Source organism: Calliphora vicina, chromosome 5, assembly GCF_958450345.1.
Source record: "Calliphora vicina chromosome 5, idCalVici1.1, whole genome shotgun sequence".
In the NCBI taxonomy this organism is placed as follows: domain Eukaryota; kingdom Metazoa; phylum Arthropoda; class Insecta; order Diptera; family Calliphoridae; genus Calliphora; species Calliphora vicina.
Genome location: NC_088784.1, coordinates 43,366,997 through 43,439,085, shown reverse-complemented (window position 1 = coordinate 43,439,085; position 72,089 = coordinate 43,366,997). Strand labels below are relative to the sequence as shown.

Sequence of the window (72,089 nt, the reverse complement as noted above, 5' to 3'; positions counted from 1 at the left end):
GTAAGAGTGCTATATTCGGCTGTGCCGAATCTTATATACCCTTCACCAAATTATACTTCAAAATTTTAAATATTTTTAGGTAAACAAAATTTAATTTTTTTCCAGTTGTTTTTTGAATTTTTTGAAAAAAAAAATTTTTCGATTGTTATTTTAAATTTAATTATTTTTTTTTTTAAATTTAAAATTTTTTAAATTTAAAATTTTTTTTTTTTTTAAATTTTAAAATTTTTTTTTGTTTTTTCAATTTTTTTTTTTTTTTAAAAAAATTCGGGTTCAAAATTTTTTTTCCCGATTTTGACCCATTGTAGGTCCAACTTACTATGGTCTTATATACGTCGTTGCAAATGTCTTTGAAATATCTATCATTAGATATCCATATTGTCTAATATTAATCCAGATATAGGTAAAAAATAGGTCAAAAATAGAGGTTGTCTTGGTTTTTTCCTCATATCTCAGCCATTTGTGGACCGATTTTGCTGATTTTAAATAGCAAAATTCTCGAAAGCATGTCTGACCGAATTATTGAAGATTTGGATCCCGAAGATATCTGGGGTCTTCAGAAAACTGATTTCAACAGACGGACAGACAGACAGACAGACAGACAGACAGACAGACAGACAGACAGACAGACAGACAGACCGACAGACAGACAGACAGACTGACAGACGGACATGGCTTAATCGACTCCGCTATCTATAAGGATCCAGAATATATATACTTTATAGGGTCGGAAATGAAAAATGTAGAAATTACAAACGGAATGACAAACTTATATATACCCTTCTCACGAAGCTGAAGGGTATAAAAAAATATGGAAAAATCGTACGTTCGCGACCCGTACGTTAAGCCAATTAAACAAAAACCAATAGAGGTATTTTATTGTGTAAATACCGAATAGAGACCTACAGTAATACACGTTTAAAATAAATTAATCGCTTTTAAATATTCCATTCCATTTAGCAGATTTTTAAATTTCACTACTGTCAGCTAAAGTTGACTTCAATTTTACGTACGTTCGTTACCACATGTTTATAACTATCATTATATTATCATTATGCACTAAACATATAGCTACCAAAATACTATCGAATTGCAAAAAAAAAAGGTAGGAAATGTTTTGTTTTCTATATAAGTATGGCAACACTAAATGTTTAAGCTGCTAACATTAACATTGAAAGTTCTAGAATTCGAATATACTAGTTTTGTCCGTTAAGTCTTAACGGTTAAGATCATTGTAGAAGCTACTCGAAAGATGGAGCTGTCTATAAATAGTGGCAGAGGTTGCAGTCGTTAATGAGTTTATCATAGACTATGTTAGAGTAAACAACAACTGCATTAGCAGTGTATACTTGTACTTATAAAGTGTGTAATTTAAGTGTGTGTATTTCTATGAATTATAAACGTGTATAAAAACAGAGAGTGACTATTTAAACTGTTGTTGTATAAATTTATATAAATAAAGAGTTATTACAAATTTTAAGCTACTAAACTGCTCTTATTTACAATCAAAAGTATCCGGTTTATTGAAAGGAAATAAACCACTGTTTTTATAAGGTAAAAACGTAACAAAATCTGAAGACACAAGGTCGATTTTTCAGATGTCTTATGGAATTAATGATGACAAAATCACTTAAATATTTCTATATTTTTTAGGATTCTATCTCCATCGTTCCGTAATGTGCACAGTTACCAGAACCCATGCGTTTAGTATGTCAGTTTACAGATACAAGTAGTAAATCCATTTGCTCGTACATGCATATACCACCTTGTGCTCGTACTTACATATATATTTGTACGCAAGCAAATACATAGTAACCCAGTGGAAACAAATTATAGGTCTTCGTTTTACAGGCCTTTATAAAATTAAATATTTACTTATTTTAAAATATTCGATACTCATTTCACTCTGCCTTCTCCAAGGCGAATTCATATAAGGTGTACTCATCCCTACAACAAATACAACAATACAAAAACAAGATATATTTTGTTTTTGCTTTTTATCCAATCTGTCAAAAACACAATGTTAAAATATTCGATGATGAGTTCAAACTCGTGGAGAAATTGAATATAAAACAACAGAAAATAGTGGACGGATTAAAAACACACAAATACAAACACACACACAAACATAAATTATGACAGTTTGGATAAAACAGCTGATGATCACCCGGGCTAATGAGTACAGCTTATATTCTAAAAATTATATAACCATAATAGGCCCCCTAAAATACCTGGGGCTGGGTGTCCTTTTATCTCTAAAATATGGCCTTTAGGAAGGCCCAGTTTGTGCATATTTTTCCCTCTGAGTAGATATACATTAGATCTTACTTACTTACCTTCAATCATGCAAATAGTTGCTAAAAAAATTTGAATATTTTTTCAGTTAATGCTGAAGTGATGCTGATACGAGTACAGAGAGTTTTTGGCAAAAAACTGAAGTAAACTGAATTGAATGAACTTAAGAAAAACATTTATGCAAAGTTTGAACTTCAAATAAGAAAAATATGAGGAGGTTAAAAACAGCAACAACCACAATAATAACAAGTCGGGGATGGTCTCACAGCGTTATAGTTGCAATTGATTGAACGACAAATGTTTAGAAGTGTGTGGTGCAAGTGCACCAGTAAGAAACGGAAAAGATCAAAACATTCGGTCGGCGTCATTGTACAGCGACAAAGTGCAAAACAACAAATCATAGTAAAAAAGCAGAAAAGGAAAATTACAAGTGAAAATATTTCATAAATGACTTTTTGTACACAACACCCTAGGAAAATCTTCAAATATTCGCATTCATCGGTACACTTACGAGTACAATCTAGTTGTTAAGACATCCTCAAGAGGCGGCACATCGTCAGCCAAAGCAGCAACTTCCAAAAATAAAAAAAATAAAGATACTCACTACTTACATTCACCGACTGTTAGGGGAGTGAGGACAGACGAACATCAATCGTACAGTATGATATCTTTGGGTACTGTGGCGTAGTATTTTCCAGAAGTGTAATGAATAATGCAAATCATGGGTGTAAACTGTGAGTATACTAGTCATGCATTTATGTGTAAGAGGATGTAAGCCGACACATATGGATGTGTGAATGAATGAATGAATATTTACTATTACTACTTATGTACAATATATTGTGTCTTTCTACTGGTAACTGAGTGTTATTCTGTGTTATTCATTGGAGATGAGGGTGCAGCAATAAAAAAATATTACAGCAGCATCAATCGTACATTCAACTTAAATATTTCGTAGGTTTCAACACCCATGATGAAATCTGTCGGCTCATTTTGCCTGAATACTCAATGATAGACATTTCCATTTAGCTTAATTTTTATTTTCATTTATTTACTTATTATTATGTATGTATTATTTATTTGTATTATAAGTATAATTTTTATGCACAACACCCATATTTAATTTTAAACGCTTTTTATACCCTACACCACCATAGTGGGGAGGGTATATTGGGTTAGTGCTGATGTTTGTAACATACCAAAATATTGTCCCAACACCCACCTTAATGTATACCAAACTTTCTGAGTCGATTTAGCGACGTCCGTCCGTCCGTCTGTCAGTCCATATAAACCTTGTAATCAAACTACAGGTCGCAATTTCAAAGATAATTCAATAAAATTTGGTACAAGCTTCTTTAACGAAGCCTATTGAATTTGGTTAGAATCGGTCCATTATTTCTCATAGCCCCCATACGATTGCCCTATCTGAAAATAGTTAAGCTCTCATAAATACCTTAGTTATATAGATATCTAAACCAAATTCTGCAAAAATAAGTTTTATATAAATCAAACTCTCCTCACTAAATTTTGTGATGATCGGTCCACATTTAGTCATAGCTACCATATAGGCCACTTCCGAAAGTCACTTTAGCTAGCATAAATCTCTTTAAAATATTGGTATTCTAATAAAACTCAGCACAAATAATTTATATATATGCAAAAGTCATGTCACTAAATTTTATAACGATCGGTCCATAAATAGTCATAGCTCTCATATAATGCCCACTTCCGGAAATCCTGTAGAGTTCTTAAAAATGCTCGTATTCAAATTAAACTGAGCACAAATAGGTTTCGTATATACAGAAGTTATGCCACATAATTTTATTGCGATTGGTCCATAATTATATTGGTGTAGGGTAGCATACATTCTTACTTGTTAAATAGTGCGGACATGGAATTGTACATAACAGACATATCGTCGCTTATATGAACAACTGCCGTAACTGACATATATTCCAAAACCGAGTTGAGGACGTCATTAGACACACTAAAAATTGCTACAACTTGTGTGTTCTGATTTTATGCTTCTTAATAGGCTCAATGATCTTCATTTTCATTTACTTTATAAGAAATAAAAAAACCTTTTCATCAGAAATTATACATTTATGTAGCTGTAAAACGGTTTGTTACGGCACATTTTTGCATATTTGTTGATAATACATATGAGCAATTCCATATCATCGTACGTGACATTTGTACGCCTATAGAGCGGAATAGATTTTGCAAAAATAAGAATATCTGAAAAATAATTTGGTCTTTATGTTCCATTCAGAAGGAACTATATTTTAAAATAATAAAAAGTTATTATTATTATTATTATTATTTTATTTATTATAGAAAATTAGGAACTGGCTACTGAGGCCTTCGTCCTAATAAAAAGTTCTTTCGAAACATTGTTGTCCAAAATATCGAGCGAAATAAGGGTATATCGTACGTGACATAAAACGGAAGTAATTTTGAGGTACATGTAAAAATATGCGAAAATTTTCGAATCGTGAGAGGCGTTATGTTTTCTTTTTATTTCTTACACTAAACCAAATATTTTTCATTTACCGTACGTGATAGAGTTTTCTCTTATAATAAAACAATATAATATATTATATTCAGTAAATATATGTATACAAAAACTAAAAAAATTAATAGAAAATATACATTCGGTTTCAATAAACAAGTTTATAATAGCAAATAAACAATCAGTGTCAAATTCATTTCACACTATATGCTAATTGGGAGCTTAGTTTTAACCGTAGTTTTAGCCTAAAACAAGCCAATTAAATTAAAAAATTAAATATAGTCAGTTTAAACAATTATTATGCCAATAAAATGTTGTAATAAGCTCTTAATACTTACACATAGTAATATTTTAGTGTTATCTCCTATTCAAATCATCTTGAAAAAAAGTTTCAAGGGTTTTTGGGTTTTCAATCGTGGTAGTCATTTTCGTGGAATTGCCCATATGTATGTGGTTATATTTAAGAATATAAACAAAAATATGCATTTTTGTTTATATTCAAAAAAGTTTAGAAATTTTTAAAAGTATCAAAAATTCATTGTTTCAAAAATTTTTGTATTCTTTTCTATTGTACTTTTTAAAATAACGACAAGCATCTTTACATCTTTTTATAGACATCTTGTATATTTAAAAAAAAAGTTGAAACAATTTGGTCATTATTTGAAGATGACATTCTGTAGGACACCTTGCATTTAAACGATTTGGATAGGATAGGTTAGGTTATCAGGCTAGTAGAATTTGAAAAGAAACAGATAACTTGGTCTATACAGTAGGTCCCTTTATTACCTGAAAATAGAGAAATTCAGAGGGCCAGATAGAAATGAAAAGAGAAGAGGAAAGTCAGATAGAATAAAGATGTAGATAAATATAGGTCAGAGGATGAAATATAAGCATTAGGGTGGCCCTTAATAAAGGAAAGTTGGATTTTGGCCATTCTCACCCCCTAGTTTGGTGAACATTAGTAAAAAAAATCATCCTGAATCAAGCCCTCCGAAATTTTGAGATGCATTTACAAGGGGAAAAAAGGCATATGAAATTAGGTCGTGTGATTTATGTCTATATGAGTGTTATTTCTGTTGAATTTTATGTTTATACCAACATTTTTAAGAGATTTATGCTCGTTAAAGTGATTTTCGGAAACGGGCCTTATATGGGTTATATAAAACTTATTTGGAGCAAAATTTTATCGCAATATCTTCAAAAAACTTGTACTTTGCGCCAGTCATATGAACAAATAAAATAAAAATAGAAAAAAAATTGGGGGTAATTCCATTCAAATGAAAAAAGTATTCAAGAGGACACTTTGGCCTTTCTCCTGGTAGTAAAATTTGTTTAATCCCTTTTGACCCTAAACACTTTTATTCTACTGAAATTCAAATTTGACTAAATTATAGTACCTGTGAAAAAATTTAATAACACAGCAGGTATAAACGGTACCAATCAACATAACAAAAAAAATTATCCAATTATAGATAATAGTTTGCGAGTGATAATTTACTTCCGATCAAATTTACAAAAATCACATTTTTTATAAAATGACATAAAATATTTGAATTTAACAGCATGCCACGCACACAATTGACAATATTTTTATCTAATTTTTTGGCTACCTTATACCATGTTCACACGACGGCATTATTCGTCATTCATGCTCTCATTCGTCATTCAACCCCCAATTACGAACTGAATTACATGATTCGCCATACAAAATTTCAAGTGCGAATTACCTTGTTCGTACGTAATTCAGTTTGAATTACGAACGAATGACTGTCATCTCTAATTTTTATCGATTATTTATGTATCAAAATCAGCTGTCCAAACAAAAATGTCAAAACAAAACAAAATAAAGAAAAAGATTTTTGTATTAAATAAATAAATTAAAAATAAAAAGTCTGATTAAAGTTAAAGCCACGCAGCTCTGCCATTCTTTCAGCCCACACCTCTAATAAAGCCCGCTCGCTGCCCTGGTCCCACTTGCTTGCACTTTTTCTTTTTTCTAATAATGAAAATAATAATTAAATTATATTTGTTTAATTAATAATGCTACAATTTTATGTTTTTACTTACCTTTTTTATCCATTGCACCAAACAAACAAAAAAACAAAACATGTAAACAGAAGAAAAAAAACAAGAAGAAGAAATAAATAAATGTCAAACTGAATTACGAATGTTGTCGTGTAAACAGGTTGATTCGCAATCGTAATTCAAAATTCGAATTAAGTAATTCAGACTGCCGTGGAAACATGGCATTAGTTTCAATATGTTTACTATTGAATGGCATTAAAAATTTGAAATCGGAGTTAACAAAAAGTTGGACTTTTGGCCGATGAAATTAAGATATGAGCCACCGTGCGCCGTTTTATATTAATGTCCAATAAAAACGAATTACACTTTTAATTGCATAATTCACGAATTAATGTTACATTTTTCATTGATTTAGAGTCTTTAGAGACTTTACAAATAATTTTGTATTTACATTAAGTCAGCTTTTTCTGACACTATGAAAGTGATTTAACAAAATGCTTGTAGTTTTTGTATTTGTTGTCGTAAGTATATCCCAGCTGTTCTAGGAGACTGTCCCGAACTATTGATTTATTTTAACACGTGCACAATGATACTGTCTGATGCTGGTTCAAAGTAGTCAACGCATTGGATTCACATACCGGTTACATATAGTCACTTACCGTACTAGCTACCTAACTGGTTGCTTGATCAGCTACATAACTAGTTATTTGAGCATGAAAAGACATCTCATAAACAGTCCAATAACCGATTGCTTGTAAACAAACCTTCTTCCGACAACTCTGCCATAGATTACTTCTGGTTGCTAAAATAAATACTTTTTAAAGTGCAGTACAAAATAAACGTTTAGGTTACTTAGAGACACAAAATCTCGGTATACTTAAGCAAAAAGAAAATAAACTATATGAGAATTATATCAACACAATTTGTATAAAGCCAGTTTGTACGGATTACTCTCAAAACGTTTAAAGTGTCTACACTCTGGATTATTTAGAGACACTTAAGTGACAATTGTCTACACGCTAGATTACCTGGGATGTATAAAGTATCTAATTGTTTTCTCTCTGGACTACAAAGAGCACATACGTGTCAAATGAAAGGGATTCATTGACTACTTGCTTAACTGTTGGGACTCCTTATAATCATTACGCCATGGTTGCTATGTTTGTTGCAAATACTATTGATCGTTTTTGACACAAATAAATAAATAGTAGTAAGATTGATTTGTACAAGTATGAATGTATGTCGCACGTATGAAAGCACCAAAATACATACATTTTGTAAATAAATATTGGATCTGATCATCCTTACACAATAATATGAATTTCATGGTCATATCTGTCGGAAACTTTGCATAAAATCAATATTTTACGTGACTGTTTTCTGTTGTTTACGCCTTTTCACTCCAGACAATTTGTAGTTCAGTATCTCTTATGTTTATTTATTGTTCCACATCGATAATGATCAATATTTGTTTAGTACATTTGTTTTGCTGGTCAGGCATATTCGTAAATTAAATTTGTATTAGTTAGATTTCTGTTTGTAAGCATAAACTATCATCAAAAATATAAATAAAAGGTCTTCCAATAAGGACTTCCGAACTAAAAGTGAATATATTTCGAAAACTGACAGCACAATTTTAAAAATATCTCAGTAAGCACCAAAGACCCAAAAATTCAAGCACTTGAACACTTTGTTGGAATTTGACTTGAATGCAAATGTAATTATGTTTTAAACCTGAAAAATATTTGAAAAATTAAATATTTTTCAAACAATAAACATATGACTTGAATTTATGTTTCCTTTTGACTGGAAAATGCTATTGAAATAAAGTGTAATACAACTGTAATTCAATTGCTTGACTATAATTAAAGGCTTGAATTACACTTGCATTCCAGTAATGCTTATTAGGATGCCAGATTTGTGTTTAGCATGCCAAAATTGTATGTATAAAAAATATGTTTTGCATGAATTCTCATCCTCAAAAATTTTTATAAAAAAAATTATTTTAGTTATTATTTTTATTATCGTATACTTATTGATAAATATTTATTTTCTAAATATAACTTCTATGTTAAAGCATTGAATTCAACCAAATTTCGCGTGATGATTTATATACTTATGGCAAATGCTGTACTTAAAAACTTCGCATTTTTATACCCTACACCACCATAGTGGGGAGGGTATTATGCGTTTGTGCAGATGTTTGTAATGCCCAAAAATATTAGTCTAACACCCACCTTAAAGTATACCGATCGACTTAGAATAACTTTCTGAGTCGATTAAACGATGTCCGTCCGTCCGTCTGGTCGGCTGGCTGTCCATGTAAACCTTGTGCGCAGAGTACAGGTCGCAATTTTTGAAGATATTTCGATCAAATTTGGTACATATTATTTTTTCGGCCCAAGGCCCAAGGCCCAAGCCTATTGAAACGGTCCATTATTTCACCTAGCCCCCACAAATGTCGTTCCGAAATTTATCGGTCATAAAGGTATCTCAACAAATTGCGCTCCAAATAAGTTTTGTATATACAAAATTCATGTCACCAAATTTTGTTAAAATTAAAAAAGGCTTTTTTTTCTTTATAAGTTATCTAAAAAATTTCTAAAAGGATGTATAATGAATTTGTACTTTTTGAAAAGCTAACTTTACACCAAATATTTTAAATGAAAAAAAATGTATAATTTTTGATACCGAGAGGACCAGGTCCATTCAAAAAACGCCTATTTTTTCTGTAAAAAAAACGAAAATATCCAATTTTTGGAAGTTTTCAATACTTATTTGGGAATTGCGGGATTCGTAATTACCAGGGAAACCGGAAATATGCTCTAAAAAAGCGTTTTAGGCGCTTTAAATATGCAGTAAAAACTTTAAAATATGCTCTTAAAATTTAAGAAATATGCTCTTAAAAAAACAAACTTTTACATCATTTTTAACCAAAAAAAATTTACTTAAATTTTCAAATAAAAATCGTTGTCTATTGGATCTGAAAACATTTTTAAATATATAAAATGTTCTTTCGACATCAACTGATGTTACAGGAGAAAATTTAAAAGACAACATTTCTTTAACACTTAGAACGGTTAAGTTTGAATTAGAACTAAAATTTGATATTTAGATGGAGCTATTATTAAAATAGTGCTTATTTTATATTAAAACAAGTAAGAGAGCTATATTCGGCTGTGCCGAATCTTATATACCCTTCACCTAATTATACTTCAAAATAAATAAATTTAAATATTTTTAGGTGAACAAAAATTTTTGTTCAGTTTTTTCATTTTTTGGATAAAAAAATTTTTCGAATTGTTATTTTAAATTTTAAACAAATTTCTGTTTTTTAAATTTTTTTTTTGGTGAAAAGCCATCTATTTTTCAATTTTGAATTTTAAACAAAGGAAGTAAAAACCTGTAACACAACAGCGAAAAATAAGTAAGACAAAATTTGTTTTTGATAAACTCAAAATATGCTATTAAACAGTAAAATATGCTCTAAAAAAGCAAAATATTACATAAATATGCTCTTAAAACAAATATATGCAGAAATATGTATTTAAGGGTAAAATATGCACTAACAAATCGATGCCAAAATTCTTAAATAGTTCTGAAACGTGTAAATATCTTATCCATGTGCTCATTCGACTCACCAGAAAAAACATGCATTTGCATATTTTGGTTTCCCTGGTAATTACAAATTTCAAAATTTGTTTTTATTTTTCCATTTCCAATAAAAAAATCTATATAAGGGTAAAATTTCATTAAAAAGTATTCATAAATAAAAATTGTATTACAATTTGAAAAATTTGTATCTATGCAAAAACTTAATAAAAAGCATTTTTTGTCATATTTTTCAAAAAAGTATTCCATGATTTTTTTAATTGTCAAAAGTTATATACATTATTGAAAAGTAGTCAAAATCCTCTATTCGTTGATATATAACATGTCTACCTTATGTTTTTTACGTGGAAAATTAATTAGGGAAAACTTAACCGAGGTATCCTACTTTGGGGACCCCTGGCCCATCTCCTGGTGGGCTCATGAGGTCCAGATTCAAAACTTAAACTCGACAACACGCGTGTTGCAATTTCATTCAAAACGGACTAAGGGTTTAGAAGTTACAGATTTATTTCCCTCTTTTTTTTCATACCACTGTGCTGCATAGCGATATAAAGTTGCCTTTTAATGAGTTAATGTAGGATCACACGATTGCCGCAATGCACCAATTATTGGTCTATTTTATACGTCAATCGTGTGATTTCACAACTTATTGGCTCATATGTCAAAGCACAATAATATTGTGTTTTTTTGGCCCAAGCAAATGCAACCCTGGTGCGGCAATCATGTGAATGCTTGATAGGCAACATGCACCAATAAAAATGTTAAAAATACACCAATATTTATTGTGTTCTTGTACGACAATCAAAGAAGACAATTAGCGCCAATATTCATTTTTGTATATGAAATATTCTTTTTGTGAGCCACGTTTTGACCCACATAATCTTTTAACATTACTTTCACAAATAGATTTTTTACATTTATGTAAACAAAACAAAATTTACGATTAATCCTTAAATTTAATACATACATATATAAATAAACAAGTAATTTTATATAATACAAATATTCTTTATTTATAATAAATTTATATAATTTTCTAAAATAATCGGACACACAAAGTAGTCCATATCTAAAAAATAAAGTAAGTCTTTAAATTCATGAATATTTTCAAATGCTAATGTACTGTAGCAAATCCAACGTTTCCTTATAGTAGATAATACAGGATCAGAATATAGAATTAAATTATTAAAAATATGTTAATTTTGAAACTGTCTAGAACACTTCTTTGAGCAAAACTGAAGAACATGCTTAACCCTCCGTTAGTCGCAATCATTTTCAATCGAGACTAGTCACAATGTATCAAATTGATAACAATAAAAAAGGCGATTTTGAAAATAATCTCTTCACTTTTTATTTCGAAAACATAAAAACAATATTAAATTCAAAGTATTAAAAATAATAATTGCAGTAAAAATTTATTTTTATCAAAAAAAAGCTTAAAACTTAGGATGTTTAAAACATATTAATTACGATTATTTCTGAGAAACATGTTGAAACTATTGTTTCTGCTTCCATATCCTGCGACTGGTTTATTAATATTTAATGCCATCCGCTTTCTGAATTCTTCTTTTCTCATTGGCTCTCATTTCCAATAGCGCTTTATTATTTACTGATTTGTTTGCATTTTCCAGTATGATTCTGTACTTTAAACCATATGCTATATTTATAAAATTTTTCAGAAATCGTATGCGGGGGATATTCCGAATGAAGCGTTTCGCCATTAATTGTCCTCTCCTTTGAAATATTCAAAAATTCGGATTTTTTGTCACCAAATAAATATGTAGCGGTACCAAGTATATGATGTTTTTGTAATAGCATCGCTAGTTTTAAATCAAATGAAATGTTAAAGGAATAATTTTCTTTTTCAATTAATTTTTGTGTTATTTTGTCTGTAGAAAAGCACTCCTTAATTGAATATTTTCTAGTAGAATGGCGAGACCAATAACAGCCTTCCGATAAGTTATTTTAATAGGATATAATATAATGCTCTTCTTCTTTTCATTTAATGTATCATATGACGGTAAAACATCTTGGAGATGCGTTTGGAAGAATATTTACAATTAAAATGGCATACAAAGGCTGTTAGTTTCTCACATATCCTTGAAAGTATCAGAAACATCATCATTATATTGTATTTGCTTTATTAGTTTTATTTTTATTCCATTAGAAGTACACAAAGTACCAACATGTACTCATTTGTGCACCCCACTGTATAAAAGTGAATGTGTGTTTGTATGCATATTAGTATGTTTCTTGGTTTGAAGTCTATAGACGGCTACAAAGCTGACCTGATTTGCTTGAAAATTTTTCAGTATGTCTGGAAGGAACTATAGGATTTTTGTTTTGAAATTTCAAGTGGGCGTGGTACCTCCCATTCAAAGTTAATTTTAAAAATCAAATATTTAGGAAGCTACAATAGTTAGAGTCCTCAAGTTTTCCACAGTTTGTATAAATATTTGAGGCATAAATGGGAGTAGTATGATATGATAATTAATTATAATTAGTATATGATGATAATTGAAAAAAATCAAATATATAAGATACAATAAGAGATAGAGTCCATACATTTTGTATGGTTGTTCTGTTGCGTGACAGTTTGAAATAAAAACAAGTAAGAAAGTATGGTCGGTCAAGCCCGACCATATAATACCCTACACCAAGTAAATGAGTAAAAATATTTTTCTTTTAAAATATCAATAATTTATATTTTTGAGTGATTTTTCGAAGGGGCTTTATATGGGAGCTATGATCAATTATGGACCAATCACCATAAAATTAGGTCGTGTGATTTATGTCTATATGAGAGTAATTTATGTTGAATTTTGTGTGTATACCAACATTTTTAAGCGATTTATGCACGTTAAAGTGATTTTCGGAAGCGGGTCTATATGGGAGCTATGACTAATTATGACTAAATTTGGTGACATGAATTTTGTATACAGGCAAATCCCGGTATAACGAACTTTTAATTTTGGTCAACTTTTTCTATATTTTCTTAATTTAACTAAAAGCTGTTTTGATCCCTAGGTTGGATGAGCTGTGTGACATTAGGAGGAATGAATATCGCATTAATCGTGGATAATGGCTTGGTGCATTATCCACGATTAATAAAGCCTTCATTGTAAGGGATTTCGATTCTGAAAATGATTCAACATGTTGAAAATTAAACTGAGTGATAAACATTTAAAAAAAAAACAAATTTTGAAGATTCGACTTAATTTGTGTGAAGATAATTTACAGGAAACACGATAACATTTTTGTTTTATTTTCTTCAAAATGTTGAGAACTTTGTTATTCCATACTTCATTCATTCATTTAAATTTTTTACTTTTTCTTTCAATGAAATTCTTCTAAGGTTTCCCATATTTAATTCACATGAACACTTGCACAATTATTGCCTGTTTCACAATATTGAATGAAAGATTTCGTTCTCATTCTAAGCGAAAGAAAGCTGATTTTGGATTCCCTACCTTCATGTTTGCGAAAGAAATCTTTCATTCGATATTGTGAAACAAGCAATTAAAACCACTATAGAAAAAATTACGCACCTATTTTTAAAGAGAGTAACCATTGAAAACGGTACTGTAATGACTTATTTTCTTATTTTTACATTCTTTATAGTTTTTTTTTAATAATTTCTGTTCGTTATATTGAGCGTACAATATTGGAAAAGTTCGCTATATAAGGTTATCAATGTTAAAAATTTGGTTGTTTGTTTGATTTTGTTTGTTTTTTCTCACCATTCGTTATATCGAGCATACAATTTTTGAAACGTTCGTTATATAAGGTAGTCAATGTTACGAATTTGACCGTGCGTTAAATCGGATTTTCGTTATAGTGAGATTCGTTATACCGGGATTTTCCTGTATATAAAACTTATTTGGAGCGAAATTTGTGTAGATACATAGATAAATTAAACATTTATGACCGATAAAGTCCAATTTCGAGGGGACATTTGTATGGGGGCTAGGTGAAATAATGGACCGATTTCAGACAATAGGCTTGTTCCTTGGGCCGAAAAAGTAATATGTACCAAATTTGATCAATATATCTTCAAAATTGCGACCTGTACTCTGCGCACAAGGTTTACATGGACAGCCAGCCAGCCAACCAGACGGACGGACATCGTTTAATCGACTCAGAAAGTGATTCTAAGTCGATCGGTATACTTTAAGGTGGGTGTTAGACTAATATTTTTGGGCGTTACAAACATCTGCACAAACGCATAATACCCTCCCCACTATGGTGGTGTAGGGTATAATTACCTACTACACTGTACTGCGTCCCCCAAGATACGCCAGTGCACACTGGTCGATCCCATAGGCCAAAAATAAAAAAAACAAAGTGAAAAGTTTGTCACCAAATGTGTCATCACTATTTCTTATAAAAACAAGGTTTTAAAATTTATAGTTGTCTTTGTTTTATTCCTACTATACTCTTCAGGAATAGCTTCAAAAGTGAGAGCATGTTGACAGTTGGTTTTTGCAGAGTGAAAAAGTGGAAAATTAAGCGCAACTTTAAATTAATTAAAACCATATAAAAAATGTTTTTTTGAAATAAATCAAAATGAATATTGAATTGGAAGGTATTAACTTAATTTTAAGATAATTACAATGTGTTTAGCTTCTTGTGTATTTTTTATAAAATTAATATTTGCCCAGTGTCATTTTTAGTGTTCGTTCGACCATATATTTCAATTTCAACTAGAGTTTTAGTTGTGTTTCCCCCTGATGTCTCCAATGGGATTTTTTCTGGTTATTAGTTAATATTCCAAGATTCTAAAATTGGAAATTTCAGCTGCATCCTTTTGCATCTCTTTGATTTATGTCCCATACACCAAAGCGGCCTCGTTGTTTTCGATGTCCAACTTTGAATTTTTGTGAGGTGTTTTGTTAGTTTATGTTCACGTTGCTTTGTTATTGTCATGCATGTAAAGAATTGTGTTTGCTTTTTCTTTTCCACGGACTTTTAATATTTTTACTTCATGAATTTGGTCCTTATTATTAATTGTTTCTGCAGTAGTCACATCTTATAATTGCAAACTTTCGCGCTCACATATTTTTTGATATTTGGTGCTTAAAATGCTGAAAAAGCTCGAAAAGTGAAGGATGTCGTGAAAAACTATATTAAAAATGATGGCTACACATTTGAAGAAAGTAATTTAGAAACACGCTCAAATTATAATTGCAAAAAAATGTCAAAATTTTGGCAAAAATGCAATCGTATAAAAACAAAAGTTCAAAATACATATTCTGATTGGCTTGCCTAAAAGGAGTCGATTTTATTAAACTCACATGAGCTGGCGGACCACACCCAGATTTAGTTTGCAATTTTTTTATTAAGAATTCTTATTGATTTTTAATTTTTTATCAATTTTAAAAAGTTTATAGTTTCACTTATATGGGGAGTGGGTGTGGCAGTTGTACAATTACGCCCATTTTTGAAAAAAAATTGTGTAATATCCTTATTATATATTGTACCAAAAATTATAAATGTACTATTATTTATTAACGAGATATGGAATTTTGATTAACTAGAATGTCATAACCTCGCACTGAGCGTTGTGGTGAATTTGGATGCTAAGGTATGGTAGGGGGTGGGTATGAGTCATAAAACACTCCCATTTTATCATTAAACAGTTCTGACATATTTATAAAGCCGTGACCGAAACTACAAGTTGATACCTACACTGGAAGTATTTTTGGCCGCCGACTTCATACAGCACCGACCACTGTGCAGTGGCTCGAAAGAAATTTTGCGTGGAACGACGCACAGTGGGAGAAAACTCTAATTTAGTGGAATTAAATTCGTATCTTCTAAACGCTTGGACAAATTAATTTCATTTATATGGAAATATTGCAGTACTGCTACTTCAGTAGAATGAGCGGGAGAGGCTGCTAAACTACACTATCTCGGAAGAAATTCTATACTATTTTCAATTGTAAAAAATTATTTTAATATATCTTTCAAAAAATTTAAATTTTAAAAGTAATTTTATTTACAGCAAGTAACTATTTAAATCTATAGATTTTGGACATTTACCCTATTGCCGGCATAGGTCGAAATATTCATATAAAATTTAACTTTTTTTAGTTTTATTAATAAGTTTACTTTTAAAAACGAATAACAATTATTAGTTATGAAATGATTTTATTCAATTATTATAAATAATTTAGTTATAATTAAACAATGAAATAAAGAGTAATTAAGGTAACTAACACTTGTTTTTGTGAATTTTTATTATGAGATTTTTAAAATTTATTTAAATTAAGATGAAGTTCTGGACAATGTGGATATAACACAGCGTTAAAATAAATATATTAATATTTACATAAAACGCTTTGCAAATGTTATATTTTTAATCTAAATAAAGCACTACCATATTTAAAAGGACTCATAATTTTATGTCAAATTTGGTATATGGGCATTTATTTTTAGCAACTTGTAAGTAGTTAGAATTACATAAATTTAATTTTTATATAATGTAATTACCAATAACACTTCTTATATACAATCTTAAAAAAATAAGGAACAAATTTAGTACGAGATTTTACATCGTCCCAACGATAATAATTTCATAAAAAAATTATATAAATTCACCTCGCAGCTAAATTTTTCACCATATGTAGTCTATAATATAGCCTTGATATCGGTACAAAATTAGGACTGCATCTCACAGCATTAGTAACTGGCAACCTTCCGAAAATTCAAAAAGTAAAAAAAAAAAAATCTAAAAAAATCTATAAGAATATGGCCATTGGTTATCACAAATAGCGGAAAATATATTTTTATTTTTCTGATTTACCAAGCCTCATATTCCATCTACATAAAAAAAGTAAAAATACAACTTAAAGAAATCCTTGTACTATCCTGTTTAAAAACAACTTTAAAAACAATTCTTCATAAAAAAAATTTCTGAAAAATTGTTTACATTTAAATAGTTGTCAATACCAAACCACTGAATTTATTAATAAATGTTAAATATTTTTAAGTACAGCAATAACTATAGATTGAAATTACATAACAATAAATCAAATATGCGAAAGTTTTTTTTTTTATATTGCGCCACTAAATTGTTGATTTATCCCACAGTGCGACGGGGGGAATTGCTGTTGGGAAGAGGCCGAAAACTACTAATGCCTCATATTTCCCAAAATATTATGATTTTATTGGGATGGGATACTAAATGCAGCTGGAGCCACCACACTGCCCAATCCCGGTGGATTTAATATTTTTCTTGATAGGGATGGGCTACTGAATATGAATGGAGCCCAATCCCGGTCGATTTAATAATATTTTTCTTGATAGGGATAGGCTACTAAATATGAATGGAGACACCACTCCTGCCCAATCCCGGTATATATATAGTAGGAAGACTACTAACTCCGAATGGAGCCACCACTCCAGCCAATTACAGGTGGATTTGATAGTATTTGTCGTCATTGTTTTTTGTTGTCTTTCAAGTTTTTAATCTGAAAAGAAAGAAAAACATATTAACAACTTATTAAATACTATTGGAACGATACATTTGGGTATATATACCCATTCCAATGTCCTAATTATTGTGCAAGATATCTGAAAATAGGGAAAAAAGAAATAATAAAACATTTTTTTTTAATACTTACCAATGCCAAATGAAATGTCATCTAATATGTAAACAATTTACAGCTGTTGTATAAGTCGTATAAAAACTGTGTTTAGTAGTTTATAGTAGTGGCAACACACTATAGTAGAAAATATATGTAGGGTTGCAGTTTTCATTCAAAAGTAACTACATTCATTCAAAAGTAACTACATAACTACATAAAAATGAAAAAAAACTATATCATCCAAAGATTCATCCAGGTATTTCCTGACAATTAAAATTCAAATGACTGTTTATTTATTTAATTTAAAAAAGAATCCAAAGTGTTTTTAACAAGGACTTAGTTATTTTCAAATATCAAATAAAAGTATGGAGTATTGTAAATTAATAATAATTCAGGATAACATGTTTCTAGTTTAAAGTATATTGGTTGTTTATAATGTGGATTCTAGCTCATTCGAAACGTATTATTAGAATTAAAAAAGTCCATAAAGACCCACATTTTGTATTCCCAATCAGCATCATGAATGCCTAATTTCATATTTCTGGGCCCAATATTATTGTTGAAAATGCAAAAGAAATGTACCGCTAAAGTCACCTTTTTCGAATTCTATCTCATTCAGAATCATGTGTGTCAAATTATTAGGTTTATTATTATAAAATATTCCAAAAGTACTATTACAATAAAGAAATAGTAGTAATAGTAGGCTATACTGTACATGACTATATGTACATAATAATACAATAAAAAGTACAATTAGTAGATAAAGTACCAAATTTCCACAATTGAACTCTCGTTAAGTTTGAAATTAAAATAATTTCCTGATTATAGGTTCAATATTATAGAAAATCCAAAAAGTACCTTTTTTAAAAAAGCCCCCTAATCTTGATTATTTCTTTACTGAGAAGCATATTATATTATCAACTGATTTTGTTTCTATAACTCTTGATTGGTTTTCACTTTTTTAAAACCGAAACCGCGGTTTTGAAATTCTTCGGTTTTTTGGTTGACCTATTATAGCAGTCCACCAAAATGCTGGACTTTTCTTCCTGTTATATTCTTTAACCTTCGGTATGGCAGCATTTTGTAATGACTTTTTCCATGATGCTCACTATAGTCTCCATATTAGTATGTTCAAGGTCAGTTATTTGTTTTATCTGTTGCATCATGATCGTGTATTCTCTAGCATCCAATTTTCTCACATTCCATCTGGGAAGATTAAGTTCGACATATTCCGTCATGTTATTCTTGTCAATATTGAAAGTTATGTACTGGTTGTCGCTAAGTGTCACATCCTCTAACGCTTTCCACTTCATTATCTTATTACACAGAGCAGGACTTCCGAATGTAATATGAATAATACTACATCCTCCTACACCTCTAAATGTTGCACTATTGCCATTTTACGTGGCATATACAAAACCCTTGTTTTCCTCATAAACTTAATGGTGATATTATTGATGTTTATAATTAATATTGCTGGTCGTTTCGTTAAATCCTCGAACCATACTTGTGATTCCGCTTTCCTATATTGTTTACTTATAAGTGCTACGTCTATGTTGCTCTCTGATATTTTATGTAGCAACAAATCTTGTGCATGTCATCCATTTTCAAGATTTACCTGAAGAACTTTAATCATGTTTCCCCAGTAAGTTTCTTCGGTTTGCAACACATGATGTACTGCCAATAAAGTGTTTGAAGTTCTGTAGTACATTCTGCATCTAATCCATCCGATTTTTATTCTTCGTTCTGCTAGTATTTTTGAAGCCATATGTATTGGCATTTGTACTAGTGCTTGTTTAGTTTTGCCATATGACTGATGCTCTTTTGAAGACTCCATAAGGGCACTGATAATTTCTTGTTCTTCCGTGTCTCTGATATCAGCAACTTTTGGTTGCGTTAAATCTTTCTTGGTATCCGAAGTTAATATGCCTGTTGTTTTCAGTCGTTTTGGGGATCTTTCACATTTTGGAGAAGCCGATGACAAACGCATGCTTCTCGATTCTTGTTGCCAATTACTAATTCGGGATTTGGTACATCAGTTTGAGAAAATTTTGACTCCACAGTAAAATCGCATCTCTGAATTAAAAATCGTAAATCGCATCTCTTTAATTATTAATTATACTCAATTTGATTCCTAGTTCAACAAACGCTCTTTCCTCTTCACATCGAAGCATTTGTAAACGTTTACTATCATCATTAATAATTTCCCTTGTCATATGCGTTGTTGCACTTTCAGCTCAAGGTGGAGTTCGAGTGATCCTGGTGCTATTCCCAAAAGGGTTTTTACTCATATTTTCCATTTGATGGGAGCTTGTAATATTATCTACTCCTCCAGCCTGATTTCGGTAGTCTGATTTCGACGACTGGGTGCCCGTTTGCACACCCTCCGAAGCCGCCGGTACTTTGCTTATTACTCCCTGCACCGTAAGGTTTTCAATATTATTCTGCATCATTTAGTATCATTTGATTGCGTTTTTCTCCTTCCGCTTATAATTCAGCCGCCCCTAACATGGGATCAGACGCCGACCAGGAAGCCGCCCATTTTGGAAACCGTCGCTCCTGGGTTTTGAAGACAGGATTTGTAGCACATATTTATAAGGCCTGTGCCATACCTTTTGTTGTAGATGTATACAATGCTCTGCAAAACAGTCTCCAGTTTTGCAGCTAGTCCGTTGCTAACCGTTCCACTATATGCCTATGGTGGCTCCTTATCAAGTCCTGAGCTCGGGCTTAATAAACTAGGGTCCCGTTATTCCCTCCAGAAGATACCCTTGCGGGATCTGTCTGTCAGTCTGTTGAAATCAACTTTCCGAAGCCCCCAAATAGCTAACATACACTATTCATACATCAATATCTCCCGAATTTCTCCGGCTCGGTTAAAATAGAGAAAATCGGTTCACAAATGGCTGAAATATAAAGTCAACCACGATTTTTGGCATATATCTGGATTACTAAGTCATTAATATAGACAGCGAGATATATAAGACCATAATAAATTGGACCTACAATGGGTCAAAATCGGAAAAATTATTTTTAAACCCGAATTTTTTTTTCGCTAAATATTAAAAAATTTTAAAATTTAAAAAATAATTCGAATTTTTTTTTCCAAAAAATGAAAAAAACAACTCTGGAATAAAAATAAATTTTGTTTACCAAAAAATATTTATTTTGGAGTATAATTTGGTGAAGTGTATATAAGATTCGGCACAGACGAATATAGCTCTTACTTGTTTGTTAATTAATTTTGTTTAGCAAATAAATACCGCGAAAAGTATATTTATTTTTCTTGCAAATAAAAAAATGTTATAGAGTACAACTTCTTTACTGCCGTTGTTTTACCGTTTTTACATCGAATGTTTTGTTATTCACACTTTGATTCACATTTTGCACTGTCATTACTTCAGTTTCGGTTCTTTCCCTCATAAGAGTGTTTTGTCTAATTTCGTACTAAGAAAGTGTGATATTTGACCAAATCTTGATGATGTAAATACTATTATGCAGGTTGCCGAAAAATTCTATATTCCCAAATCAACGATTTATGGCATTAAAAAAATAAGGAGAAGTCAAAACAATTTAATTCGAATGGACCCGGTAACATTTGATCCAGAATAATGTATTAAACCATTTCCATAATATAAAATTTTCTTTTAGGAAATAGAAAAGTTATAAAATCCAGAATTAGAGGAAGCGCTTTACACATGGCTTTTGCAACAAAGAAACAATCATATCCCGTTGTCATCAGTAATTTTAAAAGCAAATGGCAAATTATTTTATGAAAGGATGACACAATATCAGGCTGGTTATATAAATTTAAATTCCGGCATGGTATTCGTTATTTAAAAATATGTGGTGAAAAAGTTTCCTGCACTGAAAGCTTCGTAGAGCCTTTTGTTTGGCGATATTGTTGCTGAGATGGATTTGAGTGAAGAGCAAGTTTACAATGCAGACGAATCTGCTGCTTTCTAGAGAATGTTGCAAAGGAAAATCAGCCCCAGAGAGAAACATTTCCAAAGATCATGTGACATTTAGGAGGCAGGGACACATAAACTGCCTCTTTTGGTTATTGAAAAATCTGCTAATCCAAGAGCCTTTAAAGGTTGTAAGATTATAGTGGCATATAAAACAACTAATACCGGATGGATGTCAACGTCACTATTCTTCGACTGGTTCAAAAACCATATTCCAGAAGTAAAAACATTTCTAACACAGACCACTGAAAGCATTATTATTAGATAATGCTCGTTCACATCCAAAAGTGGATGAAATTAATTTAGACCCACATTTCAGAGTTTGATCCAAATTTCATTGCTCTTCTTAAAGACCCAATTCAAAACTGAATGCAGTGGGCTCAGGAGAATAATTTGCATATGCAGGGTATTGCCTTGTCGAAGAGGCTAAGTAGAAGAAAAAGCTCAAATTAACCACCTCAACAAAGTAAATCAGCACAAAATAACTTCGTTTTTTAATAAATCATGGTATGTATCCTCATCAGTACACTCAGAACATTTTGCAGGTTATTTAAAACATATTTTTTAGCTTGTCAAATTATTGTTAAGCTTGTACCTTCACAAGTCTGAAAAAAAACTCATTAAAGGCCGTATGACAATCCTAAGCTTACAGATAACTGTAGTTGAGCTGAAAGGGTAATTTAGGGTTAACGGTAGCTTAGCGGTAACAATAACCAACCTTGATTTATATTGATTGCATATTTATAACGATTATTTGATCTACACGAGTTGTTAGACATCACGTCGTATGATTAATATTAATATTAAGTATACGTAACTTTTAACTGGAAAGAGGTCAGCTAAATCCACTTTCAGTTCGAATTTTTAGATATTTGTGGACTTTTTATGGCTGCTGAATATAGATGGATATAAATTTGTCATTTCAATTGGAAATTCTATACGATTAATTTGAGAACCTAAACTGTACTTTTATTTTATATTCTCATAGGTAGTTAAGTGGATCTAAAGCCGTCCGTATGCTCAAATAAATATTCCGCAGCCACTTGCTAACATGAATATATTAACTATGGTCCTAATAATTTTACTATGTTTTTTATCACCAAAAGCGGTACATAAATGGCTGACTTATGAGATAATTTTAATTTCTAGAGATACAGAAAACTCTCTAGAATATCAAATAAATTTGTGAAATTGGTCCACATGGCCGAGTATACTATTTTAGAGTATACTACAGTTTTCGGGATTCATTTTGAAATTTCCCGGGATCACCTTCCGTGAAATTTCACATAGAACTAATTATTAAATTTTAAGAATGTAGGCTTCTTTAAAAATCTAAAAAAATGTCTTTGGTTTTAATATGTAATTGGATACAAATAAAAAAAATCCAATAAAAATTTAATATAATGAGATAAACTGACTCGATTTCTAATGTTGGTTGTATACAAGCCTGACACTATTTGTCATTTGTATCGGCTTCAATTTACATTAGCTTTTGTTCTACCTTCGTTAGATTCCAATTAATCGCAAAAAATAAATATTTTTAATTGGCAATGCTTTGCTTATTAAATCAAAAATTAAGTAAAGATGTTAATTAAAACTTGAAGAAAACCATATAATATTAAACAAAATTAAGTTCCACGGAAGGTTGTTTTATTCCAAAAATTTTAATTTTAAGCTTAGTACTCTGTTCATATTTGCGAAAATGATGGTTGTTTCGTGCGAAAAATTTTATATACAACAAATGATCAGCTGTTGGTTTTAATTTCGTGCGAAAGAAGTGCTGCTTATGTTATTTCGTGTGGAAAAATAAGGTTCCCAGATGAATTTCACAAAAAGAACAGAGTACTGATTTTGCGAAATTAGTTCGCAAATATTTCATTCGAAATATTTAATATGTAGTTTGACAGCATTTCGCACGAAATTTTGAACAGAGTACTTAGCTTTACTCTTTATGAAAAAGCAAAATACTTAAATAATTCCACTTTCGATCGGAATAGAATTTTGTGACAGCCCTGAACATTCACGAGATTTTGGAATATTTTAAATAATGAAATTGTTATTGTAAATTATTGTATGCCATGCTTTTTGCATTGCAAGTAAAAAAAAATCTTGATACTTTTCTTAAGGCGTTCGCTCTTCTATAATTTCGCATGTTTTACATTGAGCAAGTTTCGATCAAGCCTATCTTTAGTCAAACTACTTATAATGATAGGAAAGTAATTTATAAAAATTTATAGATATAACAGTTCTTTAGATATTCGAAATACGTGAAATAATACTTAAATAACACATGCAAAGTATTGAGAATCACACTATTATAGATCTTTCCATTAATAACAATTAATAACAATTAACCGAATGTGGAACGGATTAACCTATTTCGATCCCCCTCACTTAAGGACAAACAAAGGATACTGACAACAAATAAATTTAAACGAAGTATGAAAACTCTGTATATACTAGCTCTCCCTTATTCCGAACTACGAACTTTCAATTTTAGTTATCTGGCAACGATATGCCTGAGTATACGTGATATTTATTTGGTAGCTAATCAGTGTTTTTTATTTAAACTCATATATTTGTAGTTGCATACCACAGAAAAAGTAAAAATGGCGCCTAGAGTTCACGAATACGGACTATGTGAAGAATCCATAGGAAAAAAATCCATACAATGTGATGTTTACACTTCATGAATTCACCAATCTTGTACGGATGTGTCTGATGATGATCCCGAATTCCTTAGCAAAAAGTCTCTGAAATTTATATGTTCGGCTTGTGTGAATGGAACTGCCCAGGACAAATGTTGATGATGGAATTTTTGGAACATTGAATAAAAATTTCAATTAAATGTCAAATAAAAGCCAAGAACACATGACCTGTATGAAAGATGCTTTTACTAGCGTTCTTTTGATCCTGTTAATGATTCATTGCGTTTTTCCAATTCATCCCTTAGTTGAGTAAGTGACATTTTGTCTAGTACAGATAATAGATTTCCGTTCTTCATATCAATTCTTCGTTTATATTCTTCTTTAATCGTCTTTTAGGTTGAGCCCCCAAATGTGAATACTGAAAAAAAAGTTTTAAACAACAATGAATAATATATGTATGTATTTATAATTCAAAATAAAAACTTGTATCAAGAAATGCAAACCTTCTCTTTTTTAAATAATACAAAACAAACATTTAGATATAATATCAGTAGGAAACATATATGACATAATCACAAACACCTTATATTGGTAATTTTTAAGAATGTGATAAACTATTCCTCCGTAGTAACATTACGAAGGAATAGTTCAAAACTCAAATGATAAGAAAAAGAAGATCTAATATTATCAATGATATTTTGAATGATGGTGTTTTTGCTGATGTTGCTGCCACCATTTTTCACCGGCAGCCAGCAAACTAAATGCTGCATGTAGGAAATTGGATAATGTTAATATTATTAAAAGGTACAAAATATTTAACAATGATTCTTAGAAGTGCTAATTCGGGTACGCTGAATTCAGTTGTGCTAACCGTTTTTTTAGGTTAGCTCGTATTTTCGAGATATACCGTTATTTCGAAAATGGAGAATGTTGCACAACATATATTCGCGTAACTCAAAAACGGTTTAGTTTATTGAACAAACTGAAAAAACCGAAATTCCGCAATAAAATAAGGTTTGACATGTTTTTAATCTTCACAGTCATTTTAGAAATATAATTTTTTTTTTTTAGAAAAATATCGAAATTTTTGGTTTTTTAAAACGCATTAAAAAATTGGAAAATGCATATACGTTATTAATTTTTAAATTCAAATGCATATAACTTTGGAGTACCAACATCCTTGCAGCCTGGGAAGTGAGTATTCAGTAGGATATCAAGTGACTCTGAGGAGTATTCGGACCAGTCGTTATTCCTTTTAATACCTTTGCCGCTTGGCTAGAATTCTGTAAAGTCTTTCAGAGTTCTTTGTGTTATTAATGATGTCACTGCTATTGATTGTCTTTCATCACATCTCAGTATTACGTCCTCAAAGCCCCAGCAGTGGTCAAGAGAGCACTCACTTCGGCTGGTGAAGTAGTCTTCTCATGTTCCATATAGTTTATAGTGCCCTGTGGCACCTTTCCTTACAGGAACCCATAAATGTAGTTATCACATCATTAACAATGGAAATTAAACTTAAATTTTCATTTCATTATATATTATTTTATTTACACTTCAAAAAAATGATTTCATTATAGAATATGACAAACATTTTATCCCCCGTATTCATAATCAATTTTTAATTTTTTAAAGGTTTATAAAACAAAATTTATAGTCCCGTAATACACCATTAATAAAAAAAAATAAAATAAGACAATATTAAATTGGAAAATCGCAACTTAGAGCTTTAAGTTTTATTAAGTTGTTTCCTTTTCCTGTAAAGTAAGGAAAATGTTAGTTAGGACCTTTCTATATTAAGGTAGCGATGTGTTAAATGTTTCTATACATTTTTCTAATTCATTCCTATGAACACTGATTCGAAGAATTTAAAAGTTCTATCAAAGAAAAAGTATAAATAAGTAGTTTGTTGTAAATTTCAACTTCTTTTAGATATATTTAATGTTTTATAAGTAGATCCCTAATCGTCATCTGGAACTATGTTCATAAATCACGGAAATCAATAAGTCAGATCAAAAAAATACAATTATGTACCCACTTGTGGGTACATATAAAAACGTATGTTATCACATTTATGTCGGTATGATCCTTAATTTCGTAAAATCAAAAATTGCATATCATTATAATTAGGAAACAGCAATTTTTAAGCCACATACATCAAAGTTGTTCGAGATATATGAACATGCTTACGGCTATATGCATAAAAAACCTTTTTGTAAATTTAAAACACAATTTTGTTAACGAACACTTTAGCTTTAAAAACCATTTATAAAAGTATTGTATTCATAAACGTTTGATAAAGGCACAATAACTAAAGTACTGATTTTTATTTAAGCTGGCAATGCTTCTCGTTTATTTTCCCTTTTTCGTTGTTAGTGTTGCTTTCAATTAGGATAGAATATTCGTTAATTTTATTTTTTTCATTGATTTTTTTTTAGTAATAATACATTTTTAAAGATAACAAGTGAGTTTTATTGCTATTTTTGTCATTTTCTTTTAACCTGTAACGCCATGTAGTAATAAAATGTGTCAGCATTGTGAAAGAAGGTCCACTCCGGAATTTAAAAAAAAAAGATTAACAAAATGACTACAAAAATAAATTAATAAAATAATTCATAAAACAGTTATTTTATCACAGAATATTCGTCATTCAAATACTTATAATAATAATTGAATTTATTTTTTTCATTTTTATTTATTTATTGTATCTTCATTATTTAATGAACTAACAATAAGGGGTTCAAATATTATATCAAATAATTATTATTTAATTAGTCCAACCATGAATAAAACAAATATTTTATTCATGGTTGTTTTGGTTAAATTGGCATTCTTCCTTCTAGATTATAATAATTGAAATAAATATATAAAAACGTTTGTATATTAATACATTTTAGCTTAATATAAATTTACTAGAATCAAATACAGATATTTTCTCTAAAAATTAGTTTTTATCTTCAAAAAAGTATTATTACTAAAAAACAAACAATGAAAAAAAGAGAATTAACGAATATTTCATCCTAATGACAAGCAACACTAACAACGAAAAAAGGGAAATAACTGAGAAGCATTGCCAGTTTAGACAAAAAACCGTACATTAGTTATTGTGCCTTTATCAAACGCTTATGAATAGAATACTTTTATTAAAGGTTTATAAAGCTAAAGTGTTTGTTAACAAATTTGTGCTTTAAATCTACAATAAGTTTTTATTGTGAATTAGACCGATAGAATTTAGTAAAACATTTCAATCAGCCCAATTATGAATAAGAAATTCCGCGGGAGTTTGTTCCCCGGAAGTTTTTTCCTATTGAATTTGAAAAGGAAAAATGAGAAAAGGGAAAAAACTCCGCGGGGAATTTTTATTCATAATTGGGCTGAATAAGTTACGACTCACGTTTGAAGAAATGTACTATTTGTCGTAAAATATACCAAATAAGGGTTAAGGTTTTTGTCTAAACTATTTTCACCACCCATGGAATTCAACTAATTGTGAATTGTTGAAAAACTCGTTTGAAAATAAAAACAATTTTTAAACCGTAAAACAAACATTCTGCTATAGTCGAAGGGTTTATTAGTTTGCATTGTATCCAAACAAACCGGGTTCGATACTAAGAGGAGACACGTAAAATTCTTAAAATAAAACCTCACTTTGACAGATTTTTTTGTATACATAAATTGTTTTTGTTTTTCATGAATTTTTATGGTAATATGTACAGGCAAATCCCGGTATAACGAACGATATGTTGTCAGGCCCATTCGTTAAATTGAAAAAATCGTTATATCGAGATGTTTTTTTTTTAATTTTGAAAAACTTTTTCTATTTTGGAATTTAACTAAATGTATGTCGTTTTGATCCCCTAGGTTGGATGAGCGGTGTGACATTAGGAGGCATAAATATAGTCCAAATTTGTATAACTTTAGTAGTTTTTACTAATTGTTCTTCTGGAGGATGGCTTGGTGCATTATCCACGATTAATAAAGCCTTCATTGTAAGGGATTTCGATTCTGAAAATTATTCAACCTTAGAAAATTAAACTCAGGGACAAACATTTAAAAAAACAAATTTTGAAGATCCAGATTCCACTTAATTTGTGTAAAGATAATTACAGGAAAAACTTAGTTACGATAAAATGTTTGTTTTTATTTTCTTCAAAATTCATGTTGAGAATTTTGTTGTTCCATATTTCATTCATCTAAATTTTTAGTTTTTCGTTCAATGAAATTCTTCTACGGTTTGCCATATTTAATTCACCTGAATTATAGCCTGTTTCGCAATATCGAATGAAAGATTTTGTTCGCATTTGATTTTGGATTCCCTAACTTCATGTTTATGTGAACGAAACAGTTTTCTTTCGCTTAGAATGCGAACGAAATCTTTCATTCGATATTGTGAAAACAAGCAATTAAAACCACTATAAAAAAATGACAGCACCTATTATTAAAGAAAGTAACCATTGAAAACGGTACTGTAAAGACTTATTTTCTTATTTTTTGTTTTTTATACTTTCTGTTCGTTATATTGAGCGCACAATTTTCGTAATATTCGCTATATAAGGTTGTCAATGTTAAAAATTTGGTCGTTTGTTTGATTTTGTTTGTTTTTTTCTCATCATTCGTTATATCGAGCATACAATTTTTGAAACGTTCGTTATATAAGGTGGTCAATGTTACGAATTTGACCGTGCGTTAAATCGGATTTTCGTTAAAGTGAGATTCGTCATACCGGGATTTGCCTATATTTACAAAATTATGTAATTTTTTTTTAATAATAATTGTCAAAATTAAATTTCCAACATCTAAAGGTACGGTCATTCACAGCTAATATTTGACGTTTATCGTCAAATATTTCATTGCCTGAATCTGACCACAAATAAAATTTAGAGCAAACAAGAAAACAAATGATTTTAGTCAAACAAAATTATTTTATTGCAAACTAAATATTTTCTTAATGTGACTACTAGCTATATAAATAGCTAAATAATATATAATTTGATCTTGCAAATCTTTTTAAGGTTAAAACACTTGTTTCGAATTGTAAAGCAGTTATTTCATTAAATTTTTATTGAATTTTGTTATCATATAGGGAATTTAATTTTTCACTTTTCACTGTTTTACCAAACAGATGCGAAAAATATTTTCATGAAATAATTGTTAGATCAAATAGAACAAAAACAGGAATTTCGGGGTTTTTAGTGTATCTCATAAACTATACCGTTTTTCAGTTACGCGAATATATGTTATGCAACCTCCTCCATTTTCGAAAGAACGGTATATCTCGAAAATACGAGCTAACTTAAAAAATGGTTCAGCGTACCCGAATTAGTTTAAGCCGCTGAGTGCCCCTTATGACAGAAAAAATTGTCAATTTCAAGCACCGTGTTATTCACCCTTATCGTGGTTGGCATACGACGGTTTCGTACTAGATTAAATAAACAGTTTGCATTTTATCTTTAATCTAGTACAAAACAGTCGTAGGTGTAAGACGTTTACGCCAACCACAATATTAACAATATTAAACACAGGGCGAGTAAGAGTAAATCGGATTCTGTGTCTGTACTTTTAATGCATTCAATTAAACATGATCTAAACCGTCCTGTTAAAAACTGAATGACAGAGTTTTAAATTTTTGTTAGATTTGAAATGGGGTAGTGGAATTATTTATATTCGTTAGTGGGAAGTTCCGCTCCGAATCATCTCACGGAACAATTGTCTAGTTACGACAGTTCTCTAATTTTTTATCAATAATCTCTTACAAATATTAATTCCGAAAGTCTTTAATTTGTTATTATCTGAACAGCGACATCTGTTCAATTATTTCTTCCTTATTGATTTTATAGCTAAGTCAAGAACCATTATCAGACGGTGGGTGGATAAATATAAATTGTTCACAGCGACTTCTGTTGTATAACTTATGATTTATTATCATAGCTAGTGGATACCCAAACCTTTAACTACAGTGGCAGATTATTGTTATCAGAGACGGAAAATATAAGAAAATTTATAAAAATTTGTTAGTATGAAAAAGTGTAATATTTTTGATAGACTTAATTTTAAAGTGGCATATTTTTGAATCTAACATCATTAAAGTTATAGAAAAAGTTATTTAAGGTATAATTTTTTGGATGCGAGAAAATAAAATAATATTTATTCCCCAGAATACCACAAATATAAACAACGCAATTATTACTAGTATTTCATAACCAGCTATGTGTTTTGTAATAACTTTTCAGTAGAGTAAAAATAGTGTTTATTTTCGTCAATTGGATATATGTATCATTAAAAAGTTTGTTCCACAAAATATTCTCTTACTTCTAGCAAATACTGTTCTAGCAAATTGTCTAAAATTATTATTTTTGATTCCATTTTAAAGCCAAAGATATTGTCTTTAAAATGGTGTGAATAAAATTGTTTACTTCCGAAAGGTTAAAGGTCAATAGTCTGAGTATATATTTAATGTAAAAAATATCAAAGATCGCTGTGTTAAAAATTCAAAAAGAACATGGCATGAGGACACCTAAACTCTCTACTATATTCGTGTAAACAAACAAACTCTCTACTATATTCGTGCAAAAAAATTTCGATGGAGTTATAAAGAAAAACGTTATTAAAAATGAGTTTTTTCATATAAATTCATATAAATATTTAATTAAGCACCTGTGTTTTAGCATACAAATTTAAATTGATTCAACTCTGTTCTATTTTCTATTTGCTTAAATTTTCATATGAATTAGATGAATACGACAATCTAAACGGCTGGTCCGATCGGGATAAAATTTGACGTGGTTGTAGCCAAGGAGTATTCGAGTTTAAGATATTAAAATGGGCTATATAAATAATCCAGGGCGGCGCTATGGGGGCTCAAAGTAGGGTACCTCCGATTTCAAAGATTTTTATATTTTTGGCTAGGTCTTGAAAAAACATGCTTGCGTGTACTATTTAATTTCAGAGTTATAGGCAATTCAAAGTTTAAATTTTAAAATTTTGCCATACCTTGGTCCGATTTTTTAAAAATATGGGTCGTACATTTTTCGATTTTTTTTATTAGTTAGACAACTAAATTACGAATAACATACAAAAGATTTCAGAGCAATATCAATTATGGATCCAAAAATAAACGATTTTCAATTTAAATATTCAAAAAATAGTTGGTTTTTGCTGTTTTTTGGGAGAAAAGGTGACTTAACTCTTTTTTAATTAAAAATAAACTTTCTTTAAGAAAATATAACAATTTTATGTTTAGATAAGTTAATTTCTGGTCTTACAAATAAAATTTCAAGTCAATATCGCAATTAGATTCAAAAATATGCCACTTTAAAACTCCGTCCTTTAAAAATATTGCACTCTTTCATACTAAAATCATACCAATGACTTGAATAAAATTGTTAAATAAAATATTAAGAAAATTTATAAAAATTTGTTAGTATGAAAAAGTGCAATATTTTTGATAGACTTAATTTTAAAGTGGCATATTTTTGAATCTAATTGAGATATTGACTTGAAATTTTTTTTGTAAGACCAAAAATTAACTTATCTAAACAAAACAACATAGCTCGGAATCAAATTGTGGATCAAATTGTTCCTAATATTTGCAATCCTATTAAAATTTGATATAAATTTTAGTTTTAGAAACTCAATGAATATGTAAAAATATTTTTTATTAACGAAACTCAATGAAATTTTTAACGTCAAAGGCAATCCCGCAATTCCTAAAAATTGGAGCGAAAATCCCAAAAATGGTATTTTTTACAATTTTGCCTATAGGGTCCACATTTCCTTCGGCGCTGTGAAAATACTTTGGCGATAAATAGGGAGCACATCAAGGTTTCCAAAGCTGCGTTTTGTTTTCTGATCCCAGCTTTGGGATTTTAGAACAAAGTTGAATTTTTGATGGTTTATTTTTGGATCCATAATAGATATTGACCTCAAATTATATTATATATTACGGGAAATCGGATGGGAAACAAAAAAATGTTACATGTCGAAGGTACCCTACTTTGAGCACTCATATCGACGCCTCTGAAGCATTTTAATAACTTAAACTCGAATGCTCCTTGGCTACGTGGGCATTCAGCTTATTCGCCCGATTTAAAACCAAACTTATGAAAACTTATACGGAATTTTGTCTAACAGGATTTACGCTGAAAATCGCCATTTTGGAACAATGTAAGAAAATAAATTAAAGAAAAAGATGAAGGCTTTAGCAGCAAGTCTTAATTTTTTTTAAAAAAAATTGTATTTCTTGTAAATTTACTTTATAATAAATAAATAATAAAATAAAAAAATAAATTAAAGAATTTAGTAGACAGTATAACCCCCAGTAACACGAAGTCTGGTTATGTATTAACTAACAGTTAAACTGACAGTTTTCATACAAAAATATTTTTAACCGACAGTATAACTATTAGTTAGGCCCTAACCTGGCTTCGTGTTAATGGGGGTAAGAAATATAATTTTTAATTTAATTAATTCTATAATATTCAATTCAAAGCAATTCCAATATCAAAGCAACGATCACCTGTAAAGAAAACAAAATACAACAAAATAATCAGTTATAAATAAATGAAATAAATACTTACTTTAAGTTATATTTATTATTCGTTACTTATGTTTTCCCTGTATTGCCAAAATGTCACCAAAATGCAAAGATTTATACGTTATAATAATAGTGTCAGATCGCACCAAAAAAGGATTCAGGAAAATCTGTTTTAAATTAGCATTATAACATTTATATTTAAATTAATATACATATGAATAACACAAAAACTAAAAATATTAAATTAAACAATAAGTTTAAGCGAGGCGGTGTCCGTACTAACCTAGTCCGGACTAGGTAGAGCTGTCCTAAATTAAGCCCGATACCGCAGGCTGCACGTAATTTACTTTAACAATGTCAAAATAAAAACAAATTCCTGGAGACACCTCATAAGAGATGCCTACAGGAGTCAAATATATGGTGAGACGGTAAGCTAACCTAACCGATACCCGATATATTGCTGCGAGACCCCATGAACCTTCTATGCGATATAATACCTACTATCATAACTCTAGTACTAATTAAAGCGGTTTCCCTCTTCCCTAACAACCCCCACTCAACTAACCTATTCACTGAATCCCTAGACCAAACTCCTCTCCAATTAAGTGTTATTGCGCAAAACTGCACCTGGTTGCGTCCGTATTTTTCTGTCAGTGCCCTAATAACGCCCTGTGTGTTGTATTTGTCCGTCTTTTCCTTGTGCATATTAGACAAATCACGACCATCTGTAACGACCTGTGCATCTAGCACATAGATCTTTTCCCCCTGTAAAACCACAATGTCAGGTTTCCTGATCCCAGAAGTTGTTTGCAATTGATCTTCCACTACAACCTGAAGTCCTTTAGCCCTCAGACTCCTTCCCATAAATTTAACTACACTATCATGTCTATTCGTCCTATCCCTTTTCGTTCTAAAACATCCCTGAACTATATGATTCAAAGTTACCTGAGCTTCACAACCTGCACGGCACCTTCGATCAGATGTCCTCCCACGGGTACACCTTGAACGTGTAGGGAGCGCATTAATACGCAACTTTATACAATTGATAAAGTCCCTTCCAGACAAAAGTCTGGTCGGTTCCCTTATCCAACGTTGGGCTTGTTTGTGATCACTACTATGTAGTAAACCACGCCCATCAAAAGATTTGTACAAGCGATCAGCCCAGAAAGCTTTTAGTCAATATGAAAAAATTTACTAAATATGAATAAAAAATAATAGTTAATTTCAAAGTAATATGCACCTCCAGTTTTACGTGCTTTTCAACAATTTAGAATTTTATTCAAATTTATGAAAATCAAACTATTTTTAATTATAGTTTCCAAAAAAAAAAAATAACAACTGCGGTATTTGGTTTTAAAATATTAAAAACCTATCGATTTCGATTTTTGCCAATTATATGATAATTTGATTGATTTTCAGGAGATCAATGATAAATCAAAAAATACTGAAGCCAGTATAATTATGTACTTCTCAATTAAACAATTAATGTAAAATTATTAAAATTATTATTAAATTAAAATTAATCCATCCAATAAAATGATTTCATAGATTTGACTATAGAGAATTTACCTGCTGAAAATAGTTCTGAAAAATAAAATCGCTTTTAATCGTTTTTTCAGTTTAATATTGATTATGATACCATTATCATTAAATGAGAAAAGTAATACTCAACAAAAATTTTTTTAAGAAAAAATCGAAGAAGTACAAATACCTTCCAAATATCTGTGGACTTTTGACAAAACAACTTTAGTGGAATTTTAAAATTTTTTCAGAAGAGCGTAAAAACTGTTGAAAATATGTATATTAGTGTGTCCCAAAAAATGTTTTTTTTTTCTTATTTTCATGGGTGCTCAAGCATAATTTGAAAGCTTATAGGGTAGAGTATTTTTGAGATTTCATTCAGATTTTTCGGAAGTGGTTTATGGGTCGCTCAAATCGAGTTTTTGCCAAAAATCGGGTTTGTCGGCCTTTTTTTGAGTTTTATTCATAACTTTGTCAAGATCCACGATTTTCATTACTTTTGAGGACACAGTTTAAAAGAAAAATGTCCGAGCTTTATTTTTTTGTGCAAAAATTTTTAGGTTTTGTAATGAATTGGTTCATTAAGGTGCCCTACATTACAATTTTTCGAAATTTTTCCATAAATTTTGTAAATAAGGCTTTATAACTTTAAAAATTTTTATGAAAATGAAAAAAACTAAAAATGCAGTTTGAAAGATTCATTAATTCTTAATAATTTAGAGACTACAATTTTTGAATTAGCTTTTACTGTTCCTGAGTTATATAAAGCAAACGAAAACTTTTGTGTACACAAAATGATTTTTATACCCTACAACACCATAGTGTAATTAAACTACAAGTCGCAATTTCAAAGATAAAATTTGATACAAGCTTTTCTATTGCCAATTGGACGAAGCATATCAATTTGGTTGGAATCGGTCCATTATTTCTACTAGCCCCCATACGATTGACCTATCTAAAAATAGATAAAATCTCATAAATATCTTAGTTCTAAAGATATTTAAACTAAATTGAGCACAAAATTTTTGAGCTACCAAATTTTGTGTCGATTGGTCCATAATTAGTCATAGCTCCCATATAATCCACTTCCGAAAATCACTTTAACTAGCATAAATCTCTTAAAAATATTCGTATTCAAATAAAATTCAACACAAATATGTCATATATATACAACTGTCATGACACCAAAAATACAACCATGAATACAACAATTTTTCGTCCGGCACTGGCTGGACTAATTAAATAATAATTATTAGATATAAGATTTGAACCACTTATTGTTAGTTCATTAAATAATGAAGATACAATAAATAAATGATGATAAAAAAAAATGTAACCAAAATTTATAACGATCGGTCCATAATCGCTCCCACAAAGCCAAATCTCTAAAAAATTTTGGTACATTTTAAAAGAAAATTGTTGTCCCTAAATTATTAAGAATTAATTGATCTTTCAAACTTCATTGTTAGTTTTTTCATTTTCATAAAAATTTTAAAAGTTATAAAGCCTTATTTACAAAATTTATGGAAAAATTACGAAAAATTGGTGCCAATTCATTGGAAAAACTAAAAATGTTTGCACAGAGAAATAAAGCATGGACATTTTTCTTTTAAACTGTGACCTCAAAAGTAATTAAAATCGTGGGTCTTGACAAAGTTATGAAGAAAATTTTTGGCAAAAACTCGACTTGAGCCTCTCCGAAAAATCTAAAAAAAATCTCAAAAATACTTTACTCTTTCAAATTATGCTTGAGCCCCAACAACAATTTTTTTTGGGACACGCTAATGTATATACGTGCAGTGTTCCAATCATCGTAGGGTGTTTAAATTTCGATACGTATAAAAGTTCATACTAAAATTATGAGATTCGCAATATGTATGTATGTAATTTCATAGAAAATGATAAAATAACAAAAATTAATTGAAAACTTTTCATTAAAAATTATGAAAATAATGAAGTTTCAAACAAAATATTTGTCATTGTGGCAATTCCCTGTCAGTCAGAAAATCCCATAGGAAACCACGAAGATTCTCCACAATGTTTACGCGTGTATTCCCAGTCAAGCGGGAAAATACTTTCCTCAAACCCACTTAAAATATAAATATGGGAAGAGAGTACATCAGGTACGTAGTTTGCAATTCGCAATAGAAACAAACTCAATCTATCCGCTAACGATCGCATCGATGATTTTAAATGTCCAATGGGAAACCCGCAAATGTCTCGCCCGTTTTATAAACACAACAATCATTTTATTGCAATAATAACAATAATTACAACAACAACAAAAAAATGTATGTGTGTGCGTATTTGCGTGAGTTAAATTTGAGAGTTTCTGTGTGCGTGTTCAAGTCTCAGCTAAATATTAGTTGAAATCACACTCATTAAACTCACGATCGATCATTTCAAACATACACTATTCGTTGGTTATTCCATAGGAAGTTGTATACACACACAATTACATGTATCATAAACGCATTGGGATTTTCAGTGTAATAATTGCATCCGGAAATTTGACTTTTCAACCATGTTATTTTTGTTGTTGTTTAAATACAATATTTAAATGAGAGGGTCGTTACTGCAATAGGATATAAGGATTTCATTAGATTATCAATATTGATTAAGAAGTTACGAGATCAGTTGAGAGTAATTAAAGAACAATGGCCAATTATGAGATTATCATTTTTCGCCATAAATGATTTGATAATAATTTGGAAATCATAAATGTTCATTAGCGGTAACTCTTTGAAGCATATTTGGTTGCTAAGAATTTTCATTTAGCATAACATGACTTTAAAGAATGTAAATTTGATCCCACACTAACTAACTACAAAAATACTATGGTACGCAATCATAGTTTTATTGTTAAAAGAATATTCATTCACATAAAAAAACGAATTGTAGGTTAACCGGAAATTGTTTTTTGTTTAAAAATCTGATTTTCGCATAACCATGTTCGACAAAACTGGTTTAACTAACATTAAGGTTAGGTTAAATTGACAGCCGCAAGATTGGGTCCAATCGTAAGCCCCGTTCTGATAATTACAATCAATTTATTATTTTATTAGATGTTTCGACAACATATTTATATGTATGTATATTAGAGTGGGTTAATTTTTTTCTCGACAAAGCGGTTATCAAAATCGTAATCTACGATGAATTCTAAGAAGTTTTGCCGAAGAAACCATGGGTCTAAATTCAAAATGGAGCTTCCCATTTTTAACGCGAAAATTGTCCTTTCGTATTTTATATTTTTGTTTAAATATGCTAACATTTTATTGAGCATTTTAAGAAACTTGACTATGTTTGGGCTTTTTTAAAAGGAAAGAATAATAAACTTCACCCGAGGATGGTTACAAAATCTCATATTGTGGTTGTGCGAGAACCTAAAACCGATCTTTTGGTTCACAGTGGGGGAAATGAAAAATAAAAAAGGTGCAAATAAATTTGTAAGTTCTAAACCGATAATCCGATTTTAATAAAATTTCTCACGGCTATAGAGGAGTTGTTACTGAGCTTATGTTTTAAATTCAGACTTTCAACATTAAGGTGGGGCGGAGCCTCAAGGCCCCAAATTGGGGTGTCTCGGGTATATTAAAAATTAAAAATGATGCTAAATTTTTGTTCTCTATCCAATTTAAAAGATTTGTACATATGTAGAATCTACAAGACGAGAGTTACAAAACATACTACTATAACTAAATTTTATATTTTATAGTTTACGAGATATTCACCATTGAAATTTAAAATTTTATTTTTTTTACCTACCTTGGTCTGTATTTTTGCAAATAGCGGATCCAAATCTCTCTCCATTTTTTTCAAATATATATTTTTTAATTAACAACTAACTTATTAGTATTATAAGGAAAGAATTATTTCAAAGTCGATACCAAGTCAAAAGTTACTTTAATTAAAAAAAAATTAAAAAGACATTTTTTTTTAAAAAAATCCCAAAAATTGTTTTTTTTAAATTTTTGACTCCGTTGACGGGACCGAGATGCGGGCTATAAATTGCCTTTGCAAAATATTTAAGAACATATTGGGGCTTACAAAAGAGTATTTAATTTTTTGAAAGCAGCTATGCGATAGGAGAAAATTTGGCATAAATTTAAAATTTAGATAAAAAATAGGTCTACTTCGGAAGGCTCTTGACCACGCACTTATACAAATATTGAAATTATTTTTCTTCTATAGTGCTTCCCAAATTATTGTTAATTAAAGGATATATATTTCAAAAAATCGGGAGAGATTTGGAAGTAAAAAACATAAAATTTTAATTTTCAATGGTGAATATCCCGTAAACTATTAAAGATAAAATAATGTTATGATAATATTTTTTGTAGCTCTCTTCTGATATATTCCACATATACACAAATATTTCAAATCGGATAGAGAACAAAAATTTTGCATCATTTTTAATTTGTAATATACCCGAGACACCCCAATTTGGGTTCTTGAGACTCCGCCCCACCTTAGTGTTGAAAGTCCAAATTCAAAACATAGGCCTAACAACACCACCTCTATAGTCGTGGGAAATTTTATTAAAATCGGATTATCGGTTTAGAACTTACAAATTTATTTGCACCTTTTTTTATTTTTCATTTCCCCCACTGTGACCCAAAATATCGGTTTTAGGTTCTCGCACAACCACAATATGAGATTTTGTAACCATCCTCGGGTGTAGTTTATTGATAATCTCCTTCTTCATCTTTTCATCTTTTTTCCCATTCTTTCCTTTCGAACAATCCCAAACATAGTCAAGTTTCTTAAAAGGCTTAATAAAATGTTAGCATATTTAAACAAAAATATAAAATACGAAAGGAAAATTTTCGCGTTAAAAATGGGAAGCTCCATTTTGACTTTAGACCCATGGTTTCTTCGGCAAACATTCTTAGAATTCATCGTAGATTACGATTTTGATAACAGCTTGTTGCATTTTTTTGGCTCCATACAAATTGACCCACTCTAATGTATATATATTAGAGCTACTTACATACTTCGTATGCACAGTGGGGCAGAATCGAAATTTTTTGGAAATAAATCTGGCATTTCTAAACCACTGGTTCGATCGGGATAAAATTTGATGTGGGCGTAGCCAAGTATTAAAAAATATGCCACTTTTAAAACTCAGTCCTTCAAAAATATTGCACATTTTCAGATTTATTTTTTTTACAAATTTTATTCTAAAATATGATAAAGTGAAATTTTTTTGAAGGTCTGAGTTTTAAAACTAGCATTTTTTTTTGAATCTAATTGAGATATTGACTTGAAATTTTTTTTGTAGGACCAAAATCTAAATTATCTAAACAAAAAATTTGTTCGGATAAATGTGGATCAAATTGTTTCTAATATTTGCAATCATATTAAAATGTTGATACAAATTTTAGTTTTAGAAACTCAATAAATATGTAATATGTAATAAAATCTTTATTTATTAACGAAACTCAATGAAATTTTCAACGTTTTTTAAGTTTTACATTCTAAATAACAAAGTGTAAAAAAACTTGTCAAAAGGTCAAAGGGAATCCCGAAATTCCTAAAAATTGGAGCAAAAATCCCAAAAATGTTATTTTTTACAATTTTGCCCATATGGTCTACATTTCCTATGGGGCTGGGAAAATACTTCAGGGATAAATAGGGAACACATCAGGGTTTCAAAAGCTGCTTTCCGTTTTCTGATCCCAGCTTTGGGATTTTAGAACATGTGGCCCAAAATTGAAATTTTGATAAAAAATAGGTCAATTTCCGAAGGGAGTAGGGTCTAGTGATAATTGCTTAAACTGCACTTTATGACAGTTACAAAATTATAACAAAACTCAAAATGTTACAACTACAAAAATAAAGTATAAAAAATAAATAAATTTATTATTAATCGATGTATGGAGCCGACGAAAAACATCGTCCACAGTCAATGCGAAATTATTAATAAACATTTGAGTGTATAAACTCTGGATCCGGTATTGGTATTATAAGTGTTCCGAATTATAGCTTTCTTGGTATATTGAAGCTTCAGAAAGCTCAAAAACCCGGGAATTAACCAGGATTTATAAAAAATTAGGGTTGTCTTCGGAAGTTTAATTTCACAAATTCCGGGATTAGAGTTTTGTTAATTATTATTATTTAAAATTATGTGTCTTCCTGGCTAAATTTGTGACTTAAGTCACACGACCTAATTTCGTGGCGATCGGTCCATAATTGCTCCCATATAAGGTCCACTTCCGAAAATCACTCACGAAAATAAATGAAATTTTAAAATAAAAATATTTTTGCTCATATACTCAGTGTAGGGTATTATGTATGTGGTCGAGCTTGACCAACCATTCTTTATTACTTGTTTTCGTTAACTTTTGTATCCCTGTATAATTGACAGTATGTAAATTCTTTTATTAGCCAGTGTTGCATATACATTAGGGTGGGTCAAACTTTTTTTCTAAAATTTTTGAAATGCTTAGCGATAAAAATGTGCAAAATGGTATAGCTAATATGTATCTAACATTTTATTACAATGTTTTAAGTTTTACTGCCTCCGGATCGCGATAGAATTTTTAGAAAGAATAAATTTTTTACATCACTTTTTTATGCGAAATAAAATTACCCAGGAAAAATTTAGTGAATTTTTGTAATGACCACTAGTTATTTCATGCATTCTTTTGTAAGGAGTGGTGGTTACCCAGCACATTATTTTATTTACTAGAATAAGTACTTATTTTTATGCAGGCTGGTAATGAACTTTTGCATTTAGAACAGCTATCTAGTGTGTTTGACTGGAAAACGGGAGGTTAGTGGTTCGCCACCTGTCAAAGCCATTAATTTTTTTGTTCATATCATATTCATTTATATGTTGATGTTAAAACTATTGTTAAATTACAATAAAATAACTCGTACATGGAGCAGTGAGTTAGCAGCTTGACTATCAAACACAAGCAAATAATGTGACTGTTCGATTCCTACACAAGGCAATATTTTTTGTGTGTTTTTTTTAGCTATATATTCTTGTTGTGAATTTACTACTTATTTCTCAACTGATTGTAAGTACATTTGTAAGCTTGACCCCTGAATTTTTTAAAAATCTCGAACAACGGTAAGTAGTGTTTCAGTCAAATAATAAGTAGTTATCGCTTTGCTCCAATTATACTTGCTGGCTTACTAGGTAAGCAAAGTTTTTGCTGGGTAACTACTGATACGAATATAAAATTTTAGCATTCAAATTCGGATTCTTACTGTTACATTTCAGCACAAGGCGTATTAACAAGGTGAGTGGTTCCCGGCAACAAATACAACAATGCAAAAACAACAGGCATTTTGTTTTTGTAAAAACGTATGGTAAATGTCAAAATCAACGGGAATTTAAATATTACTATGTTATTTACAATAACAAATGTAAACATAAACATAGTTTGACAGAAGATCTACATTAAACCACAGCGAATTAAGAAACTGCTGATTTTATGCACTCACCTTGTTAATACGCCTTGTTTCAGAAGAACACGTATTTACATATTACTTTATTTTTATACAAAGACCCTAAAAATTGGTTAATAGAGTTTCCTAAATAATAATCTATCGATTAATAAATGAGTTAGGTAGTGATATACAGCACTGATTTAGTGCAATACAGCCAACGAGTGATTAAAATGAAAAATGATATGAAATTCAGCATACAAAACAATTCAAGGCAAATGTTAAAGTAGTGAAACCCCCGTACAATTTATTTGTTTCTTACAGCACGGAGTTAGATGAGACAAGAGTTGCGTTGAAAAGTGTTATTATTTATTTGGTTTTCATAATCTGTGAAATGGAGCATACCTGGAATATTTCGTCACCTGAAATGCAAACGGACGTAACTACACAAAAATTCAAAATGGAGTTTTTGATTGATTATGGTTCTTTTTATCGAACTACAAGTTCACGCAAATTTGCGATCAAAAATTACAATTATTAAATAAATTCAAACGCAAAAAATTGCCAAGAATACTCTATTATTATTGATTTTATAACGTGTTTTGCTTCTCCTGTAAAAACAATAAAAATGTAGTTACGTCCGTTTGCATTTAATGTGACGATTTGGAAGTGTCCCTTATTTGGTGTTTTGCGTGATTTGAAAAATAATATATTGCAAACCTATGCAGATCTGATGAAATTTTATGAGTGGACCAGTCATAGCATATAAATAAATAGAAGCCATCGTTATTAGAAAATTGAAGGAAATATGGGAGAAATATCTTCAGTATCTGTTAAACGAACGAAGGTTATACTACGAAAATATTATTTAAAATGTAAAAATCGTTTATATATAGTCTCACCCGAAAATTCCTAAGGTAAATTTAGAGGTAATTCAAAGAAACAGTTATTTATCACATATTGATTGTAATGTTAACAGATTCCCAACAACATATTCGCGAATTAGCTGTCCATCAAATTTTGAAAAGTAGATCCACAACGTCAAATAAATTACATCTGTTTCAGATACCAAATATAAATGTTACTGCTATGTCATACTATGATCTTTTGAAATGGGATGAAAATATTACTGAATCACCTATATTAAAATCTGTAGATGAAAAAAAATCGCCTGTTTATTGAAGAAGGAAAAAACAGAGGAACTGAGCTATTTCACCTCCCCTGTCATAATCAAGCGATAAAGAGAGCAGTCAAAGCTGTGAGTTAAGGCACATAAATTTTGTGCAACAAAACAACAAGATAAAGATTCATCAAAGCTCAGATAGAATCAAGAAAATCAATAACAAAATTTGATAGTCTGCTTTTACACAGGGCAAGTTTACTTGAAGCAAGTCTCGTCGATTCCCTTTTAAACTTGCTCGTCTGTTTACACACAGCAAGTCTGTGAGCAATTTTGTATGTCAAAACCTAATAGACGCCATATTGAAAATGAGAAAACAAAAGAGAATTGAAGAGACTTGCCAGTACAAGCAAGTGTGTACCCCTCTTCTTTCTTCTTGCCTCTCTCTCCTATAAACTCTAGACTTGCGCAAGAAAAATTGCCCTGTGTAAAAGCAGACATAGCAAAAAGAATTTTGTCGTAAGATGAACACTTCATTATTTTGATTATCTTTTATTTCACTTCTGTAAACATTAATTACAATTGATCTCTATTTATATAACTAAATACAGTTACTTAGCATGAACTTGCATATTGGCCTTTTAATTACATTGTTGAAAGATTCAACATGAAACCGGAGGCAGAAAATTATTTCCGATTGCAGCCAAACTTATTGACATGAAAATATTTTTAATTTGGCACATTTTTGTCACAAAATTTAAACAAAATTTTTCTTCATACACGGGTGACCCACCCTAATATACATACGAACATTTTGCTTATAATCACATTAGCAATATAGTTCACAACTAAGGGTTCTCGGGAAATTTAAAATAAATTAAAAAAACTTTATAGATATTAAATTTATTAAAAAATTTTTAATAGATTTATGGTGTATCAGCTTTTCTTCATTTAACCCCATCAAAGAAAAAGGATAGCGATACATTTTTCATACATATTTGCTATTTCTTTCTTATGTTGGGGTTAAATGTGTGATGCCACTTTGATACATTTTAATACCGTGACGTATCTATTCATCATCTGTGATAACACCGTACGACACTCCATATTAGACACGAACCGGATGATATACGTCTGAAACTATAAATTAAATGGAGAAAAACTGCGTTTTCAGTTTTTCGTTTCGTGATCCTATTTCCTTTTAAAAGGACTTCAAATTTTCAGAGGAATACATTTTTAAAAAAATGTTTTGAAATGCTTCTGATCATCCTACTATGTCAAATTTGGTGTCAAATGATCAAGAAGAGTTGTAAAATATTTCGTATTATTTTTATTTTATCCTGTAAGGATCTAAAGATGTAAAATGTCCTTTCAAATGTTTATCCTTGAATATCCTTTTAGATTTCGAATAATTTTTTTTTCAAAAAATTGTGAGTTAAAGATCCAAATATTGAATACCACATGCCGAATTTTCATCCTTTATCTTAACTACTTAAGTGTTAAAAATATTTTAAATTTGAATTATTTTATTTTAATATTTCATTCGAAAAAAATATAACAAAATCCGTTGTGAAAAGCAACGAAGAAGACTTTTTAATAAACAAGTAAAATGGTATAGTCGGGAAAGCCCGGCCTTATGATACCCTACACCGGGTATATGATTATAAAGAGTTTTCTTTTGATATGAAATTTATTTGTGTTGAATCTTATTTGAATACCAACATTTTCGGTAGTGGGCCTTATATGGGAGCTATGACTAATTATGGATCAATCGTCACAAAATTTGGTGGGATGAATTGCGAATATATGAAACATATTTGTGTTGAATTTTGTTTGGATACTGACATATTTCAGAGATTAATGTATATTAATGACATTTTCGAGAATGTCGCTTATATGGGAGCTATGGAATATTGTTGACCAATCGTCACGAAATTTGGTCGTGAGAGTTCGGCTTACATAAAACTTAATTGTGCTGAATTTGGTTTGAATATGTTTATAATTAAGATATTTATGAGAGCTTAACTATTTTCAAATAGGCCAATTGAATGGGGGCTAGGATAAATAATGGGCTGATTCTAACCAAATTCAATAGCCTTTGTCCTTGGGGCAATATAAAGGTTTGTGCCAAATTTTGTCGAATTATCTTTAAACCTGCGAGCTGTAGTTTGATTACAAGGTTTAATTGGATGCACGGACAGACGGACGGACATCGCTTAGTCGACTCAGAAAGTGATCCTGAGCAGATTGGTGTACTTTAAGGTGGGTGTTGGGACAATGTATGTTGCAAACAACAGCCCTAACCCATTATAGCTCCCCCAGTATGGTGGTGTAGTTTATAAACATGCACTTTTGTTAATAAAACTTTTTTGTATACTAATAAACAGGGCAACCAAAAATATGCTCTAAAAAAAGTGTTTTATGCGCATAAAATATGCACTTAAAAACGAAAAATATGCTCTTAAAATATAAAAAATATGCACTTAAGAATAGTTGGTTATTGTTTGATTTCAAAATTTCATTAAAAAAATATAAATGAAGTAAATAAAATATTGAGCTCATAAATTAAAATTGGTTATTATAGGATTAAATATCGATTTTAGGGAATTTGGCACTACATGAAAATAGTTATATTCAATTCATTTTATTATATTTAGAAATAAATTACTATGTGTTTACTTAAGTTTTAAAATTTTTTAACTAAATCTTTGTTTTAAATTTCCGAGTTTCTTAGACAATCATAATCAATTGATTTGTCTCATCTTTTAAACTGCTTAATACTTCAAACGTTTTTTTAGTAATTAGTGGCATAATATTTTACATTCTCAATGCATGTGTCCATTGAAGCTTTAAAAGCTTTTTTATCATTTGAATAATGTTTCAAAAACTCTGTGAATAGCGTGTAATTTTTTGGTAAAAAATTGCAAAGGATTTTGGAGCATTCATCATGTATCTAGATTAACATCTGAATTCGGCTTCTAAAATTTAAATAGAATTATAAAAGAGCCTTACAATAGTGGAATGATTAGTTCTATTTAAGACTGCGGCAATTAAAAAAACTTTTTGTTCAAGTTTTATCACTGGGACTCAAAATACCGTGACATTTTCGATTTCTTAATAATTTTTTTACAAGTTGTGTAAATATATCAACGGGTTTTGAACGCGAGATTTTCGATAGATCTTAATATTCTGAACGTCTGTTGAATACTTGTTTGATTTTATATTAGTGGTAAACTATTAATGCCCAAACTGTTTCAATCACAAGCTGACTAAAATTCCTTTTTTTAAATGTATCCAACAATTTTTTAAGAAGTTGCGCATAATAACATACAATTTTGGAATTTTCTTTTAATTTTTTACGTATTTTTACTATTTGTTAAATTTTAATATTTGTATGTACAGTGTAAGACAAAAATGTGTAAATGATGGTCATATATTTACACTTTGTGACACCATTTTTAAAGTGCAATGTTTATAAAGAAACGTTTTGTGTTTTTTTTAAACAATATTTATTAAGGATATTTTAGGACTAAATAAATAAAATATTTCCTTAATTATACTCCAGTAATCTAAAAAAAATAACTGCAACCCATTTACACACTTTTGGCGCAGATTACTAAAGTAACTTTTTTAGTACTTCGAATAACCTGCTTTCGCGTCAATGGCAGCCTGAATTCTGGAGGGCATACTCTCCACCAGTTTGTGACACTCTTCTTGCATTATAGATCCCTAGATATCATGGGAGCGCTCCTAGAGCTGAGTTGTGTTTCTAAATGCATTTTGATAATTATAAACGCGACGTTTTAGAATTCGCACCAAATTCTCAATCGGATTTAAATTCTGAGATTGTGGGAGTCAATCTAGCAATGTAATTTTGGCGGTTTTTAAAAAATTAAGCGTCTTTTTAGACTTATGTTTGTTGTCGTTATCTTGTAGTATCACAGTGTTTTCAATTTGTCCACGCCAATCATTCAGACTATCCACATCTGTTGTCTTGATAATGTCTATATACATTTCTGCATTCATATTACTACCAATTTTATGGAGTGTTCCTACACCTTTCGCAGAAAAACAACCACAAAATGGCAATATTCCACCACCATATTTCATAGTCGTCATAAAATCACGGTCTTTTAATGGCGCATTTCGTTTTTGGTAGTCATATTTTGGTCCATCAGTTCTAAAATGGTTAATTTTCGATTCATCTGTACAGATAACTTTTTCCCAATCATCAAAGGTCCATTTCTTAAAAAAATTTACAAATGTTAGTCGAAGAGACTTGTGTCTTTCAGTTAAACGAGGTTTTTTAACAATCTTTATTGCATAAAAACCACATCTTTTGATTTCTCTAAGAGATGCACGTTTTGAAATCTTAATTTGGTAGCATGAAGATAGTTTTGGTTGTACCTCACGGGGAATATTTTCTTCTCCTGATGCAACTAGACGTTATACAGTGAGACCATCTTTTAACAATAGAATTGAATTCCGTCCACAAATTGGTGCTGGAAAAGCCAAACCACATATATTCACTATGTTCTCAACAGATTAAAAGAAATATTGAATTTGGTGGATATTTTTCGATGGGAGATACCATTTTTCAGCTGCTCGGTAACAGAATTTGCAACTTCGGTGATAATCTTCTTCATCTATATATATAAAAGAGTAACGTTACTGACTGACTGACTGACTGACTGACTGAATGACTGACTGATTCATCATCGCACAGCCCAAACGGCTGAAGCTAGAATCACGAAATTTTAACTGTGGGTTCCTCCCTCCCCAAAACGATCCGATAAGAAGGGATTTTTGGAAATTCGAACGTTTAGGGGGTAAAAAAGGGTAAAAACGGGTAAATTCGGTAACCTTATATCTTCAAAACTAATAAAGATACAAAAAAACTTAAAATAGCATGTTACTCCATTTAAAAAATAAGCTGACAGGTGTTTCGTACTTTTTGGAAATTCGAAACTTTTAGGGGAGAAAACGGGTAAAAACTGTATTTTGGTACTTTTTTTGCACCCTATGTATCTTTTAAACCAATAAACATAGAAACAAATTTTAAATCGTATTCTTTAATTAACAAAAAATAAAAAATATAAGTTTGGTACTTTTTGGAAATTCGAACCCTTAAGGGATAAAAATTGTGTTAATTTTTGGTACTTTTTCATAAAATATGTTTTTCTATAATTTGACATAGACATACGAATATTTTATTATGAGCTCCCACCACGTTACAGAAATTTATTTGAATGAAATTGTACCACCTCAATGGGGATAAAAAAGGTACCAAAAAGGGGATAAAATCGGGAAAATACATTATATTTGAAATTATTAAGCCAATTTTGATAATTTTTTTTAACGTTGGTTCCTGGATTCATACAAAAATTAACTAACAGCGTGTTATTTGGAACTCGAGTACCAAGGTGTATATTGGGCCAAATCCGGGTAAACAGTTTGGTACTTTTTTTAAAACATATTTATTCTTGGGCATATTAACACAGATTTTAATATTTTGATACATGCCTATAGCATAAACAATTTTGGCAAAATGGAATATTTTTAAATTTCAAACTTGAGGGGTGTTCAAGTAAGAAAAGGGAAATTGGTACTTTTCTCCTAATGGTACTTTTTTAAAATTTTAAATTATTTCAGTTATCGACATTAAAGTTAGCTGATATTTATTTGAGTGAAGTTAGTGTTAGGAATAGGGGATAATATTTAGGTACCATAATGTGTGAACTGTACTATAGGTACTTTTTTGTTCATCTAATGGTACTTTTTTGAAATTTCTATAATAATGGACTTAGAAACATGAAATTAAACATGTATGGTCCTAAGTGAGTGAGAATTCTAGCGGGAGACTTTTTGGTACTTTTTCTTTATTGGAATGGTACTTTTTGTAATTTCTTCACCAATGAACCTAGAAACATGAAATAAAGCTTATATATAAACCGAGTGAGTGGAAAACCACAAGTGTGGGTTTTTAGGTACTTTTTCTATATTCTAATGGTACTTTTTTGAATTTTCTATAACAATGGAATTAGAGACATGAAATTAAGCATATATGGTCCTAAGTGAGTGAGAATTCTAGGGGAGACTTTTTGGTACTTTTTCTTTATTCGAATGGTACTTTTTGTAATTTCTTCACCAATGAACCTAAAAACATGAAATAAAGACCGGAGTGAGTGGGAATCTACTTTTTGGTACTTTTTCTATATTCGAATGGTACTTTTTGAATTTTCTGTAATAATGGACATAGAAATATGAATTTAAGCATATATGGTCCTAAGTGAGTGAGAATTCTAGGGGGAGACTTTTTGGTACTTTTTGTTTATTCTAATAGTACTTTTTTGAATTTTCTATAACAATGAACTTAGAAACATGAAATTAAGCATATATGGTCCTAAGTAAGTGAGAATTCTATGGGGAGACTTTGTGGTACTTTTTCTTTATTCGATTGGTACTTTTTGTAATTTCTTCACCAATGAACCTAGAAACATGAAATAAAGCTTATATGGAACCGAGTGAGTGGGAAACTACAAGTGTGTGCTTTTTGGTACTTTTTCTATATTCTAATGGTACTTTTTGAATTTTCTATAATATAATGGACCTAAATATGAAACTAAGCGTATATGGTCCTAAGTGATTGAAAATTCAAGCGGATACCTCATGGTACCTTTTGTTTATTCTAATGGTACTTTTTTTTAATTTTCTATAGCAATGGACTTAAAAACATGAAATTAAGCATACATGGTCCTAAGTGAGTTAGAATTCTAGGGGAGACTTTTTGGTACTTTTTCTTTATTCGAATGGTACTTTTTGTAATTTCTTCACCAATGAACCTAGAATCATGAAATAAAGCTTATATGAACCCGAGTGACTGGAAAACCACAAGTGTATACTTTTTAGTACTTTTTCTATATTATAATGGTACTTTTTTGAATTTTCTATAACAATGGACTTAGAAACACGAAATTAAACATATATGGTCCTAAGTGAGTGAGAAGTCTAGGGGGAGAATTTTTGGTACTTATTCTTTATTAAAATGGTACTTTTTGTAATTTCTTCACCAATGAACCTAGAAACATTAAATAAAGGTTATACGGACCCGAGTGGGTGAGCAACTACAAGTGGGTGCTTTTTGGTACTTTTTCTATATTTTAATGGTACTTTTTGAATTTTCTATAACATAATGGACCTAGAAATATGAAATTAAGCGTATATGGTCCTAAGTGATTGAAAATTCAAGCGGATACCTCATGGTACCTTTTGTTTATTCTAATGGTACTTTTTTTTAATTTTCTATAGCAATGGACTTAAAAACATGAAATTAAGCATACATGGTCCTAAGTGAGTTAGAATTCTAGGGGAGACTTTTTGGTACTTTTTCTTTATTCGAATGGTACTTTTCGTAATTTCTACACCAATGAACCTAAAGCCATGAATTTAAGCTTATATGGACCCGAGTGAGTGGGAAACCACAAGTGGGGGATTTTTGGTACTTTTTATATATTCTAATGGTACTTTTTTGAATTTCCTATAATAATGGACCTAGACTTTCCAAAAAATCGAAGAATTTCAAAACCGCGGTTTCGGTTTTAAAAAATTAAAAACCGATCGGTTTCGGTTTTGTGATAATTTATTAAATCTTAAGTATTATAGAAACAAAATTAGTTGATAATATAGGAAATGATATACAAATCTAAAATTCAAGCTTGACGGGTTATGGTTTAGTGAATGCGAATTTAAAAGTGATAATCAATGGTACTATTTCCTTATTGCAATGGTACTTTTTGAATATTTTATAATAATAAACATAAAAATTTAAAATTAGGAACACATTTTGCATTTTCTATAATAATGGAAATATGAAATTAGACATTTACAATTAGATTCACAAAGTGAGACTTGATAGTACTATTTATTTCTTCTAATTGGGGTGGCGAAGCGCACCGGGTCAGCTAGTATTCAATATTCCTTAAAGAATTGTAAATTGTTAACTAGTAACATGTTTTAACTAACTGTCATTAATGAAATTGATTAAAATTGTTCTTTTTCTAAATAATAATAACAAGTTTATTTAACTTTAAAGAAAATGCGACAAAAAGTTTTTAACTTTTTGATATCCTGGTATTTAAATGCCATTACTTGAAATTATTTTTTTTGTATTGCTATACTTCACTAATCATGATCTTCATATTGTGTAAAAAATATTGTCAGATTGGTAAATGTTGAGCATAAAAATTCAAATTATAGATATTTCCAAATTTATTTACACATTTGTGTCTCGTACTGTATATATTTAATTTAATTGAAATATATGAAAACTAAGCTCCCTTAAATCAACGAAAACTCTGTGAATATAAGCGATTATGGGTACTCTATTTTTTTTATTTAAGTAACTTAGGCCAATTATAATTGGACCTTAACAAAATAGTAAAATATAGAAATGAAAAATTACAATACAAACAATAAAATTATATAAGGAAAATAAAATAATGAAAAATAAAAGATAATATCAAACAAAAATATGCAGTTATGAGTTAAATATGCAAAAATATGCTATAAAACGCAAAATATGCTAAAATATGCAGTAAAGGGCAAATATATGCAAAAATATGCGCTAACAAATCGATGCCAAAATTCTTAAAATTTTCTGAAACGGATAAATACTAACTCATATGTTTATACGACGCACAGCAAAAAATATGATATTGCATATTTTTGGTTGCCCTGCTAATAAATTTGTTTTTATATTTTAATTTGACCTTTATATATAAAGAATGAAATTTTGACATTTACTATAGAATATTTGAGACTTTAACGCACGATTTTTTTAAAAGGAATTTATTGGCAATCTTAAAGGATATTAAAGGATAAACATTTTAAAGGACATTTTTGAGATCTTGTGATCATTACAGGATAAAATAAAGATAATACAAAATATTTTACAACTCTTCTTGTTCTTTTGTCATACAATTTGTCATTGTTGGAATAGCAGGAGTATTTTTAAATATTTTTTGAAAAATGTACTTCTTTGAAACTTTGAAGTCCTTAAAAATGGACACAGGATCACGAAATGAAAAACTTAAAACACAGTTTTTCTCCATTAAATTTATAGTTTCAGACGTATATCATCCGGTTTCTATATTTGTCGGACGGTGTAATATCCGTATTTTCAGGTTCCAGAATATTTGTATGCTGTTGATGAGTTAAAAAGAGGAAAAATAACTTCAGCGACCTTCCTCAATAGAATGGTATATCCAAAAAACCAGACATGCTCAGACATGGAACCACATGAAGATGTGTTTGAAGAATTAGTGTACTTAGAAGAGCAAATTGAAGAAGACGACGTGGAAGATCATATGGAGCCACCAACATAGAAATTAAGTTGTGTTTGTTTGCATAAATGAAGAGCCTAATACTTTGTTTTTGTCATGTAGACACATGAAAAAGTGCTACCGATGTGTCCTAAAGTTACAAGCTCAGGCTATTTCCAACAATGAACAATTAAATTGTCCAGTATGCCGTCAAATTGTGATGGAAACCATGCAAGTTTTCTTGTAACAATATTTTTTAAAAGTACATATAAATACATACATACATATGTATAAAAATTAATAAAACGTTTGTTTAAATTTAATATATTTGGGTTGTATATAATTTTTATTGGGAAATATTTCATTGGGCTTTATTTCCATATTTTTTGGGAGTTATTTCATAATGAAATAAAGCCCAAATTTTGAAAATTACATCGTCTATTTAATTGGGTGTTATTTCCTTAAAATTGGGTGATTTTTAATTTTTTTTATTTGGATGTTATTTCATATTTATTGGATGTTATTTCGTTGGGAGTAATTTCATTTTCTTAATTGGGTGTTATTTCATTGGGAGTTATTTCGTGTCGCCCAGTAGAAACATTAAACCGAAATGAATCCAATTTGCTGATAGGTGATGCCATATTGAATACTCTTTATAAACAGTTGTTATCTATAAATTCTAAGCTTTCTCAAAAAATGGTATGAACGCCTATTTTACCACAATGTTCCTCATCTGTTCAAAGCGAAATACAAACAGAAGAAAACCCTAAACATTTAAAATTCAATGCTGGACTGGAAACTTTGTCACTGAATCAAGAAATCGGATGTCAGATGATTTTTTTCTAACGCATTAGTTATTTTGAAAACTATTTTTTTAAAACAAGTTTCTCTCTTACTTTTTTTTATTTTCGAAACTGTTTTTTAATTTATTTTAAAAAAGTTTTTTCCAATTTTTTTTTTTAATTTATTAAAAAAAATATATGTCAAAAAAATTTGTTTGGTTAACCGTTAATCGGTTAACCGATTAAATTTGGTCGGTTAACTGTTCGAATAATTCAAAATTACCGATTTTCGAATAACAAATAAACCGATTAATTTGTGTCGATTAACCGATTAACCGAAATTTCTGTTTTTTTGCACTTTAACATATTTTTTTGTATTTATTTTTCCATTTTAATTCAAATACAACATTACATATTTTTTCGAACATCCAAGAAACATGTTCAGTGAGTATAACAACTGACATATTTAATTTACTTCGATGGCTTAATATAGAAAGGTCGTATCTCAACTTTTAGTTCTTTATAGGAGAAGGAAAAAACTCAATAAAATCTGAAAATTAAAGCCAAAAACTAACAACTAAAAAATTGTAATATATCAAAAAATACTTTTAGAAAAGTTGTTTGTTTTAATATAAACCAAAAAATATGCATTCAACATTAAATGAGTTAGGGGTTTTTTCAAACAATTTTAGAAATGAGTTAGGGTTTTTTTAAATTACTGTAAATCTGTTATTCTTCAACATAGAAAACTGAATTTTTTAAGGGAGGTATACTTGAGTTTTGTCTACCAGAATATGTAAAAACCCGATTTAGAAAAAAACGAGATACGACCTTTCTATATTAAGCCATCGACATGTATTTGTCGAATGAGAACATGATAATAAACGAAACTGGAAACACTATGAGTTTTTATCAGAACTTATCGAAATTATTAAAAGTATTTAAAATCTAAAAAAATTCAAAAAGGACCTCAATGCTATAATGGAAGATTTTATATGCTTAGAAAAAAACTAAAAAAATAACTCAGATATTGGATATTATTTGTCATGCCTTACTTTAGTTTTTTCGAAAGAGTTTTTTTCCAAGTCGAGTTTTATTAAAACTAAAGAAAATTATTTACTTTTTGGTTGAATTGTTATGTTTCGTTTATTTTTTACGTTTTTGTTCATTTTAGTAATAAAATACTTAATTAAGTACAGAAAATTCGTGGTTTTATTTTCACTTTAAAATTTAAATATAAATTATTCGGTTAATCGAATAATTTAAAATTAACCGATTATTAACCGATTAAATCTATGCACCGATTAATTATTTGCTCGATTAACCGATTAAACCAGAAACCCGATTAATTGAATACCCTAATATCAATACATAAAGATCAATTTGTACCTTAACAATTTTCGTCTTTACTTTTTTTTGACGCTAAAAGAAAGATTTTTAGTTAAAATAGTGTGATCAAGTCCACACTTCTATGTTGTGCTGTATTATTTACTCTTTTAATTCAAGAGATATTTAGGTTTAATTTTTTTTTAAATTTAGCTCGATCTTTTTTTTGTTTTTATATATGACGTATATTTGCGATAAAATTCTAAAGAAAATAAAACAAACCTGATAACAATTATTTCGTCCCTATAAAAAGTTACACGCATCCAAATTTGAAGCATCTTTTTATATATTTCAACTTTGTATGCGTGTGTTTTTTAAGTTTTTTCCCAAAAAAGTCCACATATTTTTTCTTTTATAAAAAACTAATTTTCTTCGTGGCTATATAAATTTTTTATGATCTGGAAAGAGAACTTAATGCAAAAACGTATAAAGTAAAATTTGACTAACTTAAGCGGACATTGTACCCCCCAGCCCTATCCAAACTTGGCCAATTTTGAAACAAAATTTTAGGTTTGAGTAAAAAATTCTAAAAACGCAAAGCACCGATACTCAAAAACTCATCATATTTGTATAGCCCTATATGTTGTTTATATACATACAAAACGGTTTTACTATCATACTGTAAATAACGTCAAAGTGGGCTATTTTCTAAAAAAACTCAGTTTTTGGAACACATTTTCCCCGTTTTAGGAATTTCGATGTTTGAAAACAAAGAATGGCAATTTTTGTGATGCCGTTAACTTAAGAACATTTAGATCTATATTACTTCCAAATTTTATTGTGATGTCTGTAACTGTTCAAATTTTACATTAATTCAAAGTTTTTATTTTTCTTGATGGAAAATCACCATTTTATAATATTGTTAGTTTTTTAGGTAAAAGGTCATAAGATTTCCACCGATATTAAAAACTTATATAAAAAGCTTATATTTACTCTTCAGAAGCTCCACAAACCTTGCCCACTTTCAAAAATGTTGATGTTTTTTCATATCTTGCATCAAGCCGGTCTTGCGTGATCAAGATTGAATAAAGTGATGCGCCACGATAATGATTTGCCCATTCTTCGTTATTCTAGCACAATAGAGAAGTATACTCTCGAATATACATTTTTAACAAAAAATGTTTGTTTTACAGTCAAAAAATAGTAAAAAACTAAAATTTTTAAGCTACAAAGTGATTTTTGACAGCTATTTAGAATGCCTAGATATGTTCGGATTGCATTGATATGTTCACAAGAGTTATTCAGATTTACCGTAGCTACAACTTTTTAATTATACAATGGCACTCCAATTTTCTGGCAACCAAATTGCAAAACTTTAAATTTGTTACACGATTTTTCCACTACATAACACTTTGGTGGTTGATGGCACATACATTTATAGTAGTCCAGAGGTTCCCTTAGGTGAACTAAACATAATTTTAGAAGACACTTTTTAAAAATATTGAAGATTTTTGTTCGTCTTTTTGGAAATCCAATGACTTTTAAAAACTTAGTGATAAAAGTGTCGTCAAAGCAATAGTGTTAACGTAGTTTATTAAAATTCGCTAATTTAGAACTTATTTGCTGAAATGAATGTTTTTTCATACTACAACGATTTTTTTAAAATTAGAACGCAACACTAAGGAAGCCATATCCCATTTTGGCCAAAATTAAAATTTTTGCAAAGTGATTGTTATTATATTTACTTTAAACTTTTTACAAAGACAAAAGAAAGTAAACGTCAGTGTTAATATTTTCTGAAAAACTTGTCGGTTTCTAATATTTCCATCATTTCACAATTTTAGGAATAAAGAGAATGAAGTTCTTATACTCGATGCAGAGGTACTATATATTTTATACAATTGGGGGATTCAAACGGTCTGCTATTAGGTCGTATTGTCATAATGTCGTAAAATATTTTTTTAGTTTAAACATATTCTTGTTGTGCTGCAAACAAAAAAAGTGTTATTTTGTGACAAACCAATAAACATAGTTCAAAAAGTCTTATTAGTTTATAACATTTTTGTTTAAAATCCAACAAAAATTTGTTTAAACTAAAAAAATATTTTAGGACATTATGACAATACGACCTAATAGGAGACCGTTTGAATCCCCCAAATATATATTTTATAAAGCTTAACAAAAAACTTGGATTTAATTAGTGCTTAAAATAAGAACACATTTTTCAAAAGTTCCACTTGATAGGCAAAATTGAAGTCAAACATAACAGTGAAAAAATATATACACATAAAAATTATATTGTTCAAATATCTAAATACGTCTGTTTAAAAGATGGTCGCACTAAACACTAATTTCATTCGTATCTTCTTTATTGTTTGGATATCATGTATTTACTGAAGTTTTACGTATTTCTTTATGAAACAATTGCAATTTTTAACTTTGAACCGCCACAATAATCCGAATCCCTTATTCATCAATCGAAGAAAAGCTTTCGAATAATTTTCTAATAGTAATGGCACGAGCTGAGAACTATTAACGCGCATATAAAATAGTATGAAGTTAAATTAAGTAAATATTCACCAACCATTTGGTTGTTATACGTTTTATAGTCCGTGGGAACATTTGGAAATTCCAGAATTCCGTTTAATTACCGCTAAATTATCCCAATAGTAAATTGAAATTAAATATGTCTGCAAATATCGAAGATCACCGATGGACTACCTAAGAAAAAGGAAATTATGTACGCCATCACACAAAACATTATTCATCGATTCTCTCGATTCTTAGTTTCACACACATAATGTTTGTAAATGTGAATGCGTGGATGTAGTAGTCGTTCGAAACGTCCATTTCGATTTGTGTAGTTGTGAAGTCATTGAGAAATAAAAACTCTCTCTCACGTCTACAGATCATATATGTTTGTGTGTGTGGGTGATCAGGTATGACGTCATCGTGAGGGTGTCCCTCTCAATAGTTTTCATTGGTCGTCACTCTCTTGCTTAGGCTGTGTGTATGTATTTCATCAATGTAGACAGAGAAAGCATCATTTGCGCACCGTAGACGAATAGCAACATTTGTGTGCTTCCCACTTTGAGTGGTATGTTAAGGATTTGAACATCAGTTGAGTTTCAAACTTGCATACGATCGGATATCATCGAATATTGAGTGCTTGTAATATATCAATTTATATTGCATTAATCATACGCATTAAAATCTATATGTTACGTCGGTAAATTTGTAACTCTTACAGAAAAATCAAACGTTCTAAAAATAAACTATTCATTGCATTTTGTTTGCAAAAAAAAGAAAACAAACCATAACTTTTGATAATGTCGGTTCGACCCGCATCTCCTAAAGTCTTACTGGACATTAGCTACAAGCCTTTGCCCAATATAATGGATTTACAACACAATGTCATTAAGCTGATTCAGGTTGACCAACAATCTTATATGCATTCAATTCATAACGTAGATCCTCAGAATGTATACGTCCATACCCAGTCTCATCAATATCACCACCAGAATCAACAAATGCCTCACATGAACGGGCGTCAAAATATGTCAAACTCCAGCGATTACCTTTGCTACGGAGTAAATGATCAAGATGAAACGGATTACAATATTCCTAGTAGTGAAATTTTAAGTACTAGCAGCAACAGTGCCAGTTCTCCCCCTAATAGCCACAATATTGGCTCACCGGCAGCAATGTGTGTCAATGGTCTGACAAAGAAACTGCATAGCAATGGCTTTACCGATCTGGATAGCCAACAGTATCAAATAAATGAGAATGGCAAACGGAGTCGTGATTTCGATTGCGTATCCAACGACGTAATGCAGGATAATAAGAAGATACACATACCGTCGCTACACTCCAGCCAGAACAACATGCCTCATTTTGTCCATCAACAAGATCAAAAGTTGTTTGTGGAATATTTGCCGACAACAGTAAACGAAGTCAACACATCGAACAATGTCCCGTCAAATACAAATCAACAAAACTGTATGTCGTCGCCACAATTCGATTTTGCTGATGAAGAGATGGGTGACAACAGCGAGGAGGACAATTTTAAATATATTTTCCATCAACAACAGCATCAACAAAATACCACCACACCCTCACTAATTCTCCAACATAATAATGGAGCTCTACATTCCAGTAATTTAGCAGGTGGCTTTGATCAAATGGAACAAGCAGGCTCCTTGAATGGCAGCACTTATTCGAGTTCAGATCGTGACGAAATGGAATATACTCGCCAATCACTACCTTCCACCAGCAGCTATTTGTTTCCTAACGAAGATGAACTCAGTGCCGGCGGCGGTGAGAGCAACGAACATTCCAAAGAGTTCCGTAAGCCCCGTCGGCGAACAAAGCGTAAATCCAGTAAGACTGAAGAAGTAGAAGAATTTCACAGCCAGCGCATAATGGCCAATGTGCGAGAGCGCCAAAGAACTCAAAGTTTAAACGATGCCTTTAAATCGTTGCAACAAATAATTCCCACCCTACCAAGTGATAAGCTGAGCAAAATTCAAACCTTAAAATTAGCCACCAGGTATGTTTTCGAAACTGTTTTTCATTTTTCCAATACGATTCCAACTAGGAAATTCCTCGGTTTGGGAAATTTCTCTCTCAGTCGGGGCATTTCCGTTCTGTTTTAATGGTATTTCTCACGTCACATCAATAAAAACCCACAAAAGTACATACTGATTTTATTCCACTTACCTGCGCGTAATATTTATATTCTCAGCGCCATTGGTATTTCCGACTCAAAATGGAATTTTTTAATCATTGACTCATTTCCTAAGCAACTTACCTAAATACAAATTCTATAACCTAAATTTCATTTTCATTTCCAGATACATTGACTTCCTGTGTCGCGTGCTATCGACGAGCGAAATTGGTTTACTTAAGGCTCTTGATGCGAACGGAGCACAAGGCAACGGCTATGCAATGGGGGCCGCATCCATTCTCAACGATGCCGAAGCCGACTTAAAAAGTCTAAGAAGAGCAGCCGGAGCACCCGTCATTCCACCAGAGAAACTAAGTTATCTCTTTGGGGTTTGGCGAATGGAAGGCGATGCTCAGAACAGTAAATCCTAGAAGTTCAAACTATATTTAAGTCTTCAGTCAGCCGTCTCAAAAACATAAGTACTTCCACAAATTGTAATGCATCTCTCTGTGTTGCAATATGCAACACTTGTTATACTTTCCATTTAGTATTAAAACAATTTAATTTAGTCTTTAGATCTAAGTCCCACAACACCCCACCCCATCCCTTTAATTTCAAAAACAAAGTCCTTATTATACATAGAAATATAAGTATGTATGTACTACATGTAATAATTTAAATTCTAAACTTAAGTATTTTTTTTTATTTTATATGTCAAATTCGTAATCTTATGTATTTTATTTACTACATATGTACACTTTGTATGTCCTCTACTCATATCGAGTGTGCCACAAGGAAATCATCATCATTCATTCGTTCCAATTGTAAACGATTAAAACAAAACAAAAACAACAAAAAAAATTAAACAAAATAAATTGAAAAGAAATCTAAAGAATCAATTATTAAGTCTCCATACTTTGTCTTTAATTTTTCGCCATTTTGAACAGAATAACAAAAAAGCAAAAGAAAATATTTACAAGAAAGAAGAAACACAAACGAAGTGAAATCATCGCACAGACAAAGGAATCTGGGATCCGCCCGTTAAACAAATTCACATGAAATAAATAATAAATATTTCTTATATTGTACAATCCAATAATATCTACATACATTGATAAATACATACATGTATGTATAGTTATGTATATTAGACCTGCCCTTAAAAATTAGATTTGCTTTGGATGGGTATTATTTTTCAGATAAAGAAACGCGGGTCTGGAAAAGGATTGAAAGTTCTAAAATTGTGATTCTACAAAAATATTAAATTTATGTTTTTAAAAAAAATAATGCAAAAATTTTCCCTTTTGATTTTTTCATCAATTTGATTTCTGGCACGAATTCGAAATCCTATTATTTAGTTTTAGATACTAAAGAACAAACTAAATATATGTACGTTCACATTGTTAAAATATTTGACGAAAAAAGCATAACCACTAAAAAATTTATATTTCTTTTTCCATTGAACCAATATATATTTCAATAAACAGCCGTCAGTTTAAAAAATACCATAATGTAATGCTACATATATGTTCAGACTTGAGTTTTTAAATGATGATTCAGTTAATCAAAGCCATTGATTAACCCTAGCTTTACCAACGGTTTTTTATGTACATGGTTTACCAATACCAATACTCAAATTCAGAAGTTATTCTGAAAAAAAAGGTTTCAGTGATGTTCGTCAACTTATCGATCTGTAACTCAGTCACTTTTTGTCCGACTTTAAATTTTTTAACGGGTTTGGAAAGAAAACTAATTACGCTTTAAAATTACGTGCATTTTTTGATAAATTTTTCAGTTACATGTATTGTTTTTGTTAAGAATATCTAAAATAAATACAAAATTTATCAACTTTTTTGATTTTAGTCGTATTTCATTGCTTATTTTGATATGGAAGCTTATAAGAATGTATACCAATATATATAGGAAATTCAGTTCTTAATAAAACATGGTTTCGGATCGGATGAAAATTGTAAAAGTTATTTAACTATTCATAAACACCTTTTTTAGTATTTTCTCCCCCAGCCCATATGAATAAAAAAAACAAAAAACTATACAAAAAACATGTAAGAAAGTATGGTCGGTCAAGCCCACCAAGTAAATGAGCAAAAATATTTTTCTTTTAAAATATCAATAATTTATATTCGTGAGTGATTTTCGGAAGTGGGCCTTATATGGGAGCTATGACCAATTATGGACCGATCACCTTGAAATTAGGTGTCATTTATGTCTATATGAAAGTTATTTATGTTGAATTTTGTGTATGTACCAACATTTTAAGAGATTTATGCACGTTGAAGTGATTTTTATACCTACCCACTATGGTGGTGTAGGGTATAAAAAATATTTGTAAAATTTTGAATTTACAATGTAAATTTTGACGAAATTTTTTCGAAAATGTTTAATAACTTTTAACAAATATAAACCGATTTTAACAACTAATGTCTCGATTCTGTCTACATAAAATTGTTTTTAAAATACGGTTCAAAAAGAAATAGGGTTGAATTTGAAAAATTATGAAAAAACGTACCCTAAAACAGTTTTTTTGAACTCAATAACTCAAAATTTTGGGGGTGTTTCAAAATCTTTGAAAACGATGTTAGTATGGGTATGTATTAGGGTATTCGAATTATTCGATTTTTCTCTTGTTCGAATAAAACGAATAATTCGAATAAGAGGTTTTAACTTGTTCGAATAATTCGATCACACGTTTAAAATTAATCGAATTATTCGAATAATTTAAATTTTTTTAAAAAAGTAAAGAATGAAGTTTTGGTTTCGGGTTTTTAATATTTTATTGTATAACGTTAAAGTTAAAAATTCAAGTATTGATAATGTTAAAAAACATTCGAAAACAAAGTCCATCATTAAATTAATCAGATTAACTCCCGAACAATCTACTAAACAATTGACTAGCAAACCCCTTAGTTTCCGTTTTGGAGCTATGCTTTAAAAAATTTGAGCTAGTTGGACATGATCCTGAATTCAAATACAATATAAACGTATTAAGAACTTTTTATGTCATTCATTAATTCGGGTTTTAAATTGAGTAACTAATTCTTTAGTAAATTAATTATTCACTATTTCTAAATTATTTATAACAAATTGTATTATACATCAAGCTCTATCATTGCCGAATCTTTGCTTAATAAAGTGGTCTTGCGGAATTACACAATAAAGGGAATCTGTCCAAAGTTTGATATCATTGTCAGTGAACGTGGCTAATTTAAAGTCAGGTAGTGCATGATTGACGCATTAATAAATACGCAAAAAGTTATTACCATGTTAGACAAAGATGTTCAACGATGTTCAAAATCATTTATAAGAAGAACTCCATGCTTTTCTTACAACAAAACGTTAGTTTGCAATATTTGTGTTTATCATTCGATTTATTAAATATTTTGCAACACTTACATACGCGGTTAATAACATCACTTATATCCATACATATATTTTAAGATCATCACCTTCATCTATTTCAATGTAATCATTATAAATGTTATCCTCACGCAGAGAAAAAATATAATTGGGCATGGTTACTGTAACCATTTAAATAGTGTTACAAGATTTTTAACAATATTATAGACACAGTAACTATTTACATGATTGTGGTAACCATAATATGGTTAATTTATGATTCACATGATTGTATCAACCATATATATGGTTACAGTAAACAAATATATGTCTGTGGCAACCATATTTATGATGAAAAATTTTATCATAATATGTTGTTCTCAGATTATGATAAGCCTTAAGCCGAGAGCAACATAATTGGATAAGTCCTTCATCATATGAATGGTTGTCACAAACATATATTTGTTTACTGTAACCATATATATGGTTGATACAATGATGTGAATCGTAAATTAACCATATTATGGTTACCACAATCATGTAAATGATTATTGTGACTATAATATAGTTAAAAAACTTGTAACAATATTGAAATGGTTACAGTAACCATGCCCAACTATATTTTTTCTCTGCGTGCTCAATATCACTTTCGACGACCTTTTTAAAATCACATTCTCCATCACATTCAACTCCACTTTAATCAAAGTTAATATTTTGATTATTAATTGCGATTCCTCTAATATTTCGCCAGCTAAATAACAAATATTTTATTCCGTACCCTTTATTTTCATTGGTGAAGTTAAAAATTTTGAAATATTTGTTTTTAGAATTGTAAGTTCTTGCAGTAATATTTATATATTTATAGAAGGAGCTATCGGAACACTCATCTACGGTGATCGAAAGTCCCTTTGTCTTCAGTTATTTGTCGAAATTCAGAAACAATACAGTTTTTGTGAGTCATTATTACTTATTTAAATTTGGAATTATGAAACATTTTAAGCAATTTAATAAATTTAAATATATATGAACATTATTTATTCGTTTTATTCGATTATTCTAGTTAAAATTGTTCGAATTATTCGTTATTCGAAAATGGCCATTTTTAAATTGTTCGAATAATTATTCGTTTATTATTTTAAACTTATTAATGATGGAATTGTGAACAGAGAAGGATTATTTATACGTTTGCTAAATATTCTTTATAAAAAAAATATCAAACATATATTTTGGTTACGTTTTTATACTCTTCTCCTTCGTTAGAATGGTATATATAAGTTTGTCATTCCGTTTGTAATGTCCACAATATAATTTTCCGACCCTATAAAGCATATATATTCTGGATCCTTATATATAGCAAAGTCGATTAAGCCATATCCGTCTGTTTGTCCACATCCGAATATAGCTCTCTTACTTGTTTCATAAAATATTTAATCAATGTGAATTTTTTAAGGGCAGGTCTAATGCATGTATATGTTTGAATATGTATCATAACATTGTACGTCCATTAGTATCCCAGCAGTTCTAGGAGACTGTTCCGAACTAGTGATTTTACTTATCATCTGGGGTGACAACCAGTTACATAACTAGCTACATGACTAGTTATTTTATCACGTGCATATCCTAACCTTTACACCTTTTGGATTACAATGGGACTGTCTAATAGCTGGTCCAAAGTAGTCAATAGCTTCCTAACTGGTTACTTGATCAGCTACATAACTAATCATTTTAACATGTATGTACCTCAAATAGTCACTTAAAAGATATCTCATAGACAGTCTAATCTGTGTGCTTGTAAACAAACCTTATTCCGACAACTCTCGAATAGATTACTTCAGGTGTTTAAAATAACTACCTTTTAAAGTACATTATGTACTTAGATTACTTAGAGACACTTAAGTGAAAATTGTCTTTACGCTAAATTACATCGGATGTATAAAGTAACCAATTGACTTCTCTCTGCACTACAAAGAGCACATACGTGTAAAATGACCCAAAATACATAAATTGGAGTCAGCCAAGTGATCAGGCATTACAGATAATTACTGTCTACAAGGGATACTTTGACTACTTGCCTATCTGCTGGGATGTACATATCTTCATATACATGCATATATTTTTATGAACTAATTCCATATGAACAAGCCGAAGTTTTTTCCCATTAAATTAGCCGCAAAAATACATTCTTCATAAAATAAAAGACAAAATCAAGTTGGAGACACTGGCAGCACAAGAGAAGTAAATAAGATGAAAAACGTATTGGATCACAAAAATTCACTTGGGGGATCTGAAGAATTCAAAAGCCGCAAATACAAAGACATATAAACAAACATATGGCCAAATTACAGACAGACATACGCACATTATAAAATTTTTATTTTCCGCGCGACAATTTCATGCCGTAACGTCATTTATTTCAAATCTATCCATACATCGATGTAAACACACTCATACTGACATACTCAGTACGTGTTTGTACATACGAAGTTAGGCTGAAAAGTCTGTTTGTTAGATATAAAAAACTTTAGTTGAGTTGATTCAATTTTAATACAGTTTCTCCAATTTGTTGATCACGTTCAAGTAACACGATTTCTCAAAACTTTCTATTCCATAGAATTCAACATATAAATCATCAATTCCACTGCACATCGTTCATAGATGCAACATGTGCCCTATGGAGTCAATTATTCACCAATTTAGATTTCTGAAAAGTTACAAAATACATAAAGTGTTTAAGTTTATATATGCATATCGTGTAAAGCTGTGATCGGACTTAAAAAAAATATTATTTTCATTTAACCTTCGCTTTACCAAAGGTTTTTTATGTACGTGGTTTACCAATACCCACCCGGGTGATACTGCACTTCTATACATATATCCGATGAACAAAATTTTAAAAAATCGAAAAAACCTTATAAAAAGTTTAAAATGTTTTTATTAAATATTATAGAACTCTAAAATTTGTTCATTGAGTCTAAATTTTATTTAAATCGAAACAAAATGAAAAAAATTATTAAGCTAACAAAAACCGAGTGGTCACCCGGGTGGGTATTGGTCAGTGATGCCAGGAGATTTTTTCAGAAATCCCTACGATTATGAAAAATTCCTTTTTTTCCCTACACCTACTTTTTATTTTCCCTACACTACTTTTTCAAATTTGAACAGCTAAGGCTTTAGCGGATTTCGAATTTGGCCACATCATTGATTTTTTCAGGGTCAAAAAATGAATCCATTGTTTGGGTTTTTGTTTCTGAAAGATTTTTTGTACATTTGGGTATTAGCTTGTTTACTTAGATTTGATTTACCGCAATTTAATATTTTGCCACCAGCCTTGCATCTACATTTAAAATCGTCTTCTTTGACTGGCTCCAGCTATCCCAATAGCTTCTCTTCTCTCTACCAACTTGAGCTGTATTTCTTTAATTTGTTTTCATAATTCTCAGAAGACGAATTGGACTTTTTTTCTAAAATTAGTTATGTTTTAATGTTATTTATTACTTAAAAACATACTTATTAAAATCGAAGAGACCTGCAAAGAAGGCGTACGTATGTAAAAAATTTATTGGAGAAACTACTCTTGTAGATTTCAAAAATTATCAGCGCAGCTAGCTCTTTAAGGAAATGTCAAATAGCTTAAAAAGAGGAATCACTATATAATTTGAAAGCGGTGATGATATTAAAAATGTCATATTATTATTTACTTCATACTATACCAAATTTACGAGTTTCTACACTTAAACAAATTTTATATTTTTTAATTCTATAATTGGAAAATATATAGTTTTAAATTGTCATTACAAAAATCTCTACAATTCGACAAAAGTATGAAATCTTTCCCTTTTTCCCTACGTGCGAAATTTTAGGAAAAAATCCCTACAAAAAGGGAAAATTCCCTACACTTGGCATCTCTGGTATTGGTAAAGCGAAGGTTAAATGCTCATTCATAACGCAAATGCAATTTTCTGATCCATTTTTGATGAATTACTACCCTTTTAATTGTTGCTTTCTGCAATTTTATGATGCATTTTTTACCAATTTATACCACTTTTTACCCAAAATAAAATAGTTAGTAAACATTGCAATATGAAAATTATTATGAGGCATGAAGGTCTACTATTTTTATTACTTTATTTTAGAAAAATACTTATTTCTTTACAGAAAAAAGATTCTTGTATACCCACCATCAATATGTGACAATAAAATATTTTTCTGATATGAGGGTTATATGGGGGGTAGCGTCAATTGTGGACCAATCCTCACAAAAATTGGTATAAAGATTTTGGTTTATGTCCAATTTCATCACGATATTAATTATTATAATACAATTATGAATGTTAAATTAATTTTCTGAGGTGGACCTTATATGGGGACTACACCACCCATCTGCTTGGATGGTGGGTATAAAAATTAAAATGATTTGTAAAAATCGGTTGGAAAATGGCCCTGTTAAGGTCGTTTATGTTTCAAAAACCGGACTTTTTCAGAAAATTTTCAATTTCTTCACCCTCTAAATAAAAATAACATGTTTTTCTACTTTTCGGTTTTTTTCATACAAATTCAGCTTGTTCTATTTTTAAACATAGCTGATAGTATTGTGGAAAAAATGTTCAAATAGTGTAGACCTTCTTCTTCCATAATAACACTGTCCAACTGCATTTTTGGAACAGACTAGCGACCCTATAATTCTGAAAGGGCATGTTGAGTAGATCATTTTTGTAGAACAAACTTATAGTCTGATTTTTTTTTACAGTGGGTCAAAGTTTTAATTTTTGATCGAAGGTAGCATTATACTAACTGAAAAAAGTTGTAAGTTAATATCTGAGAGAATTCTTATTGTCAGAGTTATATTATGGAATTTTATGGGGATCATTTTTGTGGAAGATCTTAACCCCCTATCTCCTCTCTTTAGGGGTCAATTTGACTGAATTTGACTCATAAAAATTTACACGCATCCAAAGTTGGAACATGAAAAAATGGTCGTATTTTTTACATTTTTTTCCAAAAAATTCCCTATATTTTTTCTTTTGTAGAAAAAAATTTTCTTCGGGACTATATAAAATTTGTATATAACCCGAAAAGAGGACCTAATGCAAAAGCGTGTAAGGTAAAACTTGGCTCACTTAAGTGGACCTAGTCGCCTCCAGACTTATCCAAAAAAATTTTGATTTCAGTAAAAAATTATAAAAAGGCAAAGCACCGATCCTCGAAAAGGCATAATGTTTGTATATCCCTATATGTTATTTAAATACATGCAAAGCTACTTTGCTATAACACGGTAAATAACGTCGCAGTAGGGTATTTTCTAAAAAAAAATCACTTTTTGGAACACATTTTCCCGGTTTTAGGAATTTTGGTATTTTTAAACAAAAAGTGTCAAAAATTATAACGCCATTGATTTAACGACATTTGGATCTACACTATTTCCAATTTTTGATATATTATCTATAACCATTGAAATTTTAAATTAATTCAAACTTTATATTTTTGTTCATGAAAAATTCCTATATTATATTTTTTTTAGTTTCTAAGGTAAATGACGTCCGAAAAATGCATACAATTATTTCCCTTCACTAAACTATTAAGGTTCAAGTCCTAAAGTTTTCAACAATACCAACTACTTATACAAAAAGCTTATAATTATTGACCTGGAACTCCACAAACATTGCTCCCTTTTCAAAAATTTTAATTTTTTTTAAACATTCCATGAAAAATGTGTATGTAATGTAACGTAAAAAATACGGCCAATTTTTCATGTTCCAACTTCGGATGCGTGTAACTTTTTATAGGGATGAGATAACTGTTAGGATGTTATTTTTTATTATATTCGAAATTATACTGCAAATATAGACTATATTTAAAAACAAAAATTCGAACCTCCGTAGGCCCGCCATGTCTAAAAAAACAGAAAAAGATCGAGCATAATTAAAAAAAAAAATAAATATCTCTTGAACTAAAAGAGATAACTTACATATGTATGCATATATTTTGTAGATTTCCTTAAGGACTATTTATATTTTAAATTTCAACTCATTCGGATCATATTAGGATTTTTGGAGATATTTTTAAAAAAAATGTGAGACCAGAGATGTCGTGCAATTTTGCTAATTAAGTGTAAAGCGCTTTAATTACAACTTTTGTATCTTTGGTGACCCCCACTGAAATTTTACGTCAAAAAATTTCGTAGAATATTTTAATCCTTAAATGTCCTTTTTGAAAGGACTTTTTTCGATTTTGTCGAAAAGAGGGGTCAAATTGACCCAAAGAGAAGAGATAGGGGGTTAAGATCTTCCACAATATGATCCCCATAAAATTCCACAATATAACTCTGATAATAAGAATTCTCTCAGATACTAACTTACAACATTTTTTTCTGTTAGCATAATGCTACCTTCGATCAAAAAATTAAAACTTTGAGCCACTATAAAAAAAATTCAGACCAGCAGGACTACAAGTTTATTCTACAAAAATGATTTACTCAACCTTTCAGAATTATTGGGTCGCTATTCTGTTCCAATCAAAAAGTCTCAATTTGTTGGACAGTGTAATTTTTATTACGCAGTTTACTAAATATTTCATACTTGATTATCTTTAAAGTAAGAAAAATCGAATTGGTAGGAATTTGTCAGAAAATTGCATTTGTATTATGAATTAAAATATGTATATTTAACAAAAAAGTATCTTTTATACATCTTTGATGGACAGTAATTAATATGTATTTTTTCTAGTGTATTCCGTGAATTGTTGCTACAATTTTGTGAGTCAATATCTTGCACTTCTCTGTCGGCGATCATCCACATTTGACTAGACTGATCAAATACTACTTTTAAATGGTTACACTGTATATTTTCGTAGTAATTAATTTGGAATTAACAAATGTCAGCCTATCATTACCAAAAACCCTTAATAAACGAAAGTAGGACTTTTCCAGTGCCACCCCCAGTTTGGTGAACATTGCATTGATGAAAAAATCATCCTGAAAAAATTTTGGCTAAATCGGTTGGGACAAGTCCACTGAAGTTTTGAGATGCATTTACAAAGGGGAAAATTGCAATTTTTTCAGTTTTTGTAAAAATTTTGCCATTAAAAAATTACTTTTGCAATTTAATTTAAAATAATAGAAATGTAGGAACAATATTAACACATTTTGAGAAATATTAAAATAAAAGCTAATTTTATATCCATATTTACTTGTATATGAGTTTTTGTCTTCGTAGGATACCTTTAACCTATTCGCAGGTATTACCAAAAAAATAAAAAAAATTTTAAGCTCCATTTTAAAATTTTTAAAAATTTTGTTAAACAAATTTCAGAATTTTTTGATCATCTCATTGGAATTTATTGAGAATATAATAGGAAATAAAAATATGTAAAAATTATGTCAATACCTCTTACAGTTTTTCTGTACCTGCGATTTAAATTTTGAAAATTTCGAGAAAAACTAATTATTTGGCTATATTTGGGCGAATGAGCTCAATTTCCTTACTGTTATGAATTTTAAGTAAATGCATCTCAAAACTTCAGAGGGCTTGCCCCAACCGATTTACATAAAATTTTTTCAGGATGATTTTTTTACCAATGTTCACATAACTGGGGGGTGAGACATGAAAAAATCCAACTTTCGTGTATTAAGGGCCACAGTAATATCACATCACTAATGCGGACAAAGAACCTCATGTAACATGGAATTACTTTAAATTATATGAAGTTTACTTATCTTTCCTAATGCAAAGAATTAAACAGAATCAATTTTCTGTTTAATATAAAAGTCTCATCTCTTCGATTTTTAAAGTTATTTTCATATTGCCCTCGTATAAGTATTATGTATTTGATATTCTGGTAACATTGCCTTAATAACACAGTGAACAAAATGTTTGTCTTTTTGCCCCCAGTACTGTGGAACCATCAACAAACATACACACTCATACGACTTTGTGAAACATCACATCCGGTGATTTATGACGATTTGTTTTGAAATTGAAAATATATGAATTTTTCTTTGAAATTTACACTTTACAATTTTTGAACAGAGTCAATAGAATTTTTATTATCCAAGAGACCACATCAAACTACGTCTAGAATTTATATATACAGTCCAATTATGAATAAAAAATTCAGCGGGAGTTTGTTCCCCGGGAGTTTTTTCCCATTGAATTTGAATAGGAAAAATGAGAAAAGGGAAAAAACTTCCGGGGAATTTTTATTCATAATTGGGCTGATAATAAGACTGTTAATTGTTTTTAAGCGTAGACTTATATGAGGATTCATTTAAAAAACTGTGAATATTTTGGAAAAAATGTATTTATTTTATTGTAATACGAGTATGAATAAATATTTTAAAAATAAATAAGAATAACTTTTGTAAAATAATAAGTGAGTAATGCGATCAATTTATTATTTTACCCATTATCAGTTGATTCCCGATTTCGACGAAACTTCATACACACATTATTTATGCTTTTATAAATTATCCAAACCTTGCATTTGTGTATTTTTCTACTCATCAAAGTGGGGTATTTATATTTAACTACATATCATGTCCTTGCTCTACGCTCTCTGATCGATAGTATTGTAAGTATCCAGAATTTTAAGGTTCAAGGTCTTCGGTAATTTTCAGAAAGCTTTGGATAGAAGCATACATAGATAAATGCTTCGGGTAAAAATCCCAATTTTTATTGGGAATGTTCATTAAGTTAATTGAAATACGTACAAAAAATATAAGTTTAACAAACAAAGCATTTAGTACTTATTCAATTGTTGTATAGTGCATTAAAATTATACTTGTTTTATTTCAATTTACTATTTGTCGTAAGGAATTTATTGAATTTTAACATAAAAATGTAAATTGATTCTGTATCTGAGAGGGCAGAAAACAAAAAAAGGAAATTTATCAAAATAGAATTTTTACTTTGTGTAGTTTATTAGTTATGGACAATATATCAAAAATTCCACCACATTCGGTAAACACATACCCTTAGAAGACTTTTGAAAATTTCCATTTTATTATTCTTAAATTTTGAAAAACTCGTTTTTTCACTATTTAAATTAGTTTAAACCAATAAATTTTACGTGGTCGGATTTAATTTATTTAATATGCATTTTGAAAAATTTAGTCTTTAGACTACATAATTAGTTGTGAGTTTTTGGAACTTTTTTTAAGGGTTCAAAAAACGTCCATTGTATTCATTTTTGCTGAAGAATCGATTTTAAATATATTCAACCGATTTAGCTCTACAAAAAAATGAGCTCAAAATCCGCGTCTTTAGGTGCGTTGAACCACCACAAGGAGTGAAAATTTCCATTTTCCAAATTTACGCAAAAACCTTCAAAAAATGATGATACCCGAAAAACAAATGAAGCGACCTGGTCACAAACATATGGGCAATTCCATATCATCGTACGTGACATTTGTACCCCTATAGAGTGGAA

General features: G+C 30.0%; 1 protein-coding gene and 1 long non-coding RNA gene across 2 annotated transcripts; one reads left to right on the top strand and one right to left on the bottom strand.

The window, feature by feature from the left end:
• Positions 1-32,856: 32,856 nt before the first annotated feature.
• Positions 32,857-57,358, bottom strand: LOC135960570 (uncharacterized). Its single transcript, XR_010576584.1, has 3 exons — positions 57,231-57,358; positions 33,223-33,346; positions 32,857-33,161 (listed from the first exon to the last, which is right to left on the bottom strand). It is a non-coding gene; the product is annotated as an uncharacterized LOC135960570 (long non-coding RNA).
• Positions 57,359-57,779: 421 nt separating this feature from the next.
• Positions 57,780-60,211, top strand: twi (twist). The gene is made up of 2 exons (XM_065513556.1): positions 57,780-59,195; positions 59,500-60,211. The coding sequence occupies exons 1-2, from the start codon at positions 57,976-57,978 to the stop codon at positions 59,741-59,743; spliced, it is 1,464 nt and encodes a 487-aa protein (XP_065369628.1). The 5' UTR covers positions 57,780-57,975; the 3' UTR covers positions 59,744-60,211.
• The last annotated feature ends 11,878 nt before the right edge of the window (positions 60,212-72,089 follow it).

Bases quoted from the DNA above. Each gene is read 5' to 3' on its own strand.
- twi (XM_065513556.1), top strand. From the start codon at position 57,976: ATGTCGGTTCGACCCGCATCTCCTAAAGTCTTACTGGACATTAGCTAC. The intron at 59,196-59,499 runs GTATGTTTTCGA...TTTCATTTCCAG, and splicing joins ACCTTAAAATTAGCCACCAG to ATACATTGACTTCCTGTGTC.